We start from the raw sequence: 72,089 nt of genomic DNA, 5'->3' as shown, positions 1-72,089 counted from the left end.
ACAGCAAACAATGAATAGTATCAAAAATATATATTTATTTTTTAATTTTCAATTATAAACTTTTTGTGTTTTACAGTTTTATCCAAGAATCAAAAGTCCGGCAACATTAAACCACCAAAACCATATATCACAAATCATATGGTGGCATACAAACACCTTTACCACATAGTGTGGACACAATAAAAGGACCACATGCACGTTATTATATATGCAGCCTAATTCACAAATTGTTATTTCAAGTGAATTATACAGTATGGTTGTATAAAAGGTGTTAGGCGTCGACGTTTCGGTCCATGTAGGCCAAAAAGATCCGGAGGACCATCTTCAGGACAAAAAGAGTTGCACAGAGGTATCTAATACAAACATAACAACATCAAAAAATCTGTGAAACCCTAGGGTACACAGAGATTTTTTCAGCTCAATAAAAAGAACAAAGTGACAAAGCACTAGTGACAAAACACTTAACTAAGACATAACTAGGTGTGGCATGCACCTTTAGACAACCACCAAGTGTACATAAACTAACACAAATGTGCCAAAAAAGAAGAAAAATGCCAGAAACAAGACCAGTTGACAAGTGCCTATAGGACCTTATTACTACAATGCCAGGAAGGTTCGGAGCGCTAACCCATATTTAGGCATGCACTAACAAATTTAACCTGTGTACTGTGTGGTACTTACAAAAAGCCAACAACCAAAACGCCTCACAGGTCGTTCTGTAAATCAGTAAATGAATGGGTCAATAGCGCTGCGTGAGCTAAAGAATATTGTTCTAAAACTAAGCATGCATGTAATGTCACTTACATCTGGCGGCCGCCCGAACCACTGAAAAACAGGCAAGTACATCATCAGAAACCTGTATACGCCAAGACTGTCTTAAATATAATGCTATCCTGCCTTACACTTACTTCGCTGGCCAAAAGACGCCGGCTCTAAGGAGTCCGTGTGTCTTCTCCGAGGAACGATCGCGGAAACCATCCACTTCCGCATATGACGTATATAACGTTAGGCGCCAGGGCGTCAATTACACAGTGAACTTGGCGGCCATCTTAAAGTGGACTGAAAGTGAGGCCTTGAATTTTCTGGACCTTAACATCATACATGTCGAAGGGACACTTGCCGTGAGTTTATATACCAAGCCCACGGCACGTAATACCCTTTTGAGGTATAATAGCCACCACCCCCGTAACCTACGGGATAATCTCCCCTTTGGTCAGTTCCTCCGAATCCGGAGGAATTGCACAAAGAGGGAAGATTATTTTAGGGAAGCAAAAATTTTGCAAGAAAAACTTGTGACCCGGCTGTTTTGTATTGAGCTCTAGGATATGTCTTGTTTCTAATTGACGTCATTTTTCTTCTCTGTTACCGCCCCTTCTACTCACCGGTACAGAGTCAATTACATAGAATCTCAGCTCACGACTGTTGGATTTATGTTTGATTTTCAAATGCCTTGCTACTGGATAGGTATTATCCTGATTATTTATGGCCCTTATATGTTGTAAGATCATTTTATGTACTTGGAGCTTTGTACTCCCCACATACAATAAGTTACAAGGGCAGGATTAAACATAAACAGCGAATTCTGTTTTATAGGTCAGTAGCTTTTTGAATTTGTGTTCTTTCTGATCAAAGGGTGAGATATATGATGTTTTGTTTATACCTTGTTGACATGCCTTGCTGACTTTACAATTATAGAATCCATTGTGTATTTGCAGCCAATTAGCTGACTCTATGACTTCTGGGCAAGTCTTTATAAGTTCATCTCTCATTGAGCGACTTTTGCTATAGGTAATTGATGGATTTTTAGGAAGTTTCGGACTATATATACACACTATATATTGTTCTAAGTATGTGTTATAATATATATTAAGAATATGTAAAATGAAAACCAATATTAATTGACCTTCTGTTTATTGTACTTGTGAAAGAACTACATGTTTCCTATTGCCTACCATACTTTGCATACTAGTATATCCAATCCAATATGTATAATATTCAATTAAAAAAATACTAATTACTGAATGCTAAGTGCTGTGTATGAATGTATTGTACAACATGAACTCACTTTGTTTCTTTGTGAGCTTTTTGGTATTCTTTCAGACATATCAGACAGTAACAGACATGCATTGAAAAAAGTGTCCCCATTAGCTTTGCTAATGTTTGTTAGCAGTATTAGAAAAATGAGTAACAATAAGGACTTTGTTGTAACTAATTAAAATTTAAAAAAAATCCATTTTGAAAATATGACAATATGAGTTCAACATTATTAAGGTTTGTGGAAGGGGTAGTAGCCTTCAGAGTGCATAAATTACTCCTGTTTTCTCCTTCACACCCCTTCCTCTTCAGTTTCCTTGTTAGATGTTTATGACCTTTTCCCCCAAAACCTTTCTGAAACCTCCCCTCTGCATATCTCATACAGCATCTCTTTCCTGTTCAGCATCATCTTTTTACTCTCTCCTACATTTACTTCCTTGCATTTCACAATCCCCTCTAAGAACACAATACACTCACTCCCCAGTATGCACTGCATTTTCTTTTACCTTAACCCTGTCAATATTTCGACAGCTATGTTCCTCCTTCACACACGTTCGCATAAAATCGCAATTACAATTGGCACATGCGACCATTGTTCCGTGTGCTCTGCAGGGAGACCAAGCTTTGAATGAGGTATTCTGAATCCCCTTTGACCTACTGACATGTGTAGTCAAAAACCTGCACTGCCTTCAGCCTCAATTTCAGACCCATAACTTTGGGCTGCTGACAACACCCACCAATAACCTGAAGTCACACAGACTTGTGGAGGACAGTCACAGTACCTCATATACAAGAGTGAAGTAAGTAAAACAAAAACCTGAAAAATAACATCCTGGGAAAAAGCAAACACTCTTAAAAAATGCAAGATTACCTAAGTAAAATATGTGACATGTAAACAAGACCTACAGCCTGACATGAATTAGTTTAATGGTTTTTACAGTCATTTTTAATAAATTGATAAGTGCTTTTAATTGCAAAGCTAAGGACGTGAACATACGGCCTCCTTTCAATGTCAGTTTTTAGGTCGAGTCTAGGCAGCGCATGCACTGCCTCTTAGATACCTGCTGTAATCAGTCTGTGGGCTTCCATTCCTCCCCTCTTCTTGCTATTAGCTGCCTGCTGTGTCAGTCAGCCATTATTTATTCCGATTTGTTGAAGGCATGCATTTTTGTTTCCTGTTTCCACCCATGGAGCACCGGCCAAGTACTTTTTGAATCCTTATGAAAATCGGTATTTATGTGTTCCTCTGGTAACAACTTATTTTTGTGCTTGTGTTTCACTGTGTGGATTGAACCAGAGAGCTCATGCTGCAGCTGGGCTGTAAATCAAGTTCTTTTCTCATTACACTTGCTGTGGATGAGTCTCTTGTTTCCGCCCCCTGCAGCACAAAGAAAATTGTGACCACAACTATTTACATTAATTTACACGCTCTGCCGATGCTGTGACAAAATGTCTCCAGTTATGATTTGTGAAGGTGGCCCCACATCATGCACATCTATATAATTAACATCACAAGACCGTCTTGTTTATGGCCAGTCCTGTTCCAGGAAAACTACTCTAGATTCAAACACATTCGCCTTTACTAACTGATGTTCTAAAGGCCCGTCTCACCAGCCCTTCTTGTCCCTGCCCCCCCCCCCCTTTTCCTGCAGTGACCTCGCCGCTCTCTCCTCTTTCGGCTGTTGCCATGTTGGAGTCTGTAGTCCTGGCCCTATTGCTAAAGGGCGGCCCTGCTGCTGCATGTTACCCATAAGTATTAAGTATTAAGCTTGCATATTTGCATAACTTTTCACTGTGGGCTTTGCGTTGCACCCCATGGGCATAATTAGGTGCATGCTGGACCTCACTGTTGTTAACCTGTTGAATTGAAGGTGCAGAGCTAAAAGAGTAAAACATTTATTGCACTTTTAATAAAGATGTTCAGTAATGCGACAGTTCCGCCTCCGTCTCCTGTGTCGCTATGCTTCTCTCTGAGGTCCCAATCGCTTGAGCCCAATATTCAGGAATCAAACCACGTAAACATTGAATAAAGAGCCAAACACGGACCTGCTCAAAGCCCAAAATGACACAACAGTCAGGAATATAACACATTGTGGGTGTATCTGCCTGCTTCCCTACCCGCCATCTTGTGACAGTTGTCCCCCCTTCCTTCTGTGTCTCGCCTAACTCTGAGGGTAACATGAGTGCTGCTCATTGTCTCAGAGAAAAGGCGCAGTGAGAGGTCGCTGTCCCATCACTGGTAGCTAGGGCTAGAGCTTGTTGCCCGATTCTCTGGTCATGCTGCTGCATTCACAGTGTTCTGCTCAGTTACAACTGAGTTTATCCATCTTGTGACATATTCGGTGGTGTGATGTAGCCTTGTCCCGTGCTGCCTTTAGCCGTGTTGTTTATTGTGTAGTCTTGATTCCAGTGGTGCTAAAATAGCGCATTTCTCCAAGAAAGCTACTCCATAAAAGCATTTGGGTGGCTAATGAGTCGGGTATCGGAATACGAGTGCATGTGAAGTTAAAATACGTCAGCACCAACAGACAAGAAACAGGGCTGAAGTCTTTGTTATTGTTTCAGTCGCTCCACTTCGAGATCCATTGTGGTATGTTGTTCCTGCCCCCTTTACAACTCCCTCTCACAAAACTGCTTGCCCAGACCCACCACCCCTCCCAGTTTGCTGCTTGACCGTCCCAAATACCCCCATTTCTGCTTCTTTTAATGCACTTCAACCGCCATTCGTCTTGTTCCTGTTTTGCGCTGTTTGGAGTCTGTGCTTTAAGTACCTCACATAGGTTACTTTTGGAAGAATGGATGAAGTTTGAACATTTACTGCTTTCTAAATATAGGCTCTGTTATAAATTGGTAAGACATTGTTTTTTTGTTTTATCAGACTTTAATGTTCTCCATCTGCATTTTTGTGATTTTTGTGGGCTGGGCTTGTTTTGTAATTCTTTTGGTAGGGTATGCACTTGTTTTGGTCTTCTTTGGTGAGTGTGTGTGTTTTGGATTTCAGACCTGGCAACACAAGTGGTGAGGTGACACACATTTGTGGTGCCTGTGCATTTAAAGAGAGAACAGACTGTGTATGGGACAGCGCACCAGCCCCCTCCGCTAGCTGTCCTGGTGGTGCACACACTGGTGTTGTTGTTAGTATGGTTTAATTCAATCACAGCATACCACAGATTTGTGGCCTTGCAACCCCTGTCTCTTTATGGGTCAGGGGTCGCAATGTCAGCTCATTGTGAATTACAATGAAGACAGAGAAGTCATGCAGGCCTCCTCCCAACATTTACTAGCGTGAGCAGTTGATTCCTGAGACATTGACATTATTATGATGGGCAGTTTGTGCCTTATTGTGCATAGTCCCTTTGCACAGCGATGTCTCAGTCGGTAGGGTAGTAGAGGTGCTGTGCAAACTAATGTGATCAAGAAACATGGGCCCTTTTTCTCCCTGCCTGGATATTAAAAATAACCATGATTAGAGGGCAGTGGCCTCCTTGTATCCCACAGCACAGTGCAGCTGAATCCATTGCACTAATGCCACTTCTTACAGGGTTCTAAGTTCCCCATTCTACCTGTCTCTCCTCTCTCTCTCTTTACACCTTCCTCCCTTCATTCTCTCTAATTTCTTTTACATTCCATTCGTTCTCTCAATACCACCTTTCTCACATCACCTTATCTCCTCCTCACTTTTAAAAGTTTTCTTCTTATTCCGATTTTTGATCTCCCTTTTCTTTCCCTTTTTCTTCTCTATCCCCTTTTTCTTCAGCATTCTATCCTCTCTCTCTCACGTCCTACCCTCCTTTTCTCAACCCCCCATTTAATTTCATTGTACACTCCATGGCCTTCATATCTTTCTCCTATAAGTTGTCTGTTTTGCTTTCTCTGTCTTTACCATCACCTTTCTCTTTCATATCCTTATTTTGCTCTTTGATGTCCCAGCTTTTTCTTTCTCCTCTCCTGCTATCTCTCACACTCTCATTTTTTATTGCCTTTTCTCTTGGCTGTCAATGTCACCCTAATGCACGCCTCCTTTTCTGTTGCTCTTAGCCTTTTCTCACCTCACCAGCCTGTCTCCATGTTTTTGTCTCTCTGTCCCCTCATGTCTGCCGTCCTTTTTTCGCTCAACATCCTGATCCAAAGGCAGATGCACAGCTGCTGTTTCAGACTTTTGGTCTTTCATCAGGCCTCAGAGTTTCCCAAGAGGCCAATCTTTCCTGTCCTTATCCGAAACACATAGATAAAAGGCATTGTCATTTACAATACCAATAGCTCTAACTATTGCAAATGCAAGACCTATTGCATTACAAATGCTTGTTAATTATTGCCAGTCAAAGACCCGGATGCAATCGCCTCTCTTTAAGCCCTGATAATAACTATGGAGAAGCAAATATCAGCCAGCATTCCACGAGCAATACACATCTGGCCTTATCATCAGGCTCCTGGTAGATTCATTAAGTGCTGGTGTTTACTAACTGAAGTAATTAAAAGCAATAATAACACAAAATACACAATCCTTTCTTTGATATATTTCAAACATGTTTCTTTTGAATAACAGTACATGCTTGCCATTGCCAACTCCATAAGAAGCCGTCTTTATAGGGCTGTTGGGAATTCCTGTTCTACTTTAAATTAAAGCACACATATGCAAACACTGCATGGATTTTTTAAAAGTTCTGTCAATCGCCTTTCTCTTTAGGGCTGGCACTGGCAATTTAGCAGGCTCCAGTTTCCCTATAAAATTCTCACTTCATTAAGGTTAGAAGAGTAGGCCTCAAATGTCCACCACCAGCCCCTGTGTCTTTACAGACAATACTACAGCAGGCATGGTGGTAGTAAATGGCACCATATGTAGGCATGTTGAAAGCTATGTTCTGTTTACAATCACTTGAGGGGATGGGAGGGAGACCATGAGAGGAATGCAGCATGAATATGAGAACCCCATGCTCAGAAGGCAGCCCGCGGCTCAGTTTTTACCGAAAAAGGTCACTCACCAGAACAGACCAGATATGCACAATTCGCATTCACTTAAGTAATATTTGCCATTAATACAAAATTCTCCAAATAAAAATACGTCTGAATCAAATAGCGCAGGGTCCATTTTATGATTTTTTGGGTAAATAGTTACAAAGTGGGCTTCTGCCTGCATCAGTAGGTAAGTGATGTTTACTATGCAAGTTAACATGGAAGGCAGAGTCAGCTCAGTAGGTTCTAGTGGCCAGACGCCATAACCTGGGCTGAAGAACAGCCCAATGGGCAGAAGAACCCCGGAGAATGATGGGTGTCAAAAGCTATTTGTGCAGAGAAAAAGTTGCCCACCCTTTCCACATCACAAATACTTAAGGGACACACGGTATGGAAGTGCACTTAGCGCATGTTTCTTGTATGTTTTCACAAACTAATGTAAGTATTGCACTTGACAAATTTTAAAAAGCGCATTTACTGTAGGATTAGAGAAATACTCATATGCCTGTGTTTTATCATAACTGGCTATGATAATTAAACCATACTTATTTAGCAGATGATGTACCCACTGTCAAAATAAAATTAGACTTTTATAATGTGCGCTTTGAGGTTTTAAAAAACACTTACTGCTTAGATAACTGGATAAAAACTCACACAGGTAAAATGTGATTTTAATTAAAACGATAAAATAATTTGGTAATGTGTGCATTAATATTTCATATATTTGATTAAAATAATCATCTCCGGCATACTGGCATGCGAATATTTTGAAGACATACTGAATGGTGTATGTAATGTGATTCTAGTGCTCTAGAAACTTATGTTCATTTGTGTTTAAAAGTGCAAATGTATATGAATTGTGCACTATTGAGTTAATGCTTTAATTTGTCCTGACAATTTAGGCCTGTATTTCGCCATGCTGCATGTTACATAAATGTTAAATCCATTTTCCGCTAACTTGACATTTCTTGCAGGTGTACACATACGTTGTTAGTTTTATACATTACTGTACAAGAGATAGAGAAAAAGCCTAAGAAGAAGACCTTGACGAAGGAAAATGAGGAACCAGAGCATCAGCTCAAAGGCCTATTGAGCAACTGTAGCAAACTGATGTGTGCATGAGCAGGAGATGTAATTTGCTTGTCCAATGTGCGATAACCTGCAGATGTTGCAGTTTGCAACATGAGCAATAGACAAGAACACTGGACCCCTGAGGATGTGTACCAAGGGGGTATTTCCTAGTGGACTTTGGGTGTTACAATTTAGTGTTCACCCTTTCAGAGATTCAGATACTTTGCAGATACTTTCCAGCCCTCTCTTGCACATCCTGTTGCTTTACCCTATATGCTCAGGGCATTTCCCCTCAACTTTGAGAGGTTTAGATCTCTATGCCTATTTTTTTTCCTTTTCTAAGTGTGCCTTAGGCTAACACTTATTCCCAACCCATAGAAGACTCTAGGCTAAGCTTCTGTGATGCTGACACTTTCCTACTTAAACCACTTCACTTCCCCGCCTCCAGCTTTGCTTCTCCAAATGCAGAGTTCCTGAGAACACCCACTTACAAAATGAGTTCTAAAGCAATTGCAGGAATAACACCTGTGATTGAGATTTTAATTGAACAAGATATTCTAAAACAGATTTTAGGGAGTCCATGCAATTCTCCTCTCATGTGAATCGCAAACCCAATGGGAAGTACATGACAGTTCAAGACTTTCGGAAAATCAATCAGATTGTTATACCTTGTTGTCCAGTAGTGCCAAATCCAGCTGTGTTTCTGTACCAAATTCCTTGTGAAGCGGGTATATATTAGTAACATCACTCATTTACATAGTGATTTAAAAGATCTAAGAGTTGTAAGGTGCATGGGAGAAATTTGGTAAGAGGTTTTCCTCAGTGGGAAATTGGTTTGCAGCACTGAGTAACAGCTTAGTAGAAATACTAGCACCACTAATTGCTATTGGCATAATAATTATAATACACATAGCAGACTCACTGGTGGGGAAAGATAAAATAAACCCTAATTAAGGTCTTTTTTCAAGGTCAAGGGTTGGAAGAAAACATCAATTGGGCATACTGGTAGTTCAGGTTCTCCTGGCAGGATGAGCAATATGGAGCAACACCAAGTTGAAACACTCTAGTTACCTTTAACCAACAGGTTCCAAGCCCTGGAAGTCCTGGGAGAAGAGATAGCACAACCTTTATTGGCAACATTGACAGAACCTAGGGCCCTCCCACACCAAGGAGCTGGGGGATCATATCCATACCTCACGAGTCAGGAAAGTATAGGAGGGCAATTATACACACTCTCTGAAGAAATTAATAATAGATTTGCACTGTCAGAGGCAATCCAAGCACAAATCTGTGTAGCCTGAGAGTATCTTGAAATTAAACTAACAGACTTATCCAAAAGATTAGGAAATCTGGAAACATCCTTAGAAGAGTTGAAAGGGGAAGTAGCTGGCAAGAGCAAAGAGATTAAAAATCTTAAGGTGGGTGAGAAATCACTTTAGGATAAAATCGAAGTATTGGAGAAAAACTTCAGAAGAAACAACCTAAGGGTCCTTACCGTTACGGAAGGAAAAGAAGGTGAGAACTTGAAAGATTTCACTGTAATCCTTCTAAAAGAACTAATGCCAGCAGTCAGGGCTTTGGACCTTTACCAGGAATTCCAGCGAATACATATGGGCCCTTTCAGAAGAAATTGTAGTAGAGAGAAACCTAGAAGAATTATTATAAATGTCAATATCTACTCAGAATCAGAACAAGCTGTATTCGATTTTATACAAGTAAAATCTCAAAAGCAAGCACAACAGCTAAAAACAGTTCAGCTTATAAAAGCCTTTGATTATGAATTTACAACACAAACAAAAAAAAATTGCTTTAAAAAAAATATCTCAAAAAATTAAGTGCATCACAGAGTTTCAAAAACCCATGCGAGATTTAAATAGTAATAGTCTTTCTGATTCTCAATATACTTTTTGAAAAACAGGCAATTGCTTCAGTAAAGCATTTGTTATCTAAGAATTGCAGAAATAAAAATGCTGATTGACATTGGGTCCACCCGCCAACCTTAAAATTGGCAGAATCCACCTCATTCTCTGTTTTTTATTGAAGCTGCAAAATAAAACCGCGTGCAATAATGATTGCAAAGACTGATCATCGCATGGACAACGGTATAGCTCTTTGGACCAGTTATGTATCTTAGGAAAATTTATCAGACGATGAAAATTCCCAAGTCTAAATTGGGTCAAAACATATCTATCGTACTCGGTTAGATTTTACAGAATATACGGCTATATAGTGTGAGTAGTTAAAATCAGTTGGTGCGGTTGTACTGTTGGTTTATTTGCTTCTAGGATAAATGTATTTGCCTCCAGGTGGGTCATTCAGATTATTTCCAACTCCTTCCTGGAGACAGAGTGTATGGATTCAAGGGAATTATAATAGTCAGGATGCCCAAGGTATTAGAACTAGGCGATCTTAGTGGCCTGGTCCAACTTCATGCTGTCTTTAATGATATCTTGGTTAAGACCAGTTCTGGTAGAAGTCCAAATCCTATGCCATAATAGAGCAGGCTGAGTGTTAATAATATCTACAATATTTGGAACACCTAGCTACCTATGGCAATTGTAAACAGAAGTACTAGTTGGGACCACCAGGAGAAACTTTAAAAAGGTATTTTCAACACTCTGAATGGGTTGGGAGTCTTGGAACCCCCACACGCCTGCCCAGTAGGTAGCCATAGTCACACATTTAGCGTCATTGATCGGAAGGAGCAGCGCTGGAGGCCTTCTACCCAATTTCTGGCGGAATTGGCCACAGCTGCCGACGATTTCATGAAAAGTAAACTCCTACTTTTGATAGCCTGAAGCCAGGATCCATTAGAATTGAACAAGATACCTAAATATGAAAATGTCTTGGTATATTCTACCCTGCTACCCCTTATGGACATGCGCCTACAATTCAGGCTTCCCTTCCCACATGTCATTATTTAGGTTTTTGTGGCATTTAATTTTAGGCCAAGATTGTCCATAAATGCAGTATAGGTGAAAACTGCCTTTTTTAGGCCTACTCAATTAAGGAGATGATACTTTCTGAATCATTAAAAGCAGGCTCATACTTTAAAGATGGTTGGTCCCTCCACATTCACTCAAATATATTGAAGGAAACACAAACACAAACACGACAATGGGAGTACGGGAAATATATACAGGAGCTTAAGTCCCTAGGCATCACGGCCAAACTGAAATTTCCAGCCATATTAAGAATAATGTGGAACAACAAAATGTACAACTTGAACGAACCGGTGGAAGTGGAGAATCTCATACAGCAAATAAAACCGTATCTTAGCTCTAGGCTAAGTCCATAGACAAATTAAGGATGTATAACTTACTGGAGAGGCGAGGCCTGACAGGCATGACTAAATGCCCAGTTTGGTCAAAGGGAGGGTTCACCAGGGTGGGGGGGAGGGGGTAGGGATAGGCTCAGTTGTTACAGTTCATTTAAATAGCACTTGGGGTAGGGACCAGTGGGATAAAAATAATAATATATATAAAGTCCTCAAGTGTGACAGTCAGAAATGAAAGTATGAGTTTGGGAGTTGTATGGGTCTAGGTAGATAGTCACTCTAAAGAAGACACACAGCCTAAGGGTTCTAAGCTGGAACATTAATGGTTTAAGGGTACCGGACAGGAGAAGAAGAACCCTGCAATTTCTAAAGCAAGCAAACAGTGACATTATAATGCTGCAAGAGAAGCACCTACGACAGGAAGAGTGGGAGGACATAGTTAAGGGCCACAGATGGATCTCACAGTTTGCATGTACTAACCAGAATTGCAATGTAAAAGGAGTGGCAAGTTTGATAAAAAAAATCAGCCCAAGGTCAACTAATAAAAGTGACATGAGACCACAAACGAAGATGGTTAATCACTGTGATCAGAATTAAAAGTATAAAATACTCTGATAAATTACTATGGCCCAAATATAGATGATTCATCAATCTTGCAGAAACTCTTTCAAAAACTCTTAAATAATGAAAACCTTATCATAATGGCGGGTGATTTTAATGTACTATTTGACCCAGTCCTAGATAAATCATGCTAAATGCCGCCAGTAAATACACCCAAATGAGAGCCTATGTATGGAACTTAATGAAGAATTTGGGCCTGGTCAACCCCTGGAGACAGAAGGAGAGAAAGAATGAAGGCTATACACATTACAACAAGAAATATGGTTACGCCTCCCACATAGATTTCTTTTTTGGTTGATATTAGATTAAGGAACAGGGTTAAAGTTACCTACCAACCAAACCATTTATCAGACCATTCTGCAGTGAAACCGGAGATAACCCTGGAATGTGGACAATGGATACGTCCCTGCTAGAAGAGCTTAAGATATTAACTAACCTTAAGCAAGATACCTTAGAATATTTTGAGTTAAACAGGGACTCTGCCTCCCTAAGTACAATCTGGGATACTTACAAAGCCTTCACCCGAGGAAGACTGATTAACTATGCAGCCCATAGAAGGAGAGAAAAGGACAATAAATCAGCGACATAGAAAGGAGAATAACTAATTGGAATAAAGAATTATATGAAGGGATAGACCCAGAAATAATAACAAAAATACAAATGCAGATTGATAATGCCGAAAAAGAACTAATAGAACATTTGGATGAGATAATTAAAAGAAAATGCGACGCCAGCAAACTTGCACACTACGAATTTGGGGAAGGGTGTGGGAGGTTGCAGGCCTGGAAAGGAAGGGCAGACTTGGTCAGGAATTCCATAAAAGAAATAGTGATGGAAGGAACTGGGTAATATGTCAGGATGATCAAGCTATTGGGAGGGCTTTTACAGGTTTCTTTCAGAATTTGTATAAGGAAGACTTGTTAGCGACACTGGAACAGATTAATTCCTGGCTGCAACTTGATCCTCCACCAAAATTGACACAGGATAAAAAGAAATATCTTAATAATCAAATAAGGTCAGGAGAAGTCTATAATGCAATTAAACATTTAAAAAAGAGGAAAGACTCAGGGCCAGATGGAATTCAAGTGAACTTTATAAAGCCCTGGTGTATGAAATCACTTCCGTTCTGACTTCTTTATTTAACACAACTTATAAAGAAGAAGCGTCAGTCCCAGAGACATGAAACAATGCCGTAATAATATTAGTTTTTAAACCAAATAAATGTGAATCATATAGGCTAATATCACTATTAAATAATGATTGCAAGCTATATACAAATATCCTGACCAAAAGACTCGACAAAGTATTGGGAGGTCTAATTAACACATCCCAAAATGGGTTCATGAAAGACAGACAGTTAAATGATCTCATACGTGATCTGGTGTGCGCAATAGATCTGGCCACAGAAAAAGACCTCCCCATAGCCATTATGACCTTGGATGCGGCTAAAGCATTTGATAAAGTGAGCTGGCCCTTCCTACTTGCTGTTTTAAGACATAATGGAGTAGGAAGCAAGTTCCAATATGCAGTAAAGAAGATAAATAGTCACCCAGCTGCGAGGATACTAATTAACGGTTCCCTCACACAACACTTGGAGATGGGTAGAGGTACCCGACAAGGTTGTCCCCTAGCCCGTTATTGTTTAATCTATACATAGAGCCCCTGGCAAGGAGAATTAGGGGAGAACAGAAGATTTTTCCCCTTCAATATTCATACTAGGTAAAGAAAGAGGCCCTTTATGCGAACGATCGATTGATCTACACAAGGAATCTCTCAGGGGCCTTCCCAATCCTCTTGCATGCATTAAAAGATTTTGGGAAGGTAGCAGGTTACCAGGTGAACAAAGCAAAAACCGAGATAGTGCCCTGGAACATGTGACTGGACGCCACCTTGAAAAAAAATGAGAGAAAAGAGATCGGATACTTAGGAGTACAGGTGGTCAAAAAGTTGGAAGACATTGCACAGGTACATTTCCTGAAGCTTATGAAGGAAACTAAAAGGTTTCTACAACTATGTTCCTATCTCCTTTTATCCATCATAGGCTAATCGAGGGTTCTCCAAAGTCGGGGCTGGAGGCCCGGATCCATGCCAGATTTTTAGCATATCCCAATTTAGATAAATGTAGTAGTCCAAAAAATCTGGCATGGATCCGGCCCTCCAGGACTGACTTTAAAGAACCCTGTGCTAATCTAACTAAAATGATGATCCTCCCTAAGTCTACTTTCCTATTTAATGCACTACCTCTGCATTTGAGGCCCAGTGGTTCAAAAAAAATTACAAGGAGAAGTAAGCAGCTTCATATGGGCTACCAAAGGCATAAGGATTTCTTGGAAAAAACTATGCAAGAAAAAGATAGATGGTGGAATTGCCTTTCATGACTTCCAGTTATACTATTGGGCTTTTCAACTAAAAAACTTGAGAATACTGTTAACAAAAGACTACCAACAGATTAGGCCATGCTATGGAGCCCTAACTACGAATTTGACAGATCAAGGCAGTTATTTTCTTTTAAAATTTGGCCATCCCAAATTAAAAAAAAAATCTGGCTAAGAGTTTTGAGGGAAGCTTGCAAGAAGTGGATACAGGTCAGGTTCATTTTAGGCATACCTTATTATACCCAAATGGCTCCAGTTTGGAAATACCCCGGAACTCCTTTGTGTCTCCAAGATACATTAGTTATTCCACGAATGGATGCGGCAAATAGGAACGGGGATATTTGGCGGATGAGAATACCTTCAGGTAAGATGTACAACCCATCAATTTGCGAGTCGCTAATTGCGTCGCATTTGTGACTCACAATTTGTGACTCGCACATGGGAATGCACAACAGTGTCTGAGACACTGTTTGCAATTCCCAATGGGGTCGCAAATTTCATGCCTCATATTAATGAGGTGGTCGCAATTTGTGACCCTATCGGGAATGTATGGCATTCCAAGGGATGGTGGCCTGCTGGGGTCAGCAGATCACCATGTCTGGGACTGCTTTGAAATAAAGCATTTTTTTTCAAAATACAGCCCGTTTTCCTGAAAGAAAAACGGGATGCATTTAAAAAATGAAAAATGAAATATTTTCCGTTTCATTTGTTAAGGGCAGGCAGTGCTCCCTTAGACCACTGCCTGCCCTTAAAAATATTTTGAGAGCCACTCACCAAGGGGAAGGGGTCCCCTGGGTACCCCTTCCCATTTGAAAGTGGTTTACTACCCTTCTGCGAAGGGTGGTAAACTGCAACTGTTTTGCAACCTCAATTGCGGTCGCAAAACAGTCATACATAGCTTCAGAAGTCGCTATTAGGAAGGGACGCCCTTGGAACGCCCCTTCTTAATAGGGAGTCGCTAATCCTATTTTGCGAGTCGTAAATTGATTTGTGACTCGCAAAATAGTATTAGTACATAGGCCACACTTTTTTTGCTGCCGCAAACGGGTCTAAAACCCACTTGCGCCAGCAAAAATGTTAGTACGTCTGGCCTCTAATCTCCTGGGAATACCTAAAGAAGAAAACCAATAACAAACTATCCAGTTTTAAATACTCGCAATTAGTACGTTGGGCCTGAGATCAGGTGACTGTGCGTCAATTCTCTGACTGGGAGAAAATAATTTGCAACACTAACCTACAAAAGAAAGAGGTGACCAAGTGGTATTGGATGTTGACCCAGGAAGATATCTCCCATACACTGCTGGAGGAAAAGTGGAAAGACGTCCTACCTACAACTGACCGCTCACGTCTTTGGCAAGTATCAATGACTACACTTTGGTCATTAGTTAGATATGCACCCTTGAGAAAAAATCATCTGTTTACTTTACACAGGGTTTACTGGTCCCCTAAGAAATTATGGAGGAAACATTAAATGCTGCCTGAAATATGATTTGGAGAGAGCAGATGATGTTGACATGTTCTGGCAATGTCCAGGAACTCATGCTTATTGACAATAAGTGGATAAGATCCTAACAGCTATCATGAAAAGGAGAATAGAGGTAAGCCTGTCATTGATTTTATTTGGGATCATAGAGGGAGCTGGTTGCAAAGGCAAGATCAGGTAAATGCAAGAACAACTGCTATTAGTCCTGATAATAATAGCACAAAGGGAGATTTGTATTAACTGGGTTTACAGCACACTTCCGACAGGCGCTGGTTGGCTAACATCTGCAAGGAGAATTGGTAGGCTGAACTGTATAAATGGGTCTGTAAAAGGGGTTAGCACCTGGGAACCTTTGACTGCTTACAACTCAGATCATCATTAGACGCAACATCTCAAAGGTCCAATGATTAAGACAACCTTATCCAAGGAGAGGCAGTGAGGTGGTCACCCCATAATCTCAAAATACAGTTGAAGGAAGGTATATCAGGGTACAAAATACCCAGCAGGCTGTGGGTAGACAAAATGACTCCAGAACCTGATCATACTAGTGCTTCTATCCGTCTTTGGATTGTCACATGCGAGGACTGAATTTGTTTTTTTTTAAAAGGAGTTGCCGAACAAGACACATATCTTACAGTTGATAGTTTTAAAAAAGAGGTTTCCAATTTTTATAGAGTGGTCTTTAAAAAGCAGATTATGTTTGCATATGTTGTTGATGCACTTACTAGAAGATTTAAACACAGACTGTTGACTTATATTCAAAAAAGGGAAAAAGTAAATTATGATAACTTGGAAAAGTTATCTGTGTATTTATATGTAGAGGGATGGTTTGACTTGTGTATACAGCAAGTTATATGTAAGTACTGTTACAATAAATTGGAAGATAACAAAATGTACAGCAGATAGATATTAGATTCCTATTTTGCAAGATAATAAAGTGCCTGCTAATGTAGAAAAGCTATAAATGTCAAAAATAAAAAAAACACATTGGAATCATTTTGAATCCAAATGCGCCTGATCAGGTAATGCTGGTCACACATCAGAGTGATGACCAAGACATTGTTGGGAAGTACCCTGAAGTTTTCAGTGATAAGCTTGGTCTTCTTGGTAGTGTTAATCATAAAATAATTTCAAAAACAAAAGCAAAACCAATAGTACACAAGGTCAGAAAGGTACCTAATCTCATGTTGAGATCCCTTCAGGAAGAATCCCATAGATACTTGAGATGGGAGTCATAGAAGAAATAGGGTCATCAAAATGGTTGGCTCTGATTGTTTTAGCCCCCAAGGACAAAGGCAGCAAAATTAGGATGTGCGTTGACTTAAGAAGTTTAAATAATTGTATATGGGTTGCCAAGCAACCACTACCGAATATTAATGAAGCTCTGGCTAAATTGGGGGGTGCATGTATTTTCAGCGTGATGGACTTATCGTCAGCTTACCATCAGGTCATGCTACATGAAGAGTCAAGAGCACTAACATAATTTGTCACACCTTTAGGTGTATATAGATTCATCAGCATGTTTTTTGGGTTGGCGAGTGCTGCTGCTTGTTTTCACAGATTGATGATAAATGTGTAAGCTGGCATCAATTCAGTTTTGTTTTTCCAGAATGATAAACTTGTTTATGGGAAACATTGAGTCATGAGTCCAATAGGTGGCATAGTACAGTCCGTGTCACAAAGGAGTTGCACAGCAATATGCACATCGGTGAACAATATTCACAAGTATACCATAATTCAGCCAAGTTTATCCAATTTTATTCCAGAAGTTAGTCAGTTTTTCAGCCATCATGTCAAAGACATAAAGTTTCTATGTTTCATGTGTTTTAATACACTGAGATCGCCAATCCAGGCTTATTCACAGGCAGATTCTGAAACTTCATGACTCCTACTTTTCGATTCTACCCAATACATTTTGGTCCTCGCGACCTTCTTTGGGGGTATCTATGATGTTAAAAAATGTCATATTCAAAAGTATAATTGAATCATATGTGTGGCTCTTAAACACAGTGTTCACTGCCCCATCCTGCAATTTTTACACTCCCCGCTGAAACTGTCCCAGTTCTCTTGACACATCACTCGATGTGCCCTCCTATTAAACATTGCGCTCAAGACCCTTTCAAAATTAATAATAAAAACTGCTATGTCCCATGTGAAAATTAACCTCTGCTCCCCAACCAATTTTGTGTCAAAACTCCACCCATGATAATAACACGCTAAACAAACATTAATTCTCAGTTCGTACCTTCTACAAACATCCTGATTTTAAACCAACATAACCTCCTTGTCTTCCTTCAACAGGCATTCTAATCGTACAGCTCCTAACATAATGGTTTTTAACCTCGTACACCCACCTGTGTTCAAAGACTGTCACATGCTATCTGTGCATCACCTCTATTCTTAAAGTGCGCCTAACCACTAAATCCCTTGAATCAATAAAAACAAACCAACAGTGCCATGATCTTCTCACCCCCCACATTCATCATGAATTTAAAAAAAGAACAATATATGTGACCACATCTCCCGCCTCATCCATGAAAAATGATTCAATAAACCCTATTGCGGAAACGTGATGCAAATCAATAATGTGAATTTCAATGTGAACCAAGGTCATAGTTCGTTGCAAAATCATCCGTAGTTAGTGCACCTTCAAGTTCTGTGGAAAAAGTCGCTGATATGAAAACATAAATGTAGCGATTTTCATCTGTGTTCTATCTTCCACTGGGTGCTCTAACAGGGTTTGGAACAAAGTTAATAATACATCAACTTGGTTTAACCTGAAGCACATAGTCAACCATGATGAAGTGTTGTTCAAAGTACTGTCTAGACTGCAAGAACGTGGACTCATTTTAAAAAGTGAAAAATGTAAATTCAGAGTTGGATCTGTATCCTACCTTGGACACTCTATTTACAGTGAAGGCATTAGTCCCAAAATTGATATTGCAGAAGCAATATTGCAGGCACTAGCTCCATTGAACAAAGATCAGGTGAAATCATTCCTTGGTTTATCTGAATATTATTCTAAATATGTGTACAACTTTGTGAGTGTTGTTCAACGTTTAAGGTTACTGTTAAAAAAGGGTGTGGATTTCAAATGGTCTGAAGACTGTGTTAATGCTTTCAACAAAGTCAAGAATGAGATTGTACGTATGCCAACTTTGGGTCATTTCGGTGTATTAAAAAAACTATTCTAACTACTGATGCCAGAGTACAGGGTTTGGGTGCTGTCCTATCTCAAATGGTTGATGGCAATGAAAGGGTCATAGTTTTTGCCTCACGTTCATTGAAAGGAGCTGAAGAGCGCTACTCAGTAATTGAGTGTGCGGCGTTAGCCTGTTAGTGGGCAGTCAACCATTTCTGATTCTACTTATGGGGTTTATAATTTTTGGTTAGTACTGACCACAAACCTCTAGACCAAATGTTTGCTTGCAGAAATGTCGAAAGTACCACTCCTAGAATAAAAAGATGGGTGAAGGACTTTGGGAATAGAATTTCACAGTAGAGTATCTGCTTGGTCTCAAGTATATCCCAGCTGATTTTCTATCGAGGATGCCCTGAGTCAACATTATTTCAGCCAGTCCTGATTGTTCTGTATCCTGGGTGAATGAATCAGCACTTAATAAAACTGAATGGAAAGCTAGCTCTGAGAGTCACAAATCCAGGGAGCCTGTAATGGAGTTTGTGGTCAGTGGGTGGCCAGCTATTAATGATGTTACCCTCTGTGCTAAAGGATTTTGGAATGTACAAGAAGAATTGAACATTGCGGATGGGGAGTTTTTTCGGGTGAAAGGTTAGTTCCTCCTTCCTTAATGAGAGAAAAGATAATCAATTTGGCACATGAAGGCCATCTCTGAAGCACACCATGTATGATTTTTGGCAGCATTGTGAATACCTGTAACAAACTGCTCACCAGCAATTATAACACCTCTACAGTCCATGCATTACGTGGCCATTCTTCACAACTCTGGAGCCATATCTGTTGCAGTATTCTCCACATCAGAAGGGAGTTTCTGACCAGAATTGTTGCTACTTTCTAAAATGTAGATGATCCTCCACCTTCACTCTGCTTTAGATGGTATAACATGGACTTTGTCCCACATGAATACTTTTTGTTCATCCCTCTAGAGAAGGTCTTGTCAGACTTTGTGCATTGCACTAGTTTTGCATCATTTCTTGATTCCCCATACGTTTGGGTAACAACTGATAGTTTAAGGTTTGTTTAGAAGTTATGTTGTGTTTTTGTGTTTAGATGTTGAAAGTTATTTTTTGAGACTGTTGTTTTTTTTTACAAATACGTTGTTAAAATAAGGTCAACCAATATGTTACTAAACAGTTAGACTCAAACTTTGTGTAAAATCTGTCTATATATCTGTTTTACACTTTTTCATATGGATTTGTGACTACTAATGTCATAGCAACCTCCGCTGTTGCTGTGAAGAAAGAAAATGCATTTTTGATGTAGTTATTTCGACAAGTGACTACAAAGGGGAAAGTTATTTTAGTATCTTACTAAATAGCTACACTAAAACTTTATTTCAAATATGTCTATATATGTGTTTTACACTTTGTCAAGAACACTCAGTATTCCCAGTCTGTCCTTCACAATGATACTCACAGATTCATACAGGCACTACCTGTGCAATCATCAAGGACATCCTTTGTGCATCACTCTACAAACGTGCCTCCTGGCATAGTGCTAATTGGGGATGAAGTTCCCTTGGCTATTGAGGGTATTTGGGGGCCAAGAATCCCTCTAGTTACCTCCAGAAAGTTGTACACAGTCATTTTCCTAAGAGGTGTTCTGCGGCCATACCCTCTTTCTGCACCACTCTGAGAACACGTCTCCTGGCACATTACTGGTTGGGGAATGAAGTTGTCTTTGATGCTGAAGGATCTTGGGCTCCAAGAAGCCCTCTTGGTACTTTCTATAAATCCTACTCAGCTGGATTTCTGAAACTGGTCAGAGGCCCTGCCCCCTTTTCACAGCATTCTGCAACGACCATGCTACTTACAAAAACATGGAAATTCACTGAAAAAAACAAAGGTTACAGGTAAGTTATAGTGAGGAATAAGCATTTATAAAACCTTAGAAAGTCACTGAAAAAACCAAAGGTTACAGGGGTGTTATAGTTAGGAAATAGATTTTTTTTTAAACTTAGATATTCAGTGAAAAAAACAAAGGTTACAGGGACGTTATAGTTAGGTTGACATATTCTGACATTTCACTCGTACAAATCCAGAGAAATTCATCAGTTATAGCTCACGCCCCCACAATGCACTGCTTATGACCTCACATATTACATCACTCATGACATGGTCAGTGACATCACTCATGACATCACTGATTGCTCAAATGACAGCTCAATTGACATCACTCCAGTTGAGCCATAGCAAACAGCAACGTCCTTGGGGGTGGGCACCTGCGACATTGCAAGAGCTGGCCTGGGTGTGGCAGTACCCAAGGCCATCTAGGGCTCCAGGAGGGGGCCTGCATGGCACCCCTCCTTTCCTTATATATGGTGTTGGTCCCCAGGGCTGGGGTGTCCAAGAGGCTCCCAATTTTTTAAATCTTAAGCCCTGGGGAGGTGGTGGTCCATGGGGGAATAGTAATCCCCAGGAGGGGAGGCCCATGCACCCCTTCCTCCTATAGCTGTATAATGCTCCCGGGACCTGGCCTACCTGGGGGCCTATACTTAATGAAGCACCTGAGAACATGTTTCATTTTAAATATTTTGGGCTTTTGGTGTGCTTAACAGACACCAATAGGCCATGGGCGGAGCAATGCACCAGCGTTTGGGCGATTGCGTGCTCTGTTTAAAAAAAAAACGAAAACAAAAGCCCAATAGTGGAACCCAAAAGGAAAAGCACACGCACAAGCTTGTGCGATTCCAGGGTCCGTTTTCAAACCCCAAACAAAAGGACTCTCATGTGCACGAGCCATAAAAAGGCTTCTCGTAGGTAATATGTATATACATATATATATATGTATATATATATATATATATATACATATATATATATATGAATATATGTTTGTGTATATTTACATATATATATATATACACACACATACACACATGTTACCTAGTGGCGGTCGACACTGGGTCGTTATAGTTAGGTCAGCATTTCTATAGAAATAGTTTTTTGGTGCTGCTAAAAACTTTTGCCACATTTGACGAATCTCCTCAAAACGGTCTAAAGAGGTGCTACTTTTTGACAATTTTGTGCATGGAAAGTCTCCAGGTGAACAATTAAGAAGAACTGAGAAAAAAGGGGAGCCCAAAACGCAAAACCCCATGCATTTTCTACAGACTTCTTTAGGCAGGGCTACAGCACAAACTGCTGAACAGAATTACAAAAAAAATGGCAGATTGTGCTTCTTTTGATTTGGTGTAAATATGTTCAGTAGCTTTTAGAACTTAAGGTTCCAAAATATTTGTATATCTGGGGCAGCAAAAGGCTTGAGAGACTTTCTCTGCAGCGCCATTTCAAAAATAGAGCATTCTATTTGGCCCAGGGAGCTTAATTTCACTCCAATATGCTGCCATTAGAGTGAGCCCTGCGAGTAGCTGCCAGCAAAATGAGAAAAATGTTGCTGGCAGCTATTACAGGACTCAGAGACTTAGACCCCGACCTCAAGTTTGAAAAAAAAATATATTTGGATAGGTATAGCCTGCCCTCAGGCCCCAATGGGGAGACACAGAGGGAACCCGCAGGGACAAAATACAAAAAAATTGGCGGTCGGGAGGTATTCCTCAATTATAATCCCCATGGAATTTACCTTGGAGCCGCATTGTTTCTTTAAGGGGAGTGGAGGGGAGTCAGTCCCCCTCTCCCTGAGCAGTATTTGGCTCTGGGGATCCCATCCCCAGGGCTTTATCATTAATATGAGGAGGGGTACATGCAGCCCCCCTAACTGATCTTTTAAAAGGCCTTGGGGACCCCATTCACCAGGGCCAGGAAATTAAAAAGAAAGGGCCGGAGCCGTGCAGGGAACAACAGCTCCTGAGGCCGGCTCACTTGCTGACAGCCCTGGGACACAGCAGTTTTCCTGCCTGCACTGACACAGTACAATTTCAAAACTTCTGCCAAATGAGAGCAAACACAATATCTGTTCCCAGTGGGAGGAAGTTTAAAAATGCTCCCACTGGCTTGGAGCAGACTTTTGATATGTTTCTTGCGGTACACAATGCTCCCACCCAGAGGGAGCAGCATACATATCTGCTCTACGTGGGCCGGAGCAATGCTGGCTCCTGCAGCATATTGTGCATGGTGGGTGCCCTGGGTGGGCACCAGGTCTCCCACCTATATGGAATGCAAGCTATATATATATATATATATATATATATATATATATATATATATATATATATATATATATATATATATATATATATATATATATATATATATGTATATATGTATATATATATATATATATATATATATATATATATATTTGTGTGTGCATGTATGTCCATAAGCACCGCGCCTGTAACTACTCAGAACAATAAATCTGAGAATGCATGCAGAGTTATTTCTACTTATAGCAGACAATCTCAGATTATAAGAAAAATCATTAACACACAATGGCCAATAGTGTTAACTGACACTGTTCTTAGTGGAATTTTAACCTCAAAACCAAATTTTACATACCGTAAGGCCCATTCCATGAGAAGTGACTTGGTGAGAACAAGCCCAGAGCTCTATCAAAAATAAATTTGGCTTTCTGCAAAGAAAGGGTTTTTCAAGTGCAGTACTTGTCGAGCCTGCAAATTTGGGGTCAACACCAAATCCTACACAAATGCATTCTCAGATGCCCCAATTAAGATCCGGGGCCACTACACATGCAGAACAGACCATGCTGTGTATGTGCTTAGATGCATTTGTGGGCTCCAATATGTAGGAAGTACAAAGCTCCAAGTACATGCTAGAATCCTACAGCACTTGAGGGCAACCGTGAACTCAGACCCAACATATCCAGTTGCCAGACACGTCAAAACCGAACACAATAATAATGTTTATGTTTTACAGTACTATGTGATTGACAGTGTCCCACTGAACAAAAGAGGTGGCAATAGGGAAAAACTACTGAGACAACTTGAAACCAAATACATTTTAGAACTCGACACTAAGACTCCTAGAGGGCTTAACATTTGTGAAGACCTACATCACTATCTCTAGATTATCATTTTGTCTGAAAACTGAAAACTTTGATCAAATTGCATGAGTACGGCCTTGCGTTGATATTTATCTGTTTATTTATTTATCTAATAGTGAGCATTTATTGCGTTTTTGTCTTTTTATGGGTGTTTTTAGATCTTTCTCTGGTGTCCGATGGAGGTGTATTTTATCATGGATTTATATATTTTATGGATTGATGATTTTATGCTTTTTATTGGTGTCATTTGCATGGATCTATTGACCACATGAATCGATTGAAGGGCTAAGTAGTGTCACTATGATGAATAGTTTGCTCACCAAGGCTAGCTCTATTTGGGCAATCTATCCACATTGAAATGAAAGCCTTCTGCCTCAGTACCATGTAGTATTGTACATAGATAGCCCCCACTGCCTTTTCCCTGCCCTTCATTTTAATTTATTTAAGTAAGTTCCCGGCTGGGAACTTTATGCACCTTATATTTAGCACTTTAGCACACGCACTTTGGTTCAGCTATACGGGCACGGCAATCTCCTCACCTATACGGCCTTACCTAGACTATTTTTCGCTGTCCTAAACATGCTAAGATTCTCAGTAATTGATTTAATTGATTTAATCTGGTATTATACAATAATTGGGGCAACAGCCAACTGCCAGTTTGTCTGCCCAACAAGATATAATAAATCACTGTATTTGAACAGTTAATAAACAGTCACTTGCTAATTAGTGTTCCGGCGGAATGGCACAAACAAATACATCTGTACATTTCATTTCCGTTAATGGGAATGGATTTACAAAAATATTGGGTTCCTTACTAATAGAAACATGTGTATTTTAAAATGTATTTTAAAATGTATTTTGAATTGTACTTTGTAATGCATTTTGTAAGGTACTTGTTTATTTTTGAGATTGCCTGAGCCTTTAACCCGTGTTTTTCATGACGTATAAAGTCTGTCTTCTATGCTGTTTACTGGTTAGATGACATCCCAGCACATGATTGGTTAATGGTGTTTTTAAAATGTTAATGGGGCACACAGCACTTTTGTCCGGTGATCAAGGCGACCGAGTTCGCTGAAACACGTCCGGCTTGAAAATACAAAAATAAAAATGACCTGCAACTTAAATTGAAAGCTGAGGCAAGTGTCCGTTTCTCCGTTTTTGCGTGCTGGATGGCATCGTGGAGCTTTGCTTGATATATATATATATATAAACGTGTTGGCCGAAAGAAAGTAAGGTGGAGAAGTAAGGAAGGCTGCATCTGATAGCCTGCTGGCAGAGCGCTGTCGTGAGCCCTTCCAATGCTTCAGGGCACTTTGGATTGCAAACTATGACACGGCGCCCGGCCGTGGGGAGGTGCTCCATCAACCAGCTGGCAGTGAAACTCCAAACCAGCTGGAAGAGGCTGCTGCTTTGCACTGTTCAGAGCGGATCGGCACAGCGTTCAACATGCTTAATTAGCCTGCCGAACTGATCCACGTCCTACTACAGGAATTAATGGAACTTTTAAAAATGCAAACCAACAACTAATGTACTAAAATGGAACACTGACTCTCGCATTAGAGGACTTCATGTCCCAACAAGCATCAACAAATTGTGGACCTTGCACACGCCCACTGGGGGCTGAACTCACCTTAAAAAAAACGGAAATTAATAAAAAAATATATAAGTAATGCGAGCCCGAGTTGTGAAGTTTGTGGCCCTTGATGAAGAGGTTTGTCCTTGAAACGCGTTGGCCGAAAGAAAGTAAGGTGGAGAAGTAAGGAAGGCTGCATCTGATAGCCTGCTGGCAGAGCGCTGTCGTGAGCCCCTCCAATGCTTCAGGGCACTTTGGATTGCAAACTATGACACGGCGCCCGGCCGTGGGGAGGTGCTCCATCAACCAGCTGGCAGTGAAACTCCAAACCAGCTGGAAGAGGCTGCTGCTTTGCACTGTTCAGAGCGGATCGGCACAGCGTTCAACATGCTTAATTAGCCTGCCGAACTGATCCACGTCCTACTACAGGAATTAATGGAACTTTTAAAAATGCAAACCAACAACTAATTTACTAAAATGGAACACTGACTCTCGCATTAGAGGACTTCATGTCCCAACAAGCATCAACAAATTGTGGACCTTGCACACGCCCACTGGGGGCTGAACTCACCTTAAAAAAAACGGAAATGAATAAAAAAATATATAAGTAATGCGAGCCCGAGTTGTGAAGTTTGTGGCCCTTGATGAAGAGGTTTGTCCTTGAAATGCGTTGGCCGAAAGAAAGTAAGGTGGAGAAGTAAGGAAGGCTGCATCTGATAGCCTGCTGGCAGAGCGCTGTCGTGAGCCCTTCCAATGCTTCAGGGCACTTTGGATTGCAAACTATGACACGGCGCCCGGCCGTGGGGAGGTGCTCCATCAACCAGCTGGCAGTGAAACTCCAAACCAGCTGAAAGAGGCTGCTGCTTTGCACTGTTCAGAGCGGATCGGCACAGCGTTCAACATGCTTAATTAGCCTGCCGAACTGATCCACGTCCTACTACAGGAATTAATGGAACTTTTAAAAATGCAAACCAACAACTAATTTACTAAAATGGAACACTGACTCTCGCATTAGAGGACTTCATGTCCCAACAAGCATCAACAAATTGTGGACCTTGCACACGCCCACTGGGGGCTGAACTCACCTTAAAAAAAACGGAAATGAATAAAAAAATATATAAGTAATGCGAGCCCGAGTTGTGAAGTTTGTGGCCCTTGATGAAGAGGTTTGTCCTTGAAACGCGTTGGCCGAAAGAAAGTAAGGTGGAGAAGTAAGGAAGGCTGCATCTGATAGCCTGCTGGCAGAGCGCTGTCGTGAGCCCTTCCAATGCTTCAGGGCACTTTGGATTGCAAACTATGACACGGCGCCCGGCCGTGGGGAGGTGCTCCATCAACCAGCTGGCAGTGAAACTCCAAACCAGCTGGAAGAGGCTGCTGCTTTGCACTGTTCAGAGCGGATCGGCACAGCGTTCAACATGCTTAATTAGCCTGCCGAACTGATCCACGTCCTACTACAGGAATTAATGGAACTTTTAAAAATGCAAACCAACAACTAATTTACTAAAATGGAACACTGACTCTCGCATTAGAGGACTTCATGTCCCAACAAGCATCAACAAATTGTGGACCTTGCACACGCCCACTGGGGGCTGAACTCACCTTAAAAGAAACGGAAATGAATAAAAAAATATATAAGTAATGCGAGCCCGAGTTGTGAAGTTTGTGGCCCTTGATGAAGAGGTCTGTCCTTGAAACGCGTTGGCCGAAAGAAAGTAAGGTGGAGAAGTAAGGAAGGCTGCATCTGATAGCCTGCTGGCAGAGCTCTGTCGTGAGCCCTTCCAATGCTTCAGGGCACTTTGGATTGCAAACTATGACACGGCGCCCGGCCGTGGGGAGGTGCTCCATCAACCAGCTGGCAGTGAAACTCCAAACCAGCTGGAAGAGGCTGCTGCTTTGCACTGTTCAGAGCGGATCGGCACAGCGTTCAACATGCTTAATTAGCCTGCCGAACTGATCCACGTCCTACTACAGGAATTAATGGAACTTTTAAAAATGCAAACCAACAACTAATTTACTAAAATGGAACACTGACTCTCGCATTAGAGGACTTCATGTCCCAACAAGCATCAACAAATTGTGGACCTTGCACACGCCCACTGGGGGCTGAACTCACCTTAAAAAAAACGGAAATGAATAAAAAAATATATAAGTAATGCGAGCCCGAGTTGTGAAGTTTGTGGCCCTTGATGAAGAGGTTTGTCCTTGAAACGCGTTGGCCGAAAGAAAGTAAGGTGGAGAAGTAAGGAAGGCTGCATCTGATAGCCTGCTGGCAGAGCGCTGTCGTGAGCCCTTCCAATGCTTCAGGGCACTTTGGATTGCAAACTATGACACGGCGCCCGGCCGTGGGGAGGTGCTCCATCAACCAGCTGGCAGTGAAACTCCAAACCAGCTGGAAGAGGCTGCTGCTTTGCACTGTTCAGAGCGGATCGGCACAGCGTTCAACATGCTTAATTAGCCTGCCGAACTGATCCACGTCCTACTACAGGAATTAATGGAACTTTTAAAAATGCAAACCAACAACTAATTTACTAAAATGGAACACTGACTCTCGCATTAGAGGACTTCATGTCCCAACAAGCATCAACAAATTGTGGACCTTGCACACGCCCACTGGGGGCTGAACTCACCTTAAAAAAAACGGAAATGAATAAAAAAATATATAAGTAATGCGAGCCCGAGTTGTGAAGTTTGTGGCCCTTGATGAAGAGGTTTGTCCTTGAAACGTGTTGGCCGAAAGAAAGTAAGGTGGAGAAGTAAGGAAGGCTGCATCTGATAGCCTGCTGGCAGAGTGCTGTCGTGAGCCCTTCCAATGCTTCAGGGCACTTTGGATTGCAATATATATATATATATATATATATATATATATCCCAGAACAAAGAATTGCTCCTTAGGGAAGAGCCTCACTCGTGGATATCGTCTCCAACGAGCCAGGAACAGGCTGCGCCGCTCATCAAAGTCAAATAAAATTCAAACGCCAAACGCATTTCGGGCTTGACCGCCCTTGTTCACTGGCAGCATGAGAAAACTCAGAATTTTTTAGTAGTCACGCTTTAATTCAATATCAAAGCCCCGCCCAACTGACTTCCAGGCATTCTGGTATATGAGTGCTACTACTATTTAACCCCAGTGGGTGTCAGAGTTGGACCATTTTTTTGATGCAATAAACAAACCCAAGTTGACTGGCATTGACGTCTGTCACAGGTCCGTTGCCATTCCCACACACCTCCAAGGAAACCCCACCAGTCACGAACACCACAACATCATGGCTTAGGATCCCTCGAATAAACCGCGGGCATTTCCTGTGACCGAGCAGGCCGCTAAACATCCATCAACAAATAATCGCTCCTTAGGGAAGAGCCTCCCTCATGGATATCGTCTTCAAAAGAAGCCAGCAACAGGCTGCGCCGCTCATCAAAGTCAAATAAAATTCAATCGTTAAATCCGTTTCGGGCTTGACCACCCTAGTTAACTGGCACAGTGCTTAATTTGTAAAATATGAAGTGCAGGTGCTCAAATGTTTGTCGGAGGCCACACCTACTTTTATCTGGCTCCACCCACTTCATCCACTGGCTCCACCCACTTACTATATTAGCTCCACCCACATTTTCAACTGGTACTGCTAAAAGTCAGAGGTAATATATATCTGGCTGATCCGAATTTCAGCAAGGGAGCCTTCCTCATAGTAAGGTTTTGATAGGAGGTTCCCTTGCCCTGTGAGCATTTTGAAAAAGATTAACTCAAAAGTGCATTTAAAGCACAATTTTGGAATAAATTAGCTAAAGTCACGAATGCATTGAAAAGGGACAATGTCAGTGCTGTATGTGCTAATTTGGTTAAAGGACAATACTGGGGTAGGGGGGTATGCCATTTTTAACAGTCTATGAGTTCTAAGGTACAACTTTTACATACCTTATGTGCCAAAATAATGTAATAAAGTAATGGCGAGGCAGTTTGAATTTCACAGTATTGCAAGTAAGTCATACCTATTAGGTAGGTAAACGTTATTTGCAGCAGATATATAACCCTGTCCTACCTTTCAAGCAGTCACACCTGCAGCTTCCCCTAAACAAAGCTCCTGCCGCTCCCCAGGTAGACGATTAATCACCAGAGTTATCTTGACATTTTAATTTATGCCTGAATATTACTGGAGCCCACGAACTCGGCACCAGCTGCTTTTAAAACAAGAATATACTGGCAAACTGCCCCCCCACCCCCATAGTGTTACATGAAAGAATTAAACAGATCTTCGCTGAGGGCTCTGTGTTACAACATCTCACCCCATCGTACCTTTGTCTCATCCCTTCTGCCCCCAGTTCACCACTGCACCACCCTCCACATTCACAAAGTGTATGCTGCTGCCTCGCTTCTCTTTTATGTACATTCACTTCCTTCTACCTCAATTACATATCGGCCTCATACCTCTATCTCATTCTCCCTCTCATCTCTGCCTCATTTTTCTTCCTCTCATCTCAGCCTCAATCGCCCCTGATCTTGACTCTGCCTCAATCTCCCTCTCACCTCTGGCCAATTGTACCTCCTCACACTTCTGCCCCATCACTGCTCTGCTATCCACCTCCCTCAGGAAGAATCGCAGCCACGTTATTTCCCCTAACCTCTGCTCTGCCCTCATAAAGCACGAAGCACCCACCCTCGCTCTTCACTGAAAACCCACCCTGGGCCCCAGTGTGTACTTGGTTTGTGTGTCTCACGCGGTATACTGACATTGCTTCAGAAAACCGGGAAACCCCCAGCCCTCTGCAAATGTTAAAAGCATAATCGAGGCAGCTAGCCAAACTTGTTCGTCTATCATCTGGCCTTTCCAAGCCAGGTACAACCGCTATCATTGCGCATGGGCACATTGGAAGGCAAAGAGGGCGCACCCATTAAAGTTTAAAACCCTTAGGACAGGACATCACAATTATAGAAGGACTATCACCAAGTTAAGAAACTCCTTCTATCGGAGCTTCTACTTTATCGTGTAAATGGCTGCAATTGAGAAGCATGAACTGTCCGTCGTTGTAACTTATCGGTGGGGTGTGGTGGTAGCAAAGCAGTGAATGTGCGCGCATTACAATGTGAAATAATGTGCGCACGCTGCTTGCCGCGCACAGCCCCAACCCCCACAGATTTTATGAGCGTGCCCTCACTGCCCTGCCCTGAAACGAAACCGAATCATCCTGTGTAGTAGTACTGATCTGTCCAGGCAGTCCAGCCCTGCCGCAACTGCGCAACAAATAGACACTACTGCCCACTGCAGTGCACTGCTGGCCTGGCAACAACATGATCGTTGATGTCGATCAAACCAGGCAGGCGGGGATCAAAAACAACAACCAGTGACGTGACCGTAGGCCTCAACTGTGCAACTTCATAATTTTTTTATGGCTGGCCGCCGGCCTACTTCTACGCCGCCTATCCTAACCAGCCAGTCACCACTCACCAGAGTCAACAATTATGAATTTTTTTTTTTTTAAACAGTGATCCTGCGCCTGCGGCCCCCAGGCCCTGCCTGCCTCACCTGCGCAGTTTGGTGATTACTGATCATGATGATTGATTCGGCCGGCGGCGGCCGGCCTACCTACACCCAGGCCATCTTGTCTTTAAAAACCTGACCAGTAATCACAGTGAGTCAGTCACCACCGTAACGGCGCCAGGCTGCGGCCTGCCAGCCAGCCCCTGCCTCGCTCGCCTCGCCCTCACCTGCTGAGCAGTCCAGAGCTCGCTCCCAACTCCTGCTGAAATTAATTTGAGTTGAAAGGCGGGCGGCGGGCGTTGGTTGAGTTGAGTACACCACTGACTGGATGGATACTATATGGCTGCGCTCACGATGCTGGTGAGGAGGTGTGGGTATGCTGGGGCGGGCAGCGAAAATGCGCGTGCATTAAATGCATTATCTGCGTACGCGTCGCTGCCTCTGCCACTCACAGCTCCAACCCCCGTAGCAAAGTCCTGCCCTGTGCCCTGGCTGCAACAACATCACTAACTAGTGTCCCGCCCACACTGAGGCCCTGGCGCCGCGGCCTGGAACTGACTGTCTTGAAGAGACAGTAAGGTAGGACTCGTGATTCGGAGGAGGAAATAATTATTGAGAAATGAATCGAAGTGGGACTGGACGAGTCAGTGTCAGTCACATTCACGTCACGTCACCCAGCCGGCAGTACTACTGTTACTCAGTCAACAATCCCCTTATGGCACCACAGCAGCAGCGTGCACGAGTCATCACGACTTTCATTTCCAAGGCAGGAGACTTTAATTTCTAACGCAGGACAGGTGCACTTAATGCCGCGGCCGCCGTGACTATAGACCCGGCCCTCATAATTAGGTGCCGGTGCTAAGCACCGGCAAGCTCCGGCTCAAATTAAGCCCTGAACTGGCAGCATGAGAAAATACAGAATTTTTTAGTAGTCACACTTTTATTCAATATCAAAGCCCCGCCCATCCGGCTTCAGTTAGGGCGTGAAGATATTGTCTCACGCTACCCAAAAAAACTACAGTAGCAGCATGAAGAACATCTCCAAGACCTTGTTTAATTCCAACCCCATAAAGCAATCCCATCAAATATTCAAGGACATTAAGGCGGATATTCACAAGGGAGTGGCGGAGAGAGGCTTCAGCCTTCTTGGCTGACCGCCTCTCTCCGCCACTTCAGAAACGCAAGACTGCGCCATATTCACAAGGATATGCTGCAGCCAGTTTTTCATGCTGCACATATACAAGTTACAAAATGGCATTTAAAAAAATGGTTTGTTTATGTACAGGAAGGAACACCTTCTTGTACATAAACATACCATGGCATTTTGCTATTTCCATGTGTGCTGCACAAGGCGGCACACATGGAAAAAGCAAAAACAAGGAAAAATAAAGCATTTCTCCTCATTTTGCCAACTTAAGATCAGGGTTTTCCTGATCTTAAGTTTGGTGTTAGCTCCTACTTACTCTGCCCTTGTGAATAGGAGCCATTGTCAAAATCAATGGGTGTTGCGGTGGAACGCCCACCACAACACCCACTGCACGCTAAACAAAGCGTGAAAGGGGGCCTTATTCACAAGGCAGCATTAAGTGGCTTAACGATGCCTTGTGAATAAGGCTAGACCCCTATCCCCACCATAATGTCACTGAAACTGATGTTGTGGTGGCGATAGGGGCTTGTGAATATGCCCCTATGTTCCCTACTGCCAATTATTCTGTTTATTCTCCTACCCACCTGCCAGAACATGCCAAAACCCTTGGAAAAACAAATGCTGATGACCATAATTCTCCAAAAATGCTAATTCCTCTTATCCTCAAGTAGCCGACTGCCTGAGGAGCACAACAGAGATACTCAAGACTGTTTTACAGGAAATGCCAACATAATCATGTCATTGAAGCTAACAAAAGCTTACGGACATTAATGAAACCCCGGCAAGAGACAAAAAAAAGTTTACAAGAGGAACTAAGGAAAATTATGGATACCAGATGTCTACTTATAGGCAAAGAATATCAGTTAAGGGATGTATTCAGACTTTTAATCACAATCAGCAGCTTGGAAGAAGAAACTGCAGAGAAGATTGCTAATAGCTATGGATACAATGAATACATACTGATGTCCTAAAACCCTACTTTAGCCTCTGCTTCGGAATCATTTCATGAATCTTTTAGTGTGCAAGTGAAACCTATTCCAGAAGAACTAATAAATACAATAATAAAAGCCTTCCACTGATCACTCTTTGTGCTGTCCAAGTGAGTCTTCCTATGGGGGGGGGGGGGGGCTGGTGCAAGATGTCTGACAAGCACTTTTAGTACTAAGTGAATCCTATGTCAGGGGAGAATGTCAGATGACGGAGTCACTTTTTGTGCTAATTGACTCTTTCTGGGCCAGAAGGGTGTGTGCCAGATGACGTAGAGGCACTTTTTGTGCTATGTGAGGCTTCCTGAGACAGAGGTGTGCGCCAGATGACCGAGAGACGATTTATGTGTTAAGTGAGTCTTCCTGATTCCGAGTCGTGTGCCAAATGGCTGAAAGGCACTTTTGTGTTAAGTGAGTATTCCTATGTCAGAGTAGAACGCCGTAGACTTAGAGACACCATTTGTGCTAAGCAAGTCTTCCTATGTTACAGGGGTACGCCAGTTGGCTGAGGCACTTGTAGTGCTAAGTGAGTCTTCTTGGGTCCGAGGGGTGTGCCAGATGACTTAGGAAGACTCACTTAAAACAAAACGTTTCTCTAAGTCCGAAGGGTGAGCTGGATGACCCGGAGACACTTTTTGTCCTTCATGAGTCTTCCAATGTCAGAGGAGAATGCCAGATGAATGAGAGACACTTTTTGTGCTAAGCAAGTCTTCCTATGTTACAGGGGTGCGCCAGTTGGCTGAGGCACTTTTCGTGCTAAGTGAGTCTCCCTGGGTCCGAGGGATGTGCTTGGTGACTTAGAGAAACATTTTGTTCTAAGTGAGTGTTCCTGAGCCTGAGGGGTGTTCTAGATGACCGATAGAGACACTTTTTGTGCTATCTGAGTCTTTCTATGACAGGGGTGTACCAGATGGCTGAGAAAAAAGCTAGGACAGAGGGGGTCACTGAGCAGTATGAACATGCAAAGTATCTGCATCCCCAGATGAGTGCAAGAAAATTAATACCTAGCCATTACAGGGCCCCTATCAACACCATTTTGATAGTGAACGATTCACCCAAGATCCTGCACTCTTGCTTATTTATATTTTTTGTAATGTTTTAAATATTTTCATTCTGTCTTTAATCAACCACGGTCCATGTGCGCCATGGGTGGTGCTGCTTTTCCTTTTGTTTTCATTCATATATCCTGTATAGGTTTTGTACTATAATGTGCCAAACGGCAATGGGCCGAATTGACTTTAATAAAAATCGAAATCAAGCATTTCACAAAAGACAATGAATGGTATACTATTTACATTTAGGCACATTTCTTTGCATACACACGGGACGTGACTGAACTTAGGACAATGAATGGGAAGTTCTTATTTAATTTCATGGTCGGCATTGCATGTCTTACTTCAACATTGTGCTACTTAAATACCACTCACTTGAGAGAAATGTTTCCCACTGAATTAGATGGACATAATGCGTGTGATGTTTTCATTTTTGCTGAATTCACTGCTTGAAATTGTGTTTATATTTTATTTCTTGGTTTACAAGCCGTCTGGCTAGAGATGAACCGCAATCGCAGAGCTTTTCCTTACGTGGTGACAATGATCTAATGTGTTTTGGGGCAGATGGGGCGAGTTTAGTTTGGAATGAAGCCGGAAGCCTACGCTTTTAAGGGGTTGCAGCTGTGGGAAGACAGAGCCGCGTGAGATAATGCTGAATCACCAGAAAATGTTCCCAGTCACTCATGGGCGCTGCGCTTTCAGTCTGAATCTAATTATGTGGATCTGTCTGTGAGTAATTTTTTGCATCTGTGGGATAAGAACACTAATACAGACAGGCTCACGAACTTCTTGCACATTTTCACAGGTCATGTATGAGGCCAAATTCGCCCACAGCAACATTTCGATAAATTGAACTGGATGTAGGAAGCGCTGGCCACAGGTGTTCCCAAGTGCAGTTTGGAAAGCAGAAAGTTACAAAGATACGCATGAAGGGTGGGTAGCACCACCAGCGGGTGACAGGTATTTAGGCCACACACCGACACTATGAGGATACTGGAAACTGTCTAGGTGATAGTGTGTCACCCTTCCAGTGGACAGTTGGGAAACTGACAATCAGATGACCATCAAAACACACATCCGTTTCCAATTGGCCATTGAGGGAATACAGGCTTGGACCAAACGAGTGAAATGGCAACTAAAGCCCCCAAACCACCTCCAACCTACAAGTTCGGGATTTGAAAATTGTCCTTTTACTAATCAAATGATGCAGCAGTAATACACCCATTACACAGACGTCTTGATACAGTCGCACCAGACAATTGCCCCTGCTGCTTATGTCCAAGAGGCACATGTTTAATCCACTCTTGTTCAAATGAAAACATATCTGCCAGTGTATGACAGATGCACCCTGTTGGGATGGAAGAGGCCAAGAACCAAAAAACATGCGCCACACTTCACTTTTGACATACTTTTATGGTCGGACACCCACAGACCTCAAAAGAAAATATTAGACAAATTCTCCTAACAAACCCCAAACTCAGCCCAGATACGACCTGGAGGGGGAATAGGCGGAACAACGTGGGCAGAGCCATGCGTATCCCTACAACGCAAGCACTACCTCACTTGCCTTAACCACGCAGATGCCTTAACCATGCATATGCCGTGTGTGGGGTTCCCCCCTCTCTAGTTTGTGACCCCCATGTCTCAGTACTGCGGCCCCAGGTGTGCCCGGCTTAGGGAAGGCAGGATGTATGTGGCTGGGCAGAAGAAACAATTTAATAAAGCAAGCCAGGTAAGACTGTCTCGACATTGTTTGCACCTCATTAGTGGAGACATAGCGCTGTGACCGATGCCTAGTGGAACTACCTTGGTAGCTATAGGGGAGCCTGGCTGCTGATCTCCTCCTCGGTCGTCACCTACCCAGCCGGACATTGGGCGCACTTACCTTTATCTCACCGCCTCCTTTTTGCTCCGCCTACCGACGATGCACCAAAGATCTGCCAACGACGGTTGCAAGTCCGAGATGCCGTCGCCTAATAGAAATGCCTGGGTGGCTATGGAGGGGATAGCTGGAGACAGGGGCGGCTCTAGGCTCATGGCAGCCCTGGGCAGAGAGCGTAGATAGGGGGCCCCGGAAGAGGGGTCTGGGTGGGGCGGAGCTCGGAGGCAAGTGAAGAGGGTGGGGTCAGGGTGTTTGGAAGTGGAACAGAGCCGGAGGCCGCCAAATCCCTGCAGGGGCCGCCGCGCAAATATGTATCCATCCTCAGAGGATTATTATATTAAGGATATTTATTGGCATGGTGGCCCCTGGGGTTTGGTGGCCCTGTGCGGTGCACAGCTTGCTCATGCCTAAGGCCGCCCCGGCTGGGGATCTACCCTCCAGCCGCCTCCTGCCTTTCCCCGGTTTAACTTCAGTGGCCTGACCCCCTGCTTCGCCTTCGAGATTAGCAATTGGGACAATTAAGTGTTTGTTTAACCCAGCATGGGTGCAGCTGTGGGAGTCCAGCGGCACTACGATCTAATCACCCACAAGCTTGTTTTTTTTCCTACTCGATTCGAAGATATGAACGCCCTCCTGGACCCCGCTACTGCCTTCTGGACAGGTAAAAAAAAAACTGGAACACTGTTTTAACGTTGCTTGGTGTTCATTCGGCCCTGCTTCTACGGTAGGTTTTCAATATTGGCTTTTCCCTCGGAATTTGTCTTCCAACAACTACAGCCATCTTCTTTACGAAGGTTTTCGGAGTCCTTGTCTCGGATCCTTCATCTTGTGGCTCTTGACAGTCCCCTTGACTAATTCATACCGCGGGTCAGTGACTTGTGCTGCAGAAGTGACTTTGCCATATGTCGACCCCCTCCGAGTCTGCTACACCCCTCTCTTCTTGTTTGGCCCTGTGTGGCACACTTCCGCTCCCTCCTTTTTTCCCCTTCCTTTTCTAATTTGCTACCCGCCTCAGTGAAGAAGTCTGGCACTGGCTGTTTATTATCCCTGGACTCTCTCCGGGTTGCTCGACTCACTTATCTGACTTTTTTTTGGCAGCCTTAATACCACAAAGATCCACCCTCAAGCAGTTTCAGAGGCTGTGTCCTCCCAGGTTGGGTATAATTCCTACAATGGTGGGAAATACACTCAGTGTTTTTAAATACCCCTCATACACCAAAAGAGCCCATAGTGTCATGCTTCATCATAGGAGTCCTCCCGCCCCTCTACGGGACGGGGCGTGCTACGACCTACAAATACGTGGGAGCACTGTTATTGTGAGACGCTATGTGTTGTGTAGGAGTGTGAGTGGAAGGGTCAGGAGTGAAATGGAGGGTGAGGGTAAAAAAAACCTGGCTCGTCGGTTAGAGTTTTTTTTAATACACCTGTGAGCTGGTATTGTTAAAAAAGTGGAGATGGAGGTATATTCCCCTTAATGCCATATGCCTCCAGGGTTAGTCAACATGTTTCGAAGCCCCCCCAGGCTTCTTCTTCAGGACTTAACAGATCCCTATCTACACTCACTTGTTATGTGGTGTGTCTATTACACTATTCTACACCAGAAAAAGGTGTGAAGAAATATATATACTGTGCACGCAAATCCTAAATGCACATATAAAATACCTAAATAAGTATCTTGAATCAATGATTTGTATTAAAAAATAAACGTGCCCAATGAGCCTGTAACGGGTGGGAGGGGTGCCTGTAATCGCAACCTGCTCCTGGGACACTGCCCCACCGTGTCTGTAGTCTGGCCAAAGTCATCGAGAAAGCTGTCAACAACCAGCTCGCCACCTTCCTCGAAACAAACAAATCCCTCGACTCCTCACAGTCCGGCTTCCGAGCCAAACACAGCACTGAGACCGCACTTATCGCAGCAACAGACGACATTCGAACTCTACTGGACAACGGAGACACAGTCGCCCTCATCCTCCTCGACCTCTCCGCTGCCTTCGACACAGTCTGTCATAGCACCCTTCTACAGCACCTCAGAACTGTCGGAATCCAAGGAAAAGCACTGGAATGGATCACCTCGTTCCTCACCGGAAGAACCCAGAGAGTCCGCCTCCCACCATTCATGTCAGAGGCCTCTGAAGTCATCTGCGGCGTGCCACAAGGATCGTCACTCAGCCCCACCATCTTCAACGTATACATGAGCCCCCTTGCGGCCATCGCTCGCCAACACAATCTCAACATCATCTCCTACGCTGACGATACTCAACTGATCCTCTCACTCACCAAAGACCCTAACACCGCCAAAACCAACTTACACGAAGGAATGAAAGAAGTAGCCAAGTGGATGAAGCACAGCCGTCTGAAACTGAACTCAGACAAAACAGAAGTCCTCATCTTAGGCACCTCCCCCTCCGCCTGGGATGACTCTTGGTGGCCAGAGGCCCTTGGAAAAGCACCCATCCCGACGGACCACGCACGGAACCTGGGCGTCATCCTGGACTCCTCACTCTCGATGACCAGACAAGTCAACGCCGTTTCATCATCTTGCTTCAACATTCTTCGCATGCTCAAAAAAACATTTCGCTGGATCCCCACCGAAACTAGAAAAACGGTCACCCACGCACTGGTCACGAGCCGTCTGGACTACGGAAACACCCTATACGCCGGCACCACCACAAAACTCCAGAAAAAACTCCAAAGCATCCAGAACGCTTCAGCCAGGCTCATACTAGACATCCCGCGTAAAGAACACATCTCTGGTCACCTGAAAAACCTCCACTGGCTCCCCGTAAATAAGAGGATTACTTTCCGCCTCCTAACCCACGCACACAAAGCACTTTACGAACTTGGACCCGAATGCCTCAACACACGACTGTCCTTCTACACCCCTTCCCGTCAGCTACGATCCTCCAATCAAGCCCTTGCCACTGTACCTCGCATCAACAAAACCACCATGGGAGGTAGATCCTTCTCCCACCTGGCAGCTAAAACTTGGAACTCTCTTCCCACTCACCTTCGCCTTACTCAGAACCACCTAGCATTCAGAAAGCAACTTAAAACTTGGATATTCGACAAGTAATTCCCCACCCTTCCTCAAGCGCCTTGAGACCCTATGGGTATGTAGCGCGCTATATAAATCTCTTGACTTGACTTGACTTGACTTGACTGTTCGAGGGGTCGGGGTAGTTTTTACGGTTTAGGGGAGGGCGGGGTAGTTTTTAGGGCTTGGGGGCAGGGACATTTTTAGGGCTTGCGAGAGGGATTGGTTTTCAGGAGCAAGGGGGTAGTTTTAGGTTTCAGGGCTGAAGTCGGGGGTAACACTTACCTGATAAGTCGTAACCACACATACGTCTATGCCATACATGCCCTAACAATAAATATTTCGTTGTAAAGGCATGCGTGATAAAGGCAAATGCATGCGTGTTGAACGCATGCGTGGTTCCATCACACAACTGACCTGAGGTAACAGCACCTCTCACCAAGAAACATGAAACGCAGATATATTACATGATAATCAAACCCTCTCACACATATACATCACAAGCATGTATGAACTCGTTAGATCAGCTCATCAGTGAGAGGGATTTTAACATACCATAATAATAACTCAATGTTTTGTCTACCAAAATTACTGCACAATGGTTAAAGTATCTGTGATTGTTAGCTTGCTTAATTTATACTGTTGGCTTTTCTCACACAGGGCAGCCCAACACATATGTGGATATGCATAATTGTGTTTCTATAAACATTGAAGAAATCATACACATTTCTGCACACAACATGGCAGTACAGCTGTGATCTGAATATCAAAACATTCCAACTCAGCGTCACATCTCTCTCACTTCAGAGCCACATACATCTTAGAACGATACAGAATATTTTAGCTCGAACAACAACAATGTCGAGAAGCTATATCTTTTTTGGGCTAGCGATATCTGTCTAGAGATGCCTGGAAATAAGCAACGGTCCTTCCCAGTATGTAAAAAAAACATAGACAGGTACTTTGTCAAGTTTAACAATAAATATAGTACATTACCAAAATGATCTAGTGAATGGGACATATTTGCAGTGGAGTTGAAGTTATGGGGTGGTGCGGCTGGGCGGTAGTGGGGCAGGGTGGTGGGGAAGTCGACAGACTGAAGAACCGGGTTTTAGAACCCAGCGGCGCCAGGGGAAACGCCCAATGTCTTCGGGTTCACCTGTCTTAGAATACAGAGACACGGGATACTTCTCAGTGACGTCAAAGACCAAGTTTATTGGCTGCAACCAGGAACAGAGGTCTACGAAGCACAACACGGGTGGTTCGCTAGAGACTGCACAAATTCATAGAGCGGAGCATCGTCTTTTATGCTAAAATTCACATTCCTAGCTAGCATCAATTACATACAAACTGACCAATCAGATGATGACATTTCAAACATATTGCATGACGACAAACCCACTTTCCATTGTCCAGCCCACTAGAAATGACTAGGCAAAATCCAACATTCCTGATCGGACAGGCCGGACGGACCCATATTAAAAGACCTCAACCCATATCAGAAATTAAGCCATAAAGGAAGGAACAGAAACAGATGAGAAGCAAGATAGAAGGGTGTGTGCATGTACCATAAACTCAGCAATGTCCTGCTCTTTGATCTCTATCTGACCAGCTGCCTAACAAGAAACTGGCTCAACAAGGTCAGCCTCGGGCAAGGGAGTCAGCTCGTTCAGGTCACACAGAAGTCAGCTAAAGGTGTACATGTCCCAAGGACTCGTTCGGCCGCAGTCATTGGCCTATGTGAGGGTAACCACAAAATGGCTGCCGTACACAAAATGGAACCCGAAGGTTCAAACGAAATCCCTGAATACGTAGTGTTTCCATAGATCGTTTATGACGAAAACACTCGTACTTGCCGCACTCGTCAGTTGCGGTCCGCTGACACCAAAATCGTCTAGATACGACGACCTTTATTGAACAGGTTCAGAATCACGGTACCTCTGAAACTCCTTTTGCCCTTACATAGGCAATAAACCCAAACCCATGTCAGTCTGAATCCAGGTCTATATTCATCAGATCATCAAGATGTTGCTGTAGCATCATCCTAGTACTTAGCAACTCTCTCTGGACAGGTCTCCTTGCACATGAAGTAGCACAAAGGCCACATATAGCAGGAGCACACTGTACGCAAAGACAGAACAGGAAAAGGATAGCTAAGATCATCCCAATGATCATCAGAATCTTTCATTCCCACGTGGATAACAATCCCCAAAACCATCCCATCAATGAACAATCTCCTTCGTCTATGTGTACAGACTCGGAGATCTTATGTAGCCTGGAAATGGCTTGGAAAACTGTTGGAGCGTTGTCTGGAATGAAAACGCAGCAGCTCGATTGAATCAATTTACACCCCCCCCCCCTCTATCTGCAAGTATGACATCTAGCGCAACTCTGTTCTGAAGAGTCATAAGGCGATCCGACTGGAGCTCAGCAGTCAAGTTACTAAGAGCACCGGCAGTCTCGACTATGGTGGACTCAACCACTCTCGTCAACTGTCGGATGTTCCTGCTATTAGCCATAGGTCCCCAGAACGGTAGAAAACCCTTAAAGAAATCTCCTAATTCTTGTCCTGCGGTATCTTCCCTACTGAAGACACCTCTAGCAACTCTAGTCTTGTGGTAATCTGCCGCAGCTGTAAATGTGGGAGGCAACAGGAACGAGACAAAGCATGTGCCCGAAAAGTCAGGGGGCAACCATGTGTAAGCTTTATCGTAACAGATGAAATAGGTACCCTTAGCTGCTAGAAACGCTGGGGAGGTCTGAGACGCAAAAACATACGTCTCAGGGCAGACGCTCTTCCCTAACTGAGCTCTCGGATTCTTGCCATTACCTTGCAGACAATACTGACCCTGATGGGGCACTATCCAAATCGGAGGGGATCTTTTCGCTCGCTGGTTAACACTCAGACTAACTCCGTATCCAGTAACGTTCCATCCAATATATGCTTGTGTCTCATCTCTCGGGATGGTCTCATAGGAACTAATTCCCCTAATCATGCCAACTATACCCTTGACCAGAGCACTAGTCTTCAGACTATCTTTCACGGAACGTTGGGGATAGACTCCATGAGCATAAATGAACATCGTTCTGTATGCCCAAACAGAACCATTATAGCCAAAAGGCAAAACCATGTAAGGAATACCTTTATCAGTAGTATGGGGCATGAGGCCACACACCCAACAATTAGTCGTGTTCATTACTAGCTGGTGCTGATGCAGGAGCTGAACAAAGGAATTATTAGCAAATTCCAGTCTTCTAACGGTTTCATGTTCGGGCAGAGGGTGAAAAGAATGCGAAGAAACAGTAGGAGGAGGCATAGGTTGCATAGTGGGCATGAGCATCACTTGAAAAGAGAATGTCACATATCCAATTAGAAACGTCATTAAACTAAACAGCATAAACAAACACAATATTAAAAAACTTTTCTGCTCATAACTGTACATATTTTGCTCTTGAAGCTTATTCTTTCAACTGGTCTCTCCATCTCAAAAAACTCCATCCTCTATCGTGCTGCTCGCGGCGGGAGGGTGTTCCGTGCTAAGGAATGCGTCTATCAGTCTAGGGAAACACCCTTAGACCAACCAAAACCGTCAACCTAATGTCTTCGGCTTGCACTCCAAAGACTTGACACCGCGACCCTACAGCTGAACCGGGATGGTGGTTCGAAAAACAAAATTCAAAATAGCCCCGGAGGAGAGCTTAACCTTAAAAATTAGAAAAAGAAAGAATTTTATTTTATTTGTCCAGCGACTCTCGGTCGCAAATTATAACGCTCTTTGCCAGGCAATGTCTGTTCTCGGAATAAGAGCTCAGGTTCAGAAGTGTTCAAACGATTCGACGGATGCACAGCTTCTTGCAGAAGATCGTCACTTTCTCGCTCAGTGCTCGTTCCAATCAAACAGGCATCGCTAAAAGTCAGAAAACAGGCACCGTCTCAGTCTCAGAATCAGGAAGTCCTTTCTAGACCCACCGGTCATACGGCAGAGGCAAAGGGGCCCAATGTACACCGTGGATCCAGTTCTTTTTACCATGCACTCGTACTGTGGAACAGGTAGCCAAAAGGACTAAGTAGGGGCCGTTCCAGCGGGGCTGCTCGTTCTTGGTCCGCTGGAAGTTTTTCACCAGCACCCAGGTGCCAGGTTCGATGGCGTGTCCTGGATCTTCAGAAGCTTGTGGCAGTGTATCATGAACCTGTTGATGCAAAACACGCAATTTAGCCGTCAATTCATACAGGTAATCAAGCAATACAGGATCCTCTATCTCGCTAAATTTTGACGGCCTCGGCACTCCCCAAATATTTGCCGGGCGACCAAACACCACCTCGTAAGGACTAAGTCCCATTCGTGAATGCACAGTCATTCTAGTGGAGAGAAGGGCTAATGGCAAGGCGTCTGGCCATTGTAAACCAGAACTCGCCTGAATCTTGGCTAGTTTTAGCTTAAGGGTGCCATTGTAGCATTCAACGAATCCAGCTGATTGGGGGTGATTTGCAGCGTGGAATTTTTGCCTTATTCCTAATCCATCACACACTCTCTTCATCACTTGACCCACAAATTCACTCCCATTATCACTCCAGATCATTCTCGGCAAACCATACCTAGGAAAATATTCCTTAATAAGGGCTTTTGCTGTGGACAAGGCAGTGTTATCTTTCAAAGGGTAGGCTTCCACCCATCTCGAAAAATAGCAAACAACCACTAACACATATTTCACGTTGTTGCACCTCTCCATGTGGATGAAATCTAGCCGCAAAGCCTCGAACAGATACGTTGGAGGAGCAAAATGACCAGCTGGAGTTGGAGTTCCCTTACCAGGATTGTACATCAAACACACCATACAGTTCTTAACCAGATTCTCTGCACACTTAGGAATACCAGCATTCTGCCATACTGGAGCTAACAACTTGCAAATCCCTTTCACACTGATATGAGCCATTCCATGAGCCATCGTAACCACTGGAAGTACATACGCATCGGGTAACAACCATCGCTGATGCTCTGACAACTCAATCCAACAACCATTCGAATCCAATTTACCCTTGCTTTCTCTCCATTCATTCAACTCTTTCTCTGTAGCTTCAGCTTAGATGGATTTCACTCTCTCAATCGTATCTTCACACATACTTCTATCTGGAACTTGTCTCGCCGGACCCGCAACATACATTCGACTCATCAAATCTCTCGCAGTTTCTTTCGTGACTTCATCTGTAAATGCATTACCACGACCAACATCATCAGTAACTTTCTTATGCGCACTGCATTTCACAATCGCAAATTGCAACGGTAAAGTAAGAGATTCAAGAAGTTCATTCACCAACTGACCATGCTGAATCTTAGTTCCATGCGAAGTCAGGAACTCACGCTCTTTCCACAAACGTCCAAAACTATGAGCCACACCAAACGAGTACTGGCTATCGGTGTACACAGTGACTCATTTTCCTTTCGACAACACACACGCTCTTGTCAATGCAATCAACTCTGCTGCTTGCGATGAATTATGTGGGATACGTGCAGCTTCAACAATCCTATGCAAAGTCGTAACAGCATATGCCGCAGTCGTATCACCATTCGGAAGCTTAAAGCACGAACCATCAACCCATAAGGTACCATCACATTCTGGAAGAGGAGTATCCCTAAGGTCTATCCTCCCTTTCGTTTATTCCTCTGTCCTAAGGAAGCAATCATGCTGTTCAACAACATCTGTTTCAACTGAAATCGGCAACACCGTATCTGGATTTAACGTGTTGCATCTCTTTATATGCACATGACTCGCTAACAGCGTCAATTCGTAACCCGACAACCGAGCACTAGTTAAGTGCTGTGTCTTAGTGCGATTCAACAAGGTATCCACTGCATGTGGAACCATCACAATCAATGTATTGTCCATCACCAAACCAGCAGACTGTCGAATCGAAACAGCCGCTGCTGCTGTAGCTCTCAAACAACTCGGCAACGCACTAGCTACCGGATCCAAAGTCGACGAAAAATAAGCACATGGACGCTGCTTATCACCGAACTGTTGAGTCAAAACTGAAAATGCACATCCCTCTCTCTCGTGGACATACAATGTAAAAGGCTTACTGTAGTCGGGAGTACCCAACACAGGAGCCGAACACAACGCATCACGCAATTCTGAAAAGCTCTTCTGACATTCGTCAGTCCAAGGAATAGGATTTGGAGTATCCTTAACAGTAAGAGCTATCAAAGGCTTCGCAAGCAATGAAAAATTAGGGATCCACTGTCTACAGTACGACGTAATACCCAGAAAAGCACGTACTTCTCTCTGTGTCATAGGCACACTCATTTTCGCAATAGCTTGAATTCTTTCTGGGGTCAGTTTCCTTCCCTACTTTGATAAGAGGTGACCTAAGTAGGTAACTTCTTGTCAACAATATTGCAACTTCGAAAGAGACACCTTATGACAGAAATCAGACAAATGATGTAACAACGACAAAGTAGCCTTTCTACAAATCTCTTCACTGTCAGCAGCAACTAACAGATCGTCAACGTACTGGATAAGAGCAGCAAACAATTGAATCAAGTTGTGTTTTCAAGGCCTGACTATAGATCGATGGACTCTCGCAATAGCCTTGAGGAGCGCGCTTAAACCGGAAATTTCGTCCTCCTAAAGAGAAGCCAAAAATATCTCTACTCTCCACGGCAATTGGGATGCTGAAGAAAGCATTCTTCAAATCAATCACCGAAAACCACGTGGCTGAAGCCGGAATCAAAGTCAGTAAAGAGGTGATATCAGGCACAACAGGAAATTGCGGAACTACAATCTTATTCACCTCGCGGAGATCGATCACAAACCTATATACAGGAGGTTGTGAAGAATCAGTTCTTTTCAGAACAGGCAAAACAGGACTATTGCACACATTACCTCTCGTTTCCTCAATCACACCTTTCTCGATCAGATCATAGATGATCGCCAGAAGTGCTCTTTCACCATCACTTGAAATCCGATATTGGGGAATACGTGGCAATCTAGCATTCGCTTTCAACGTCACAACATATGGCGGAATCTCCAGGAGACCAACATCATTAGGACCAGTAGCCCAAAGAGAATCAGGGAGAGAAGGCAATTCAGGTGGAAGTTGATCTTTAGATAAATACATCGGAGAGATCACTCTCCTACCCAATGTAAGGTGTACTCCTGAAGGAGAAGAATATAGCGTCACATACAATCTCTTCAACACGTCCAAACCCAACAAGTTCTCACCACAACCTGTCGTCAAAATATGGAGTGCTTCAAATTCACAAGGTCCAACAGAAATAGACAATGGACTAGAAATCGGATTCGTAACCGGGGCGCCAGAAAAACATGGGAGTTTAGAGTGCATAATAGAACTCTTCGCTGCACCAGTTTCCAACAGAAAAGGCTCTGACACACCTGATGCAATCACTTCAACATAAGGTCTACTCTGATCTACTGGAACTGAAACAACTCCCTCTCTTTGTCTATGGCTGTCCTAGCAATCATTACCTTCCATATCCTCACCTTCAACATAGTCATCATCCGTATAGTACTGAGCCGTCCTACCAGACGCACCATTCTGCTGATCAAAACGATTCATAGAATTCTGTGGAGGCAAAGGACGCGCATTTTGACCACGACCTCTACGAGCTTGTTGAACACCTGACCTCTCGCACCAGGAGCACCATTCGTGCCCTGTAACAGAACCGACCCTCTTCTATGCAATACGCACACTGATTAGGGCCTACGGGAATACGCTGTTGAGAAGACTCGAACCTTTGCGAGTTTCTCTGATATTGCTGAGATTGCTGATAATCGCGCTGATTATTACGGTGCGGATAAGCTTGCTGTAGAAGAACTTTAGTCTTCAATTCCTTAGTCTTCCTATCCGCTTTCTCTTTCTCATCCTTATCTCTATTCTCGTAGTACTGGGCAGTAGCCAAAATCTGCGCTGACGTAGAAACATCCCAAGCACTCTCAGAATCCTTCAACTTAGTGCACAACTCGGGAAGTAAATTATGCACAAACCTGTCAACGAACAACCGTTGACCACCTTCCGTACTCATATCCTGACCACTATGATCGACAAACGTCTCTTCGAATCTAGTGAAAAAGTCAGACACGCTTTAGTCTTTCTTCTGCTTGCACGCAGACAACTTGTCCCAATTAACACGCAAAGCAGGCACCAAAGTCTTCATAAAATCAATAATACTACCAGGGAGGTCAGCAATCACGTCCTCTGGTTTAGCACCACCAACTTGTCTAGCATCTCCGGCCCTAAGATTATTCTATGTATCACCTAACTCTTGCGCATGATCCGTATGACAAATTAATCCCCATAAAGGCTGTGGAACTACATTTCCAAACAACATGTCTATATCAGCCAAATTCATAATGCATGATCCCGCAGTCTGAGCTAATTCCTTATAGTACCCTGCAGGATTTTTACGTGGATCAGGCAAAGTCTGCTTAAGGGCTAAAAGTTCAGCACGCTTCCATGGAACATGTACCCAAACACGCTGAAAATGTGGCAGAACAGGTGGAACAGCTCGTGCATCACCCGGTCTCCAAACCGGGGGAACCTCTCGCATCGGGTATTGTCGCGCCTTTCTCCTAACTGAAGAATCAGGCTCAAACAGTCGCTGAGAAAGAGATTCACTCCTAAATGACAACAACGTTGCAACTGCTTTCTCAACCTCAATACCCACCAAAGTTTCCTTCGCAAACTCAGATCGTATACGGAACAACTCAGGCGGAGCTTGTCTTAACTCACCATCTTCCCATTCTTCGCGAAGGAAAGAACACATCATATCAAAAACATATCTCTGTGTCGGTGCTCCGCCATTGACGGAAAACACCCATAACACACTCGAGACTATAGTGCAAGGGATACATAACCCATTTACGCGCTAAGTGATCCAACACTGTCCGTTCATCGGGACCAGGCAATTGGCTACGCAATTGCTTACGCTCTGAAACGGGAGACATACCCAATAACCCAAAAAGAGGAGAAAAGAGACCAGCAACAGTATCAGTCATTCTCTGTCGAACAGAAGGAGAATTTGACAAAAGAACAGGAGGAAAAACAGGATGAGCAGAAACATGCACAGGAGCAGTAACAGAAGGAGTAGACAATACAGGCGTAGGAGTAGCAGACGAAGGAAGTAGCAAAGGCGGCGGCCCTTGAGAAGGCTGCGCCAAAGGAAGAGAAACCAACAGAAAAGGAGCTGGCTGTTGAGGAACCACAGGTGGAAAAGCAACCGGAGGTTGCGCAACTACAGGAGGCGTAGGTGCTGTAGCACTCTGCACATAAGGGGGTGGCGAACTCAATAGGTGCGGCATTAAAGGATCTTTCACGAGATCTTTCTTTACTTCTTGCTGTTGGGGCGGCAAAGCTGGATAGCATTTGTCTACCGCCAATTTACGTTGCCTAAGCAACTGTTCGCTTTCTTGTTCTTCATTATCCCTAAACTGTATAGCAGCTTGCACCATTGACATACCTTTTTCTCTCTTATTTCGCTTCGCTAACTTAATTTCTTTCTGTTTGGCTTCCTTTCGCCATAAGCGGAAAGAGTCAAACATTGCCGGCCGGGCTTTCTTCTTGAACAATTTAACTTCGAGATTGTCTAAAATCTCAGTTTCAAAGCTACCATAACGGGGCCACTGTAGGACACCGTCTTTTCTGGTGTACCTAATCCATACTTCATTATACGCGATAGGGCCCACTCCATGTTTTATATAGAGCTCATAGGTCGGAGTTCCCGGACACGAGTCCTCCAATCGGGAATCCCTAGTACAACCACAACAAAATATCTCTCCAAGTCTGCTAAGACCAAGCATCTTCGCTCACAAGTCTAGCTTCAAACTTCAAGGGAATATCAAAGACGATAGTCTCGCGAATACACGAGTCCCTCAGCTTTGAGGCCTGCAGGTCTCAAATCAAAGAATCCCAAGGGGATACCAAAACAAAACTAAGGACTGGGAGACGCTCCACTCATACTTAACTGAAATGTCGAGTGCGTCGCCAGAAGACCCGTCTATCGTCTCGCTTTACAAATCGTCTAATGGCTCCAAGACAGGGCGACAGTCAGGGCAGCAGTCCTTCGTAGCCGTCAGAAAGCGGGGAACCTCGCAGCAAAGACTTTCGGACCACGACGACATACAAGGGTCGATGAAGTGGCAGGCCTTCCTCCAGAATTTTCACACGAAGCTCCTCACGATCTTCAGGATTGGACCGGTACCACTTAAGTCGCCCCATGTTGGGCGCCAACTGAAGAACCGGGTTTTAGAACCCAGCGGCGCCAGGGGAAACGCCCGATGTCTTCGGGTTCACCTGTCTTAGAATACAGAGACACAGGATACTTCTCGGTGACGTCAAAGACCAAGTTTATTGGCTGCAACCAGGAACAGAGGTCTATGAAGCACAACACGGGTGGTTCGCTAGAGACTGCACAAATTCATAGAGTGGAGAATCGTCTTTTATGTTAAAATTCACATTCCTGGCTAGCATCAATTACATACAAACTGACCAATCAGATGATGACATTTCAAACATATCGCATGACGACAAACCCACTTTCCGTTGTCCAGCCCACTAGAAATGACTAGGCGAAATCCAACATTCCTGCTCGGACAGGCCGGACGGCCCCCTAATAAAAGACCTCAACCCATATCAGAAATTAAGCCATAAAGGAAGGAACAGAAACAGATGAGAAGCAAGATAGAAGGGTGTGTGCATGTACCATAAACTCAGCAATGTCCTGCTCTTTGATCTCTATCTGACCAGCTGCCTAACAAGGAACTGACTCAACGAGCTCAGCCTCGGGCAAGGGAGTCAGCTCGTTCAGGTCACACAGAAGTCAGCTAAAGGTGTACGTGTCCCAAGGACTCGTTCGGCCGCAGTCATCGGCCTATGTGAGGGCAACCACAAAATGGCTGCCGTACACAAAATGGAACCCGTAGGTTCGAACGAAATCCCTGAATACGTAGTGTTTCCATAGATTGTTTATGACGAAAACACTCGTACATGCCGCACTCGTCATTTGCGGTTCTGACACCAAAATCGTCTAGATACGACGACCTTTATTGAACAGGCTCAGAATCACGGAACCTCAAGACGACGGGTTAGTTAAAATTACATAATAAAACCACTTACCTTGCACTCACCGCATCACTGTGTTGGCGATGTAGCAAGCACCAGGTAAGTGGTTTTGTTATGTTTTTTTATTTAATTTTAATTAACCTGTCATCCGTCACATCAGTGTGAATAGTTATTGAATAATACCAAGGACAAACCTCTGCTTACTAACAAAACAGAACCACGGATAAAGAACCACAACTGATCAATGAAAATACCAGCTCCATTTGGAAATGGAAACCAGAAAGTTTAGAAATTTTTTTATTAGCCGAAAAAGATCGTTGGCTGACAAATTCTGCAATGAGGGCCAAGTTGGGGTGACCACCTAACTGCTGGTCTAAAGTCAGGAACACTTCTTCTACTAATTAATGATTCTGATGTTTTAATCTAATTAGTTCAATGTATGCAAAACAAAAAGTTACCATCCAGAATGCACTCTTCTACTACACAAATGTCCAAAGCTGGAATAACGTCCATTGTGACCTGGAGGGCGGCGTTCACCCTACGCTATGTTGAAACCCGTACATCCACCGAGGGGACTCTATTAACCCATTCGCTGAGGGGGCTATTCCGCTGCAGCGCTAAGGGGGAGGCGGGGCCGCGCAGCAGTTCCGTGCTCGTGACGGAACCGCTCCGTCACGGCCCGCGGGTGAGCTGTGCTTGTGACGGAACAGTTCCGTCACGGCCCGCCCGCTCTTCAGAACGTCCAGCGCAGGTGCGGAGTTCACGCCACGCAGGCGCGGCGAGCTGGCCGTGACAGAACCGTTCCGTCACCAGCACAGCCCACCCGAGGCTCGTTAACGGAACCGTTCCGTCACGAGCATGGGAGGGGTTAAATTGTAAAAGAAATGGATAACAATCCAGAGGCGGGTAGAAGCAGAGCAGAATCGACCCAATCAGAACAACTAATCTCATATAGTAACTCTGATCCAAAATGAGATCTGCTGATTGTACAACTACTGCCAACAGGCCATTTTCCTGCCAAGTCACCTATGAGCGAGACACGAAGCTGTCATGAGGATTGTAACTGCAAAAAAGATTCCATCCCAACAGTAATGGATATCCTGTCCGCTAAAATATAAATCCCATCTGCCAAGATCTAAATCAGGCCCTAAATGTGGTTCCAATATCAAAAACGAAATTCATTGGAAGCATATGGCCTGACCTACCTCTTTAAGCAAACCAGCTGCCACAGACCCCCCTTTTTTAATCTTTGTGGGTGTCAGACCCTAGTCCTAAGCTGACGTGGCAGCTCCTAAAAGGAACAAGTAAGCTGAAAAACAAATCACATCATCTAAGAAAACATTTTCTAGCACGAATGAGAAAACCTTTGAAAAATGATAGCTGATTAAGGGCAATCCATGAGCATGCACAAGGAGTTTTAGATGACAAGGATGTAGTATACTGCAGCCAGGCCTTGACAAAATAACAAAGTGCCAGTCCCTCAAAATCTGGAAACAACTCCCTAATACCCACTTGATGCATTCAGGACGGTGAAATTCACATAATCACACTCACATGAAATAACCAATCCCACACTATCTATGTTCAACAGTGAGAATAACATCTGAAAATGGTCTGTTAAATGTCGGCAATGAGTTCCTAAAATGAGTTGACTTCAAGTTGTGAAGAAACAATTATTGGCAGCGCATTGCCAAGAATAAGGCTTCCAGCGTTGCCGGTCACCAAAGGCCTCATAGCTGGGGCTGCACAACAAAAGATCTCCAATCCCTGCAGAACTTTACTAACGGAAACGTATCTATCCTTTGTTGCGTCCTCCCCAGCCCGGGAGCATGCACAAGAACATGTCACACACAGCGCTCATAACAAACTTCGTTCTTCATCATTGTACAATATGCAAACTGAAACTTTCATCATCTCATAACCATTAATAACCACACCTCAATACCTTCCAATTGATGACTTAATTATTTCATTGATTCTTCCCAGGGTCGTGGGATCCTAGTGCTCACAGTCATAAAACACTACATCTCTACAGGAAACATCCATTATAACGCAGCCAATACAATGCAAATTTCATTACAATCCATTCTATTACAACGCATGCCATTACAATGCATATGTCTCACTGACCAGCACCTTCCCTGAGGTAAGAACCCGGCGGTGTTAGAATAGTGAATTACTTTGTAATCGTGCATGTATTGTAATGGCTTGCATTGTAATAGCAAGCGTTGTAATGGAAGTTGAGTTGTGAAAACCTTGTTGTCAAAGTATGCGTTGTAATAGTTTGAGTTGTAACATCATACATCCCATTTCCACCCTTGTTAAATAAAAAGGTATAAACAAATAGCAGCATCATAATTCTTTGATAAATCGCTGAGGTGCTTGTTCGGCCAGACTGTGTGGTATGAGGTAGTTGAACTGTACCCAAAGGTACAGGAGCTAGTGTCTGATCTGGGCCTTCAAGTGGGGGCAGCCTCATCTGGGGTTGCAGGGATTAATTATTGTTGAGACAGATGTCTGAAATATGATGAGTCCCATGTGATGGTTTTGCCGGGACGTAGCGCCATTACCATGTGTTCCTTTGAGCATTGCAACTTTTATAGGTTCAACAGCAAACGGAGGATCTGATTTCCCCTTCCGTTTTTGCTTAACAAGAACCCAGTCACCATTACCGAAGACAATTTCCTTGGTTCACCGACGTTGATCAGCATATGTCTTCGTCTGACGTTTACAAGCATCATCAGTGGCACATACTTCTTCATCATTCCGAGTTCCTTCAGTAGTCCAACATGATAGTTTGGTTATTTCTAGCTCTCCAAACATCAGGGTGGCAGGACTCTCACAGGTGGTAGAGTGAGGAGTCAAACGATAAGCATGGTGGGCTTGACATAAGGCCTGACTCTACTCGATTCTCTCCATTGATGTACATTGGATATCTCATTTTAGGGTTCCCATAAAACGTTCCAATACACCGTTAGCTTAAGGCTGTTCTTTTTTTGATGCTTGGCATCGAGTCTGGTCAGAAACTCCTTAAACTCCTTGCTATTGAGCGTTGGATCATTGTCAGACTTTGGAATGTCTGTATGCCCCAAATTGCAAATATATCGTCCAATCACTTAATTACTTTGTCGTGGGTTGTTGTTGAGATTTCCCCTGCCAAAGGAATATGGGAATACTCATCAATAATCACCCTCAGGTGATGGCCTTTTGCTAACGGTCCAAATAAGTCTAAGGCCACTCTTTCCCACACATGTGCAGGAAGATCAGACATGGTTATTGCATGCTGGGTCACTTTAGGTGAAAGGCAATTGCATAAGGGACACACTTTTAATTCCCTCTCAACTTCCTCGTCCAAGTGAGTGTACACGCTCGATATCACAGGGCTCTTTTGGTGGCAACAATGCAATTATGTCCTTCATGAGCAAGTTCAATGGCTTGCTGTCCCAGACTCTCAGGTATGACAATACTAGAGCCTCTTAGGACAATGCCTTCTTTAGAGACAGACAGTTCATCTTGCACATTCTGCTACTTTTGAAATTCATCATTGTCACTCAGAGGTCGAACACTTTGTCTCCATGTCTGCGCAGAAATAATACCTTACAGGAAAGCATGTCTTTGTCTGCATTTATCGCTGCAACAATCTGCTCGATGGATAAAGCCACTGGTGTGCTGGACCTCACAATGAAGTTGATGTATTCCTCAGTAGTTTTTGATGTTGAGTTTTGCCCCTCCAGTGGTTTTAGTTCTTGCCTTGATTAGGGACAACTGTGCTGTTATACTGTTGTACACGCAACCCCCACCTCTCAATGTGAGGCGGCATCTTGGCCTATGGATTTCCGAATATGTTGATCAGCACTTGGTTGTCTGTAACAATCATGAACAACTTGCTGTAAAGAAACACATGAAAATATTCACAGGCCCACAACACAGTCAGACTTTCTTTTTCTAGCTGGAAATAGGCACGCTCAATGTCAGACAGACTTCAGCTGGAGTATACCACAATGTGTCTCTGAGCATTTGGATGTCCATTATCCTGAGCAATGATTGCTCCTGGCCCCACTGGGCTTGCATCAACAGTTGTCTCAGGGTATAGTTGAGGATCAAAGTAGTCCATCTCAGTCACATTTTAATTTGCATACTTTATTCTTTTGAAACTTTGGTCACATTCAGGGGACCATCGGAACTGGACATTTTGTTTTGTCAGGTCTCGAAATGGGGCACTAACTGTAGTAAAGTCATGAATGTACCTTGAACAATAGCTGCCCATGCTCAAGGACTGTAACATGGTGACTTCTTTTTGGGGACTGGTGGCTGACTGCGCTTGTACTTTATTTTGATCAGAAGTCATCTTCCCCATGAGAAAATATGTGTCCAAAGAATTTGAGTTTGGTTTTGTAAAATTCACACTTGTTTGCATTTAATGAGAGACCTGCATTAGAAAGTAACTGGTAAAATTGTTTGAGAGCCTTACCATGCTCTTTCCTTCAATCAATCAATCAGGGGATAATAAGCGCACTACTCTCCCATGAGGGGGGGTGTTGCATATTCGCTTAGCCGAAAAGTTAGGTCTTGAGGGCCTTTCTGTTCAGGGAAGGGCGCACCTGATGACTTCCAGTAGCTCTTTCCATCTCTTGGCTGCTATGTGGATCTTTCACCTGCTCTGGCTCTGTGAATGTGCTGGGTTTCAGCCAGGGTGAGGTTGGCGGAAAAGAGGGTTCTTTTGGGTACGTAGAAGTTGACTCTGTTGTTGAGGTATTTTGGCCGTTGTTGTGTAGGCATTTGTAGGCGTGGGTGAGGATCTTGACGGTGACTCTTTTCTCTACAGGGAGCCAGTGGAGTCTAAGTAGGTGTTGGCGGGTGTGTTCATGCCTGGGGAGGCCTAGGACCAGTCTGCCGGCGGCGTTCTGTATAGTCTGTAGTTTGTGGAGTAGGGATTTGTTGATGCCGGCGTAGAGGGTGTTTCCATACTCCAGTTTGCTGGTGATGAGTGCATGGGTGACCATCTTTCTTGACTCAGGGGGATCCATTTGAAGGTCTTGCAGAGGATGCGGAGTGTGTTGAAGCAGCTGGAGGTGACGGCTGTGAACTGTCGGTTCATGGTGAGTGATGCATCAAGTACGATGCCTAGGTTTTGAGTGTGATCTTTTGGGGTAGGTGAGCTTCCGAGGGCTGTTCGCCACCAGGTGTTGTCCCATGCCGATGGGGTTGTTCCCAGGATGAGGACTTCTGTTTTCTCTGCGTTGAGGTTCAGGCAGCTGTTGGTCATCCAGACTGCGACGTCTTGCATTGCTTTCTGTAAGTTGAGTTTGGTGTTGGCAGGGTCTTTGGTGATGGAGAGGATGAGCTGGGTGTCGTCGGCGTAGGAAATTATGTAGAGGCCGCAAATTCATAACTTTAAATCAAAACATGCCTAACAGATTGAATTATTCTACATATAACTTCTTGGAATATTTCTGCAGCAGATAACACTCCAAAACATAATCTTTTATATCCAAACAAACCAATATGATTTGAAAACATGGTAATGTACCTGCAGTTTCTTCTAATTCGAATTTATGGTATCCCTTGTTCCTGTCATGATGAGAGAAGATTTTGGCTCCATTCTGCTGCATGATCATGTCTGCAATGTGCACACAAATGCACACTGCTCCTCCACCATCCTTTTCTGGCACTCCCACCGTGGGCAACACCAAAGTGGAAGTGCCAAAGTAGAGCACTCAATGATGTTGTTTGTCAAAAGTGATTCTAGTACTTTTTCAACAGCTTCTTGTAGGGGAAATTTTATTCTGTGGTGCCGCTCTACAACAGGCCAGATGTCTTCGTTAATGTGAAGTTGCGCCTTCATCGTTTTGAACTTTCCAAGGGCTTTAAATAGTGAAGGGAACTCACTCACAAATTCAGATTGTGTGTTTAGGTTGTAATTGATAGATATTAATCCCATGTCAGCAGCAGTTGCAAAACTAAGTAGACATGCATTGGGTGAAGTACCTGGAAGAACATGGATTGGGGCTGCACAGACGTCTTTTTATGCTGCAAGGTCACTATGAATGTTTCTTGACACTGCAAGGGTTTGGACACAGCCCATGTTTGACACTTTGAGTAGTGGTATAGGTGACAAACTCGTAAATTGTTCAATTGGCATGGTGTTAATCTATACACTGCTGATGATAGCAAAGGTTATGAGCAACCGTTGACTTTCAAGTTGATCTTGGGGCAATGTCCATATGAATTCTTTTGTTTTGTTGACCCACTTGTTTTTGTCATTTTTTTGTCTTCTTTTCAAGCAACAAGGCCTACGTGTGCATGTCACTCTTTTTTAGATACAATCATTGCATATTCACCCTCTTCCCTGTCACTCGATGGTAACGTCAAGAAATTATTGCAGGATGAACTTGATGCAAAATTGTGGACCTAGAGAATCTCTAGGGACATCCCTTGATGGGCACACTCGCTTGTTATCTTTCTACAAAGAAAAAGATTTCCATTCATCCGGTTTGTTATTCATTGAACCAATTTATTAGTTGTTGGCATAATTTCATTAGTTTTCCATATTTTTTTAAACTTCTTGATATTTTCAAAACACAGGCAATGTCATTATGTCTGATCATATCCAATGCATTTCGGGCATTATGGGGTCATGCCCTTCATCAGGGAAATCGACACTGTGGAAAACGAAAATGGGTGGACTTAACTAATATCAAATCAACACAGGTAAAAAATACTTGAACAGTTGCGTCTCAATCACAATAACATTTCTCCTTGTGAGTAGTGTATAAAAAACATGCGGTTTGGTCCTGTGGGGGTGTGTTGGGGGTAAGGTTGTACGTGCAGGGGTATGGGAGCCCGATTACTTACATGCCTTTCTCCATGTAAGTCTCAAGATCTAGAAACGAGGAAGAATATTGTTTAAGTATCTTATCGAGGTTAAACGGGGAAGAAAAACGTAAAAGAATTGCGCGTGGGTCTACAAGAGACCGCGTTTATAAACTAACCTGTTGCCAAATGGATTCGGTTCGCTGTTGGTTATTTCAAAACGCCGTAGCGGTTCCACGTAGCAGCGGCTGCTGTAAAAGCAGATCGCGCTTTTCTGATTTCAAATAGCGGTGACGGTCATGTGAGTAGTCACATGATCATAGCAAGTGAAAAAAGACTATAATCACTGGCGATGAGACATAGATATAGCATAATAATCTAGTCATCTGTGGAAAAATAGCGGACAAAAACTAGTGGTTGTGCTAGTGTGTGTCAAAAAAATTATCGTGAAGAGGATGTGTATGTTTAATCGAAAAAAACTGTTTAGAAAAAACGGTCGGTAATAGCTTCGAACTTACCGGGTCCTGGTGTCTAGTTCAGTGTATTAAGGGATTGAGCTATGGGTTTCGAGTGGGTCGGAAGAAGGTGGAGGGAGGTGTGTGTGTATGTGTCAGTTGGTAGGGAACTCAGTACAGTATACACAAGCGGCAATATAAAGAGCAAGTCTATTAAAGATAACATGAAAATTCAATTCTGTCGTTAAGACCCATTGGTCTTTGGGTAAGAAGTTTGTAAATCCAGTAATTCTCTCTTCTGAGTAGAAATTTCGTATTGTCTCTACCCTCTATCTTCTGGATGGTCTCAAGGATGATATACTTAATTTGGGAAGCGTTGTGTTTAGCTTCTACAAAATGCGATGCTAGCGCTGATTTTGTATTTTTCAGGCGAATATTAGATTTGTGTTCTATTAGGCGTGTCTTGATGCGACGCTCTGTTTTGCCCACGTACATTTTCCCACATGGGCATCTGATTCCATATATCAAGTTGGATGATTCACAAGTACCATTTACCTTCAGTTTTATGGGGTAACCTTGTGTGGGGTGGCATATCTCGTTTCCTTTGATTATATTGTTGCAGCTGCCACAATTCAAACAAGGTTTGGTTCCTCGGTATGTAGTGTTTTCAGGAGATTTGTTGCGGAGGATTTCCCCCAAATTCTTAGCTCTAGTGAAAGCAAAGATCGGTGTGGAGCTGAAGGATTGTTTAAAATCCGGTTCCATATTTAAAATTGACCAATGTTTCAAAATAGATTGTTTGTATTTTTTGCTAGCCGTAGAATATTTCGAAACGGCTACAATGCGTGTCTGCTCAATTTTTTCTTTGGAGGTTAAGAGTTTGGTTCTGTCAATGTTCTCAATTCTGATTCTGCTTTCTTCCACTAGGGTCGGTGGATACCCTCTCGAGGTGAACTTGGTAGTCATTTGTGTAAGTCTGGTTTTCAGCATGTGTTCATCCGAACTGATTCGTTTAACTCTAGCCATTTGGGAAAATGGCAGGTTTTTAATCAATTGGGGTTCATGGAAACTTGAAAATAGAAGCATATTGTTTCTGTCAGTTGGTTTCGTGTATAAATCTGTTTTGAATCCTTCCGGGGAAATTGTTACTTTGACGTCTAAAAAATTGACTTCAGTTTCAGATATCTCCCATGTTAGTTGGATTCTTTGATCAATGTCATTGAATTTCTTCATTTGTGTGTCTAGGGCTTCTTTGGTGTTAGTCCAAATTAAGAAAAGGTCATCGATGTACCTCACTATCATCTTGAGGTTGTTTCTCCATTCGGGTTTAGTGAGTATGTGTTGATGTTCATACCATTGCATGAATATATTGGCATGTACGGGTGCCGCTGAATTGCCCATAGCCATACCCGTAAGTTGTTGGTACCAGGATTGTTCAACTTTGAAATAGCTATGGTAGAGGATAAATTGCATTAATTCCATAAGGAAAGTTTGGAAATTTATGTCAAGATCAGAATTCAAAAGAGCGTTCTCCAAGGCTTCTATACCCATGTCATGGGGTATGCTCGTGTATAGGCTACGAACGTCAGCTGTACATAAGATTAATTTGTCTGTTTGATTGACTGTTATCTCTTGTAGTTTCAGTAGGAATTGAGTTGTATCCTTGATGTAGGTATACATGGATTGAACTGATTTTTGCAAATATTTGTCAATGAGTTGACCGATGGGTTCATGAAGGCTCCCTATGGTGGATACTATAGGTCGCATCGGTGGGTCGTGGGTGTTTTTGTGGATTTTGGGGACCATCCTCAATGTTGGACTTTTAGGGTTCAGCGTTAGCAGAAACTGTTTTGTTCTGTCCGTGATGATGCCCTTTTTGTGGGCTTCGTCGATGATGGTTTTGAGTGTTTCGTAGTATTCCTGAGTAGGATTCTGATTTAGCTTTGTGTACGTTTGGGTATCTGAGATGTGTTCCATCACTTTTTTCTTGTACATTTCTGTATTCATAATGACGATGGCTCCCCCTTTGTCGGCTTTGGTAAAGGTGATACTGTTGTCATTCGCCATTCTATGGGCAATTCAGCGGCACCCGTATATGCCAATATATTCATGCAATGGTATGAACATCAACACATACTCACTAAACCCGAATGGAGAAACAACCTCAAGATGATAGTGAGGTACATCGATGACCTTTTCTTAATTTGGACTAACACCAAAGAAGCCCTAGACACACAAATGAAGAAATTCAATGACATTGATCAAAGAATCCAACTAACATGGGAGATATCTGAAACTGAAGTCAATTTTTTAGACGTCAAAGTAACAATTTCCCCGGAAGGATTCAAAACAGATTTATACACGAAACCAACTGACAGAAACAATATGCTTCTATTTTCAAGTTTCCATGAACCCCAATTGATTAAAAACCTGCCATTTTCCCAAATGGCTAGAGTTAAACGAATCAGTTCGGATGAACGCATGCTGAAAACCAGACTTACACAAATGACTACCAAGTTCACCTCGAGAGGGTATCCACCGACCCTAGTGGAAGAAAGCAGAATCAGAATTGAGAACATTGACAGAACCAAACTCTTAACCTCCAAAGAAAAAATTGAGCAGACACGCATTGTAGCCGTTTCGAAATATTCTACGGCTAGCAAAAAATACAAACAATCTATTTTGAAACATTGGTCAATTTTAAATATGGAACCGGATTTTAAACAATCCTTCAGCTCCACACCGATCTTTGCTTTCACTAGAGCTAAGAATTTGGGGGAAATCCTCCGCAACAAATCTCCTGAAAACACTACATACCGAGGAACCAAACCTTGTTTGAATTGTGGCAGCTGCAACAATATAATCAAAGGAAACGAGATATGCCACCCCACACAAGGTTACCCCATAAAACTGAAGGTAAATGGTACTTGTGAATCATCCAACTTGATATATGGAATCAGATGCCCATGTGGGAAAATGTACGTGGGCAAAACAGAGCGTCGCATCAAGACACGCCTAATAGAACACAAATCTAATATTCGCCTGAAAAATACAAAATCAGCGCTAGCATCGCATTTTGTAGAAGCTAAACACAACGCTTCCCAAATTAAGTATATCATCCTTGAGACCATCCAGAAGATAGAGGGTAGAGACAATACGAAATTTCTACTCAGAAGAGAGAATTACTGGATTTACAAACTTCTTACCCAAAGACCAATGGGTCTTAACGACAGAATTGAATTTTCATGTTATCTTTAATAGACTTGCTCTTTATATTGCCGCTTGTGTATACTGTACTGAGTTCCCTACCAACTGACACATACACACACACCTCCCTCCACCTTCTTCCGACCCACTCGAAACCCATAGCTCAATCCCTTAATACACTGAACTAGACACCAGGACCCGGTAAGTTCGAGGCTATTACCGACCGTTTTTTCTAAACAGTTTTTTTCGATTAAACATACACATCCTCTTCACGATAATTTTTTTGACACACACTAGCACAACCACTAGTTTTTGTCCGCTATTTTTCCACAGATGACTAGATTATTATGCTATATCTATGTCTCATCGCCAGTGATTATAGTCTTTTTTCACTTGCTATGATCATGTGACTACTCACATGACCGTCACCGCTATTTGAAATCAGAAAAGCGCGATCTGCTTTTACAGCAGCCGCTGCTACGTGGAACCGCTACGGCGTTTTGAAATAACCAACAGCGAACCGAATCCATTTGGCAACAGGTTAGTTTATAAACGCGGTCTCTTGTAGACCCACGCGCAATTCTTTTACGTTTTTCTTCCCCGTTTAACCTCGATAAGATACTTAAACAATATTCTTCCTCGTTTCTAGATCTTGAGACTTACATGGAGAAAGGCATGTAAGTAATCGGGCTCCCATACCCCTGCACGTACAACCTTACCCCCAACACACCCCCACAGGACCAAACCGCATGTTTTTTATACACTACTCACAAGGAGAAATGTTATTGTGATTGAGACGCAACTGTTCAAGTATTTTTTACCTGTGTTGATTTGATATTAGTTAAGTCCACCCATTTTCGTTTTCCACAGTGTCGATTTCCCTGATGAAGGGCATGACCCCATAATGCCCGAAATGCATTGGATATGATCAGACATAATGACATTGCCTGTGTTTTGAAAATATCAAGAAGTTTAAAAAAATATGGAAAACTAATGAAATTATGCCAACAACTAATAAATTGGTTCAATGAATAACAAACCGGATGAATGGAAATCTTTTTCTTTGTATAAAGATAACAAGCGAGTGTGCCCATCAAGGGATGTCCCTAGAGATTCTCTAGGTCCACAATTTTGCATGTAAATTCGACGCCATCGGACCCCTGGCGCCACCTTGTGGAGCACCTACAAAACTGCATTAAAACTCTCTAACCACAAAGGAACTACATATAATTCACAACCAGCTGTGCATCCATCCACCGCTAAAGGATGAACTTGATGACAGTTTACTTATTTTAGTTTCTATCTGTCGCAGTTGATGTCGCTTTTTGTCTTCATAGGCATGGTGGGAATGCTTCTGGAACCTTTTGGTGCCCATTTCCTCATCCCATCATGGTGCAATTGGTTTCTCTTTTGCTTTGCAAACAGTTATGAAGTGGTTTTCCTTTTCACAACCTTTGCACGTCTGTCCGATAGCTGGATATTTACTTTTATGTGGAAATAAAAATCCACATTGGAAACACAGTCTTTCTTTCATCGAGGATGTCCACTTATGTGCATCTACCTTGTGCTTGTGTTTGCTCTTCATGATTAAGGCCAATTCACCGTTTGCTGTTTCAACTTCCATATAGGCATCCATTAGTACTGTTTCTAAACTGAGTATCTCTCTCAAAATGCATCTTCTGAACAAGTCCAAAATACAGTCATCAATTACTCTGATGAGCACATCATGTCTCTCAACAAACTTATCCATCGTTTCACAAACTTGTTGTCTTGCTTGATTGAAAATCTACCTTTCACAGTCGATGTTTGGAATCAAATTAAACTTGGCTCCTAGTGCCTCTTTAATCTGACAGTATTATATTGTCTCAGTCTATGAGATTTTCTTTACCATTTCTTTTACACCATCATCAGCAAGATTCTTTAAGTAGTTAATGTTTTTCCCACAATTGCTTCCTCAAGAGCATCAATGAAATCATTGAAAGTATTGATCCATGTAGTTCATCTGGTGCCAATATTCTGTTTTTTGACAGTACATTTCACTTCCTTTTGGCATTGCATTGTATTCAGTTGTCACTGACTTTTTTTGTACCTAGTTGTCGCTGCCTTCATCATTCTCTGTTTATGAATGATGGCTTTGTGTTGTGGCACAGCACGTATTCTTCTTCAGCCTGGCCGACAGGTCTTGCCACGCTTTTCGAATGGTCCTTCTCTGCTAGGCCTTCATCTTCTCCAAGAGGCCTTGTAAAAGCTGGAGTGAAGTGAAGCTTGCACTACACATATGCCAACTGCAGACTACTTTGCACCAGACTGGGGTGCATATGGCACACACAGGCATATTTCTGTATCCTTGCAAACTCTCAGGGAGAGCAGGGTTGCTTCTTCAGGGCACGTATTCCCTACTTTTTGCCAGTGGTCATGTCCTCCCCAGCCCAGGAGCATGCACATGAACACGCCACACATGGAACTCATAACCAATGTCTTTATTCATCAGTGTACAACATGCAAACTGAAACTCTCATCATCTCATAACTGTTAATAACCACACCTTAACACCTCCCAAATGATTACGTAATTCTTTCATGAGTACGCCCAGGGCTGCTGGTCCTAGTACTCACAGTCCTAAGACGCTAAATCCCTGACCAATCCCTCCCAGCCTTACAAGTAAAATACTTTCTACATATGTTGTAAGAATGAATCCACGAATCCACGAATCTGGCACAATAACGGGAACTTGCTGCTTGAATAATAATGGAGGAGGCAATCAGCATACTCTATGACTAAAAACTATGTTGCACCTATGTTGCACCTCTGTAGAAGTTCACTTCCTGCTAATATAAGGTAACATTTAAAGTAAAGATGGCCTTATGCTTCTACTTCTGCCAAGACTACCATCCTCCCTCTCACAGATCACACCAAATTCAATACTCCCAGGGAAAACGAACAAGTCTTCATTTTTTGCCTTGTGGCAGGGACCACAGTCTAATTCTGTTAAAATCATAGCAACATTACTGGAACAGCTTCTTCTAATTAAGGGGCCTTCCTGGAAAGCTGTGTGTGGTGATGTGTTCCCTATAACCTAACATAGCCATGGAGATTTAATTATTAATGTATTTATTGTATCTTATGATACTCTAATCTAGAGCAGGTAAACAAGGAGCAGAAGAACAAGGTATGACCTTGTAAATTATAAACTGCATCACATTGAGATGCAAGTGAAGTGGAAAGTGAGAAACTAAGACAGAAAGGGCCATATTTATGACCCTGTTTGTGTTGCATTTTGACCACACAACATGGTACATGCGCAAAGCAAACCGTAAGTGAGATTTATGAAAGTCACTGGAGTAAAGCAACACAGGGTAAATTGCTGTTTTGCATTACTCTTCCCTGGGAAGGCGGTCTGTTGTAATTAACCCCTTCGCTGCGGGGGCTATTCCGCCGCAGCGCTAAGGGGGAGGCGGGGCCACGCGGCGCTTCCGTGCTCGTGACGGAACCGCTCCATCACGGCCCGCGGGTGAGCTGTGTTTGTGAAGGAACGGTTCCGTCACGGCCTCGCCCGCTCTTTAGAACAGCAGCGCAGGCGCGGAATTCGCGCCGCGCAGGCGCGGTGAGCGGGCCGTGACGGAACCGTTCCGTCACCAGCACAGCCCACCCGAGGCTCGTGATGGAACGGTTCCGTCACGAGCATGGGAGGGGTTAAAAGATACCCTCTTGGTAGGCAGCCATCAGGTAGCCAGTCCATGTAGATTAGAAGTTGTAGGTTTATTTAAGAACCGCTGCATGCCACTTTGATGTGTTATCAAAAACTATGATGCTGATGCCTATGATTCCCGCATTGCGTTAACTAGTGGTTGAAATGCATTCCAGTGTTTAGCTGCTGTGTTGCGCGTTGCTCTGACACTTCCCAGGCAGCATTGATCACAACATGGGCACACCCAAAATTCTGCCTAGGAACTGGCACTTAGAATCCCACAGATGACAGAAGGATTAGAGTTAATGTCCAAGTTCTTGCATCTCCATTCTGACAGCATGAGGTAAATCTCACTTACTAGCTGAACATGCGCTCTTGAGGACATACACTGACTTCAAACAATGGCATTTGCTGATCACTCTTCCAGTGCATGTGCGCAACTACCTTCCCATTGAAATGCATTTAATGATATAGGCAATGATCTCTCCCTCCAAATAATGGTATATCCAGTCACTTGTGCACCGGGGCTCATAGTAAATCAACTTAAGCCCTTAGGGCCTGATTATGAGTTTGGCAGAAAGGGTTCCTCCGCCACAAATGTGACAGATCTTCCGTCCATCAATTTACAATTCCATGATATCCTCTGAAACTTGTAATATGGTGGACAGGACATCTGTCACATTTGTGACCGGTACCCCATCCGTCAAACTCGTAATCATGCCCTCTGTCTTAGCGCTAACAACAACGTGGTGCACCAACCAGCCTCTCAGATTAGGTGACACACTCTGCCCTCCTCTGTTATACTGTTATACTCACTGCAATTGACTCACCACCAGGAATGCTGAATTGAAACCACTCCACTCCACAGATTAGATCAACTATGTATTTTGTCCACTGTGTACATGCAAAGTTCATCAGGCCACTTCTTCAGTATTTCAATATAAAACCAATTAAATCTGCATCTGGCTCAGTTCCTACCAGGCACAGCAGGACTGGCTCAAGAACAGTGACTGCTTGACAATGCTTTTATTAATCTGTGTACAGCTAAGTAGACCACTCTCTTGTTTGCAGGCTGTCTGATGGGTAAGACAGTGTTGTTATCAGGGCATCTACCTTTCCTCTTCTGGCATCTCTTTAATTTTCCTTCACATCTTTGTTTATGAGTTTCCTTATGTGCAGGTTCATTTCCAGATTGTCGCCAGTGTTGTAATTAAATGATACCCTCTTGGTAGACAGGAGTCAGGTAGCCAGTTCATGTATATTAACAAGTTGAAGGTTTATTGAAGACGTTGTAGCTTAGGTTAGATGCTACATGGTAAATAATGCTCAGACCACTGTCTCTGACATTCTTACAGGCACTCATCAACATTCCATGACATCACACACACTGGCTGAGCAGCAGGGAACAGAGAATCTATGGAGAGAATGTATTACAGCTAACAGCAGGTTATAACACGCTCCATTGGCATTGAGTGGCTGTTCCCACACAACTCCCATGGATTTTGATGCATTCCCAGATTTGCCAGAATTGATAAACCTGGGAATGCACCAAAAAGATACACCTTCCCAGGGGAGGGTTAATGAGGAGAAATATCTTTATTTCTCCTCAATACTTAATAACATTCTGCAGCACACATGAAAGAGGAATATGCCTCTCAGGATTGTTTTTGTGCAGAAAGGTGCCACTTCCTGCACAAAACAATGCTGCATGCAACGGAGGCACCCTTGCACGTTGGTGCAAGGGTGCTTGCTTGGCGCTAGGCTGCAAAAAATGCAGCGGTGCAGGGCAAAAGGCAGGAATGCACCGTATTGAAGCAAATATGCATATTCCTGTCCTTTTCCTGTCACGCAGTGCAGTGCAGCAAGGTGCCTTGCTGCACTGCACTGCATGACTAGTTTGTAAATCTACCCCAAAGTGTTTAAGATTTTGATTTTCTGCATCTGATGGTAAGAGGTAAGGGTAAGGGAGGTCCTTAAGGTAAGAGGGAAACCATTCAATAGTAAAGAAGCCTGAATAACACTATTGTCAGTTTACATTTATCTGAGTTACTTTCTGCTTTAAACACAGTTCATTGCTTGTTGTCAAAGTTAATTCAGTTTTGAATTCACTAACTAGTGCTTGTCAAGTTCCTATTCGGAATATTTGTTTTGGAAATTAAATTTTTTTTATCAATTTTGCTTGCCAGTGTGGTAAATCAAGGAGGTTCACATGTCTCTGTTCTCAGTTGATTAGGATTTGGACATTTTGCATTTGGAACATTCTCTGCATATAAGTCCATTCAGGTGCAAAATACGTTTGACAAGGTACTCTTGCTCTCTTGGATCTTCCTGGTTTCTGTTGACCTTCTTTTGCTTTGTTCAATGATAGTTTGTGGTATAGATTTAACTGACACACTTGATTTCAAAAGCCTCCTACCATTTGGCCATTCCGATTTGAAAAAGGGTCTCTTCACACTTGTTCCTTCGCCTGCAATCATTTAATTGCTCTTGTGATGCTTCAGTAGTTCCTTTATTCTCAGCTCTCCATTCTTCCTCTTTAGTGATGGTTTCCACACCACTTTGGGAGATTTGAGAGATTTGATGTACTCCACCCCCTCTGGTCCTTCTGGATGTATGGCCGTATTGCGGGACTCGGCGTAAATAAAATCACCCGACTCTCAGGATATGTGGGTCTAGGTTGGTAGGAGATACCTCCTCTAACCGACGGGAGACGCCGGCAGCCATCTTTTGCCCGGTTCACTTGCTTGTTGAAGTCTTTTGTTGAAACCTAGACCCACATATCCTGAGAGTCGGGCGATTTCATTAACGCCGAGTCCCGCAATACGGCGAACTATAATTCTAGACGGACGGAGAACGCTGGTGGCCATCTGTTACCCCTCTGGTCCGTCTAATATAGATATCATCTGAACTACGACCCAGATATCTTGATTCTTTACTGATTTTATCTACACCAAGCAAATAGTAAGCTAATTACGGTCCGTTTCTTAACTTTGGAACAAAGAAAAAAAGTTTATTTTCCGAGGCAAACCACTGGCGTACCCTGGATGTCATTCGTCGCATATATAGATGTAGCCAGGTTCCATTTGAACTTCATACCGTCTACAGTGCCGGTACAGTTTATTTTTTTACTGTTCTATCTTACATTTGAGTCCCCCATTGAGAGGATCATTATCACAAAACACCCTGGATTGCTCGTTTTTATAAATTTGTGTGGCTCCTGAGGAAGGCGTCTCAATACGCCGAAACGCGCGTCGATTACATTAGTGCCACTGTATTAATAGATATTTTTATAAATTCATTTTTTGCGGTTGTCCTTAAAACAACAGGTTTTTTTATTTATGTATTTATATTTATGTTGCATATTCAGATAAAAGAACAATTTCCTATGAAGAATTCATTAAAAATATAATCTTTTTATAAATCATTGATTCCTATGTGTCTTCCCTTATCTACTTGTTCCCCCCCTTTTTTTGACTAATTGCCTAGGATTTGACACACGTAATTTGTTTTCCCTGTCCTAGGAATTGAATAATTTTCTGTTCAGGGGGTCCTTGTTGTCTGCATTTTGGAAACATGCCGAAGTCAGACCTCTTCTCAAGAAACAAGCAACTGACTCCAGCGAACTACAGAACTACCACCCCATCTCTCTTCTCCCTTCCCCCACCAAAGTCAATGACCCTGCGCCCAAGGGGAACAGTCCAGCATGAACTACCAAGCCAGGTACTCCCTGGACTGGAACCAAGCATCCTAGGACCGGTTTGGGGTTTCACCCATCATCAGTCAGGATAGCTTGACTCAAGTTGTAGTGTAGTTCCTATTTTCCCAATAGGCTTTGCGCATTGGAATAACATAAACAGCAGTGTAGATGTAGGACTGAGGTCATCTAAGTCTCTACTGACTATGTTAGACTTAATTTAGGTTTGTGCCAGCTAGCTCAGAGGTCACTGGAAACTTTCTTGAATGGATAGGAAGGGATCAGCTTCCCTGGCTCAGACAAGAAGGGATTCAGCTTCCGACAACCATATAACATGACAACTTTGCTCCCTCAGAATAAGAGTAAATCTCAAGAGTCGTGTGAAAACAATAGACAGCTATTTCACTCAGTCAGATGTGCATTCTTAGTTTCACCAGAGTGCAGAGAATAGAGAGACGGGCGTTTTCAATAAAAGGTATTATTTATTGAGCAGTCTTCCTTCTCATGCAAGAGAAATGAATTGCCACAATTGCAATACTTAATATAAAGTAAAGTACGTACAGTAAAAGGAGTATTATGAAATAATACTGTAAAAGCATGGATATGGTTTCTTAGCCATAAGATACTTTAAAATGGATAAAATGGATAAAATATATACATGCATATATACATTGGCTAACGTGCTCAACTGGAGCTTCGAAAAAATACACCTACCCCGGTGTACCTGACCTAAGCCTAATACGTGGGAAGGAGTAAGTAAGTAGCAGTTTAAGTTAAGTTGGTTTTGCCAAGAATCTGACTCAAGAATTCTCTCTAAGGGTTTAGTCAGCACTGTACCTTGGGAATAGAAAGTAGGAGGTCTGGTATCTCTCTCTCAGGACTCGATATCCCAGTCACCCGCAAGGGTAGGCTGGAAACGCCGGAGCTGGATTTTCTCGGCAGAAGAAAAGACAGCATCTTTCTCAGCGCGTCAAAGAGGAGGGGCAGTGTCCGTGGGTTTTTCGCATCTGCTGGGCTCTCGGCAAGTAGATAGCTGCTCTGCTCCAAAACCACCACCGTGTGTTTGTTTAAGGCAACGTTGGTATATTTATACCAGAAAGGTGCCGAGTTTGACGTAAGGTTTGGACATAAGACGTCAATAAAGATGTCACTAAGAACTGGCCGTTCTTACAGTGCTCGCAGGAGTTCTATTACAAATCAAAACAAAGCACATGGGGATTTCCCAGGTTGCTGGAGGTTTGGTGTGTTGAAAGAACTCGTTGTGCTTTCTAGGAATCTAAGGAAGTAGCTTTTGCTGTGCCTTGGACTGCAAGGGCGATTTACTGAAATATGGATCTGATTCTTATGCCATTATATGGATATTATTGATTATAGCTGTACAAGGGCATAGAATGGTAATATTGATTCTGGTTCCTAGATAAAAACACAATACCCACTCCACGATCTAATGTCCATCATTACCAAAACTAAGCAATATTAAACATGTAAAGGTGCATGTGTATTCCAACCCATCCCAAAATACATTTTTGCATTTGAAATGATGTATGCGTACTACACAAAAGATTATAGGTACTGTACGTTTTTATGCAGTGTAATCATTCTGTAAATAAAGGATGCATATATATTTAGCTGAACGATTTGCGAAAATTACACATGAAATGTCTCTTAATACAGAAAAGAAGGTCAAGACTATTTCATCACATATAAATGCAATTACTTGTAAGTGTGCTAGAGGCTGAGGTAATATTTTGTCTCTAGAATTACTAAAAATAGAAGCTCTGTTCTTTATGAATAGTTCTACTGTAAGCAGAGTACATGTGCCAAAAAAAGGTAAATATTTTGTAATTTTGAAAAAAAAAAAAATTCGTTTTCAGGGGAAAAAAAACTTCCAAATGTTTTCAGTAGCTTTTTTTTATCAAAGCTGAAGGCCAAATTCAGAGTTCAGGGGAACGCTGTGTGCCGGTTTTCTTAAAAAGTTATTCTTTCTGTTCAGGGGAGCACATTACTTCAGACAAATGTGCAAAAAAACAGTCTACAGCTTCAGGTGAAAGTTCGACCATGGTTGAAAATGCTGTAACCGGGCAGTCATGAGAATGATTGCTATCATCGATGTCAGGATCAACAATGCTCACAGAAGGTCGTACCTGGGTGATGTTGCTCTCATTTCTTGCTTCACTGCCACCTAATCGTAGTGGTGAAGTTTCAACGAATGCCGTCATCAGGATTGGTAACCGCTGGGAACAACACGAAGCATGAGCCGTTACAGGACTTAGCAAAGTATCGATATCCATTGGTACTGCTGATTGTAGTGTAAGACAGGTGTCCAACACGCATTCTTCTCCACATAGCATACATCAAAGCACAGGTAAGATGCAGTTCTGCCATATAGGTCTGAATGAAAGAAACCAGGTCATATTCAGATCTCTTAGCCGGGCTAATCCAAGGACTTTAGTTATGCGGTCCCGATAGCGTATAGCCAGGATCGTTTATTCCATTATCGCTGGAGTCTTGTCTGCGTTTTGGCTTGCCATATCAGAGCAGAAGGGTCAAAAATAAAATTCCTGCTACGAGTCCCAAAAGTAGTGGTAGGCCGCCAAAGACCGAATGGACAAAATTGGGAAAGATGCCCAGGACTGCTTCGAAGGGTGTTAACAGTCCCGAAAAAATTGTCTTATATACATGTGCGATACCACTGGCATCTGACATATTAGGATTTGGCTTAGCATTTCTACGAAATGCACGGTGCAATTAGTTGATAAAAGTGTCTGTATCTCTGCCGTTGTCCTTGCAACTTGAAGATCATACGTTTTTTTTGATGATGTAATAGGCACTGTTGTCTGTAAAAGCACAACCTTCATTCTGCTTAAAGTATCAATTTGTATAGAAGAGATATTCAAGGGAGGCCAAATCAACGCCTCTGTATCAGTAGGGACGTTTGGATACAAGGCTTGCATACAGCAAGTGACCATGGAACTAACGCTTACGAGATATGCTTTCCCGGGCACCATGCCACAACAGCTGTGATCCGTTATTAGAACGTAACTCTCATTAGGAAGTTGTCTAAAGAATGGCTCTACCTGTGTTGCAGGTGTGCCGTGCTGGTGGCATGAAAGTTTATTTGAAGTCCCCTCACAGGCCCCATGTAAATTAATACTTTGGCACAGAAGTATACCGCTTAGTGATCGTTTACAATTGTTACCACTAAGAAATACATTCTGTTTTTTGTCACTATAACATGTATGTGCATAAGGTAATTTCCATGAAAATGTACCCTTAACCCAACCTTCATACTGGCCTGCTGGTATATACTCTTGGAAATATTTAAATTGGAAAGTTGTTATCGGAATTGTGATTATTCCGTGTATTATCCATTCAATGACAGGTCTTTCTGATATTGTCAATGGTAATCTCTCAAGTTTTTCAATGCTCAGAATCGTATAGTCTGCTCCTTTTTGTGCCAAACTGATTTGTTTCTACAACAACTAAAGAGTGACTAACTGTGTATTTTAAAACCCAAAATACACTCTGAAGTAAATGTGAAGATTCGTGAAAAAATCAGAACAAAAGCTAAAAAAGGGGGGAGAGACACGGCGGACCGTTCACCACCTTCGGATAGCAGCAGTTCCCGAAGTAGGTGGATTGTGGCGAGTCGCGGCGGACAGAGTAAGTGATGTCGAAACTAAACGCATTGATAAATAACTGGATTGTGATATGAGGGTGAAATTACCATTCACTACCTCAAAACTAGTATTGGATGTATCTGTGTTGTTACAGATTATACGCAGCGTGAAGAAGAATGCCTTGCTGCTAATCCATGGGGAAAGTAAAGTCCCATAATTTTGTAAGTACGGGGCAAAAGAATTATAATATCTTGATTTTAAAAAACCGATTCTAAAAACCGATTCTACTATCTGTCTGAATTCTCGATCTTGCCGTCCTGTTAAAGGACGCGTTTAGAAAATAAGTGTTGGACGCCACTCCATTATTGCTTTACAATACAACGCCAGATGTAGAAAGTACAATTCGGCGTAAAGAA

The sequence above is a fragment of the Lissotriton vulgaris genome, chromosome 3_1, assembly GCF_964263255.1.
Source record: "Lissotriton vulgaris chromosome 3_1, aLisVul1.2, whole genome shotgun sequence".
NCBI classification, from domain to species: domain Eukaryota; kingdom Metazoa; phylum Chordata; class Amphibia; order Caudata; family Salamandridae; genus Lissotriton; species Lissotriton vulgaris.
The sequence above is the reverse complement of the archived record's forward strand: the minus strand, read 5'-3'. Positions refer to the sequence as shown.